Source organism: Nansenia antarctica, assembly GCF_963989245.1.
Source record: "Nansenia antarctica genome assembly, chromosome: 10".
Classification (NCBI taxonomy): Eukaryota; Metazoa; Chordata; class Actinopteri; order Argentiniformes; family Microstomatidae; genus Nansenia; species Nansenia antarctica.
Genome location: NC_137680.1, coordinates 19,453,233 through 19,523,576, shown reverse-complemented (window position 1 = coordinate 19,523,576; position 70,344 = coordinate 19,453,233). Strand labels below are relative to the sequence as shown.

The window sequence follows — 70,344 nt, the reverse complement described above, 5'->3', positions numbered from 1 at the left end:
GATCACATTATTATTGGATTGGTTGTTTGCCTGCCGGGTGAAGTTAGCTAAACATTTAACCTGCTAACTAGCAAGAGAAACATCATGTCACTCTCCAAAGGTGTAAAGAGGAAAGTTGACGGTGAAAACAGGGCATTTAAAGAGGAATGGACAGCGAACTATAATGTTCATCCTACCTGGTTTCATCAACGCAAAGCCGTTGTGAGACTCACATCTTCCGTGCTCACAATGTTCCCTTTCTATACATGCGAGTCGTCCTTTTCCTCAATGAATGTGATAAAGACGCACGAGAGGAATCGATTGATGCAAAAAAAAACTTGAGAACTGCCTGCGGATTAAAGTGACGACCATATAACCAGATATCAAGCAAATACTGACCGATGGGAGATGCCACTTTTCACATTAAGTAAGTACCAAGCCTGTCGTTATTGTATTTAATAACCTAATTGTATTTTGTATATTTTGAATGAATGGCTCATTGTAATTATTATCCCTAATAGCGTGTTTGCTCTGTCGTTTCAGGAGCATAGGCCTATGCACCACCACCCCTCGCATAAGCGGATTACTTTTCTTTCTTTTCTTTTTTTCACCGATTTTGTTGTCAATGTTTTTCAGAATATTAAACTGAATTTGCTTTGTTACTGTTCATATGTGTGTTGCAGTCACATATACGTAAACATGACGTTTGAATTATTTACTGAGCTGGTGTTATTTTTTTCAAACCACACACGGCTATTTCAGCACTACACGTTGTCCACCTACTTATGATTCACTATGAGGGGTTCAGCGTCAGTGCGCTTCGGTGCACCCCGCTGCCTGATTGTCTGTCCCTGTGTCATTCACTCTCAACATGGATAAAAGTACAATAAGCATTATTCAGGTGGAGGTAGATTCTCTATTCGGACATTATAGGCGCTATATGTGGGACTGTCGGTCGGATATTGTAAAAAAAAAAGAAAGAAAAAAAAAAAAAAAAAAAGTGGATTCTCCAAATATTCTGCTGGGCCAAATATTATTGGTGATGGGCCAGCAATGGCCCGCGGGCCGCCTATTGCCGACCCCTGGGCTAGGGTAACGGGTAACGTATAGAGTAGAGGGAACGAACACTGGAACCAACCATTAAGTGGCTACGATCTGGCGTTGACTGGAAGCAGGAGCAGGGCTTAAGTAGGAGCCAGTCGCGGTCTTAATCGGCCACACCTGGCACCACTGATAGACGGCTGATGAGCCGGGGGCGGAACTGTGACAGTATCCCCCCCTCCGATGGACGCCTCTGGGCGGACCACCAGGCTTGCCGGGGTGTCGGCGGTGGAAGTCCTGGACGAGCGTAGGGTCGAGGATCTGTCGCCGAGGGACCCAGCACCTCTCCTCAGGACCATAGCCCTCCCAGTCCACCAGGTACTGGAAACCTCGACCACGGTGACGAGAATCCAAGAGGCGGTGGACGGTGTAGGCAGGGAGGTCATCAATCATCCTGGGGGGGGGTGGGTCGGGAACTGGAGGAGACAGGGGACTGGAGGACACAGGTTTGAGGAGGGAAACATGGAAGGAGGGATGGACACGGAGGGTACGGGGAAGCTTGAGGCGCATGACCATGGGGTTGATCACCCGCTCAATGGTGAAGGGACCAATGAACCTCTGGGACAATTTCCTGGATTCAGTCCGAAGTGGTAGATCCTTAGTGGAGAGCCATACCTTGTCCCCGGGGGCATAATTGGGAGCAGGGATACGCCGACGGTTGGCCTGTCGTTGATAACGCTCCGACGCCCGAAGAAGGGTGGCACGGGCCCGATGCCAGGTCCTATGGCAGCGGCGGAGGTGAGCCTGGACGGACGGGACCAGGATCTCCTCCTCCTGGGAAGGGATCAGGGGAGGCTGATAGCCGTAAAGGCACTGAAATGGTGACATACCTGTGGCCGAGGTAGTCAGGGTGTTGTGGGCGTACTCCACCCACGGTAATTGGGACGCCCAGGTAGTAGGGTTGGCTGACACCAAGCAGCGCAGGGTGGACTCCAGCTTCTGGTTGGCCCTCTCCGCCTGGCCGTTGGTCTGGGGGTGGAACCCAGAAGTCAGGACGCCCCGAGGCCGGAGCAGAAAGCCTTCCAGACCGCTGAGGTGAACTGTGGTCCCCGATCAGACACCACGTCAGTGGGTAGGCCGTGGGGCCGGAACACCTCCCTCACCAACAGATCCGCCGTCTCCCTGGCGGAAGGAAGCTTGGGCAGGGGCAGAAAGTGGGCAAACTTGCTAAAACGGTCAACAACAGTCAAAATAACAGTCATACCGTCAGACATTGGCAGGCCAGAAACGAAATCCAGGGCCACATGGGACCAGGGGCGACGGGGAATGGGCAGAGGGCGCAGTAGGCCCGAACTGGGCCGGTTAGATGATTTGTTCCGGGCACACACGGAACAGGCCAGCACAAAGGACTTGGTGTCCTCAGGCATGGTTGGCCACCAAAAGCGCCGGCGGAGGAACGCCAGGGTCCTAGTCACCCCAGGGTGGCAGGTGAGGGTGGAGGCGTGAGCCCATAGTAGCACCCGGGATCTCACCGTGTCAGGGACGAATAGGCGACCAGGAGGACCGTTTCCAGGGTCGGGCTGAGCCCGCTGAGCGGTCCTGACCGCCTCCTCAATTTCCCAGGTGACGGCCGCGACCACGCAGGTGGCCGGCATGATGGTGTCCGGCACTGAGCTGGTCTCACTCTCCTTGTCAAAAAGGCGGGACAGGGCATCGGGCTTCACGTTCCTGGATCCCGGCCTAAAAGTGAGAGAAAAATTAAAACGGCCAAAAAACAGCGCCCATCTGGCCTGGCGGGAATTGAGCCGTACGGATGTACTCCAGGTTTCTGTGGTCTGTCCACACGAGGAAGGGTTGTTCCGAGCCCTCCAGCCAATGCCTCCATTCCTCTAACGCCAGCTTCACGGCCAACAGCTTACGGTTACCCACGTCATAGTTTCTCTCCGCCGGAGAGAGACGGTGGGACAGGAAGGCGCAGGGATGGACCTTACCGTCCGTAGAGCGTTGGGAGAGAACAGCCCCCACCCCGATGTCCGAGGCATCCACCTCCACCACGAACTGCCTGGAGGGGTCCGGCTGAATGAGGATGGGTGCTGAGGTAAAGCGGGTCTTGAGGTCGAGGAAGGCCTTCTCGGCCTCGGGGGTCCAACGGAACTGGCAGGAAGTGGAAGTGAGAGCAGTGAGTGGGACCGCGACACGGCTATAGTTGCGGATGAACCGCCTATAAAAATTGGCAAACCCTAAAAATCTCTGGAGCTGCTTACGGTTACTGGGGACGGGCCACTCCAGGACTGCTCTCACCTTAGCGGGGTCCATCCTCACCTGTCCATTTGAGACGATGTAACCCAGGAATGATACCGATGGGACATGGAATTCGCACTTCTCCCTCTTGACAAAAAGCCAACCATTAAGTGGCTACGATCTGGCGTTGACTGGAAGCAGGAGCAGGGCTTAAGTAGGAGCCAGTCGCGGTCTTAATCGGCCACACCTGGCACCACTGATAGACGGCTGATGAGCCGGGGGCGGAGCTGGGGGCGGAACTGTGACAGAAAAGGTCTATAATGCATTGAAATAACATTAAATTATATAACCCATCAACAATATTACATAATAACAACTACTCGGATAGGATTGCGGGTTGTTTTGGTTTAATACGTGCCATAGCTGTAAATAAAACATGGAAATGCGCGTCTATCATGCACAAATCAGCCTAACGTTAGATAGATAACTTCACATTAAATATGTCTATCATCATCCGCTGTCAAACGCCACAGGTAATCTTTTATTTCTAAACAGGAATGTACATCTCGAAGTGAATCGCGCTCCTTATGGGAAGGCTGTGCTTGACGCTTCCATGGGGCGCTCCTGCAGGCACAATATCGGCATAATAGCGACCTTTTTTTGTTATGCTTGTTGTAAAGAAAAGGTCTATAATGCATTGAAATGACATTAAACTAAGATAATACGATGGTTATCATTATTTTTCAAGTCTTTAATTACAAGTAATTCCAGAAAAAGTAAATGACATTTCAGGCTCGCTTCCGTATTAAGAGAGCGAAAAGAACATTTCTGTAGATGATTCGCAATGCATGCCGGAAGGGAGTCTCATGGCTCCGAATCGAACGAGGGCCAAGATTTTCTCCAAACGGAGCCATGGAAAACCCTAACCCTATCCCTAACCCTAAATGAGTAATGAATTGGGACGCCACTACGGCTACACGTGAACGCGCAAAATGGAGCCGTCGGGGTGAAAACGGAGCCGGAGTGGTGAATTGGGATTCACCCTAATAATAACTTGTATAAGTAATGATGGAAGACTCCACCCTACGCCAGTGGTTTGATTACCTGAAGAAAGCAGTGCCAAGTATGATACAGAATGTAGCCTGCAAATCTATTTACCTGCAGTATATGTCAAGTACATTCTTAAGTAATTGTTGCATGCAGACTGACACTTAGTTAAAGTATTTGAAAAACAGATAAGGTGAAAACAAGGGTCTCCTACTTTCTTACACGTTTATTTGGTGCATTCTTGAGCATTCCTACCAATCTCTATCTGCCAAATTAATTGACATGAGTTGAACTTATATGATCTCTTTTTTATCAGCATTGAAATCCCTGGACCTTCACACCTCAGCCAAATCTGGGCCCCTGGAGGCTGTCGACACCCAGTCCAACACTCGTCATCTGGAGAGCCCACGGCCCCCCCCTGCGGACCACCAAGACCCCCTGGGCTGACCTCCACTACATTGCCAGTGAGCTGGAGGGCCTGGCAGGGGGCCAACACTCTGTCTTCATCTTCACCATGTGGGCCCATTTAACAACTTACCCCCTGGCTTTTTATGCGCACCGTCTGGGGGGGATCCGTAGGGCTGTGGCCGCCCTACTGCGGCGCTCCCCCAGTACACTAGTAATGATCAAGTCAGCCAACACGGGGTCTAAGGATCTGTACTGCAGCGACTGGCTCTCCTGGCAGCTGGACAAGGCTCTCCGGGTGATATTTAGGGATTTGCCTGTGGTTCATATTGACGTTTGGCAGATGACCTCCTGTCATTACTCCCCAGACAACATCCATCCGCCTCCTGTGGTGGTCAAGAATGAGGTCGACCTCTTCCTGTCATTTGTCTGCCCACAGTGATGGAGTTCAGGTAGTAAGTAGTAGTAAGAGTAGTAGTAAGAGTGTCAGGTGTAGTTGTTTTTTCTATATTGGGAAAGGGATGTGAAAGCATAATGTCAATGTGAGGTCTGAGTTTTAAACATCTGCTCGGTAGCTGGTGGCATCGGGTGGGCTGGGGTCCCTGATTATCTTTCTACCTCTTGCACCAACTATCATTCTTCTGCCTATAGTGATAGTTAGTAAGTAAGTTGTGCGAGTTATAAAATCTGCTGTTTTTCTATATTGGGAAAGGGGAAGTGAAAGTATATGTTAATTCATGCAAAGTATGCTCAATGAATTTGAATGTCAGGTGTGAGTTTTAAACATTGTCTGGGTAGAGGTTGTCATCATTTACTGTAACAGCACATGATGAGGAAACTGAATGTGTACAATTAGAATGAGAGCCTGACCGATACTGGATACATCGCTGAAAACATACAGTAGGTCAAGGCAGATTTCACTGCATGCCGATATATATCTGCAAATCTGTTATGTTTCTCAATAGGTTCTGGGTGTATACAATAATGTCGGATCCAGGTGCGGTGTAAGTAAAGAATGAGACGGAGATGTAATAAAATAAAGATTCTCTTTACTGAGACGTATGATTCGCAGGTACAAACATAAACTCTTAGACGGAACAACAAAAGGGGAGCAGTAGGGCTCAGCACGTAGGTAATAATAACTAAGGCACTGCGGTCAATAATAAAGTGCACGAAAACTAAAGTTTGAACAAAGGGCTCCAAAGGAGGTACAAGGTTGCAAACCAGCAAACAAAGTCAAAGTTCAAATTACGTTCCGGGTAACGGATACGTGAAGTGGTAATACATACACAGGGTTCTGAAGCATTCCAAACGGGGTAACACAAGTGATCGACTGACAAGGGAACAAGGAAATGGGACACACCTATATAGACAGACAAACACTCACAGGTGACAACAATCATCGGATAATTAGTCCAGGGTTGGAGCACTGTCGCTCTTCGACCAGTAGAGGCGATGGGGAGTCCTCTTCGCTGACCCCCCTCGTAACACAAATCAAGTAAAAAATCAGACACTTTTCTTTTTTTAAACATAATTCCTTTTTAGCACAGGATTCAGACGCAAAACTCTATATTAGTTATATTCAGTTGTTATATTTAATTCACACAAAACATTTAAAAAATACTATTTGAAATGCAGTCTTAAAACATGACTTACTTGACTTATGCCGTTGAATCTCTTGCAGAGCAAAGGCCATCAACGACTCTTCTCCATCCATCACGGCTCTGGGCTTTCTTTTCCACCTCTCCCCAGCTGGTACCCTGCCTCTTCAACTCCGCCTCAGAGTCCCGCCTCCAGCTGTTTCTGGGCCTTCCTCTTTTCCGCTTTCCCTGTGGGTTCCATGTCAGGGCCTGTCGTGTGATGGTAGCTGCTGGTTTGCGCAGGGTGTGACCAATCCTTCCCCACTTCCGTCTCCTGATCTGGCTCTCTACTGGCTCCTGGCTCCCTCTCTGCCACAGTTCCTTATTACTGATTTTATCTGGCCACCTGATTTTGAAGATGCGCCTCAGACAGATGTTGATGAAAGTCTGGATTTTCTGCAATGTTTTCTTTGTCATTCTCCATGTTTCTGAGCCATAGAGAAGGACACTTTTGACATTAGAGTTAAAGATGCGCACCTTCGTTGGAGTAACTATTTCCCTTGAGGCCCAGATGTTCTTCAGGATGATAAAGGCTGCTCTGGCTTTGCCTACCCTAGCAGCAGTGGAGGCTCCTCCATAGAGGTGGAGGAGGCCTGGCCTCCCCAATAATTTGAGAGAAGAGAGAGAGATTTTAAAAAGCAATAATTATATGTTTTATCAGACACACAACATACAATTCAGAACAATACTTCATCCATTTCTAATATTTATCCTGCAGAACAGCACTCATACGCGCGTGTGGCGGAAAAAGGTACTACACGGAGGCCAGGCCTCCTGTCGGAAAGTGGTGTCTCATAGAAGTCAATGTAATGCAATTTTTTTCATGGCAATATGTGATTGGCCAAATCACTGAAAATGGGTGGGAACAGGAGGCCTGGCCTCCGTGTAGTACTTTTTTCCGCCACACGCGTATGAGTGCTGTTCTGCAGGATATATATTAGAAATAAATGAAGTATTGTTCTGAATTGTATGTTGTGTGTCTGATTGACATAGTGTTTGAGTGCTTTTGACATGTCATTGATTGTATGTAGTATGTTGTGGTGAATGTTGTGAGCCTGAGCAGAAGGGACAATAGCTGCTGCAGGCGGACCAGAGATTCATGCCAATTGTTTTGTTTATTTGATGACCCATTGTGCAGGCAATAAAAGCTGCTTCATCCACCATCCTGAGAGTGTCCCAATCCCTTCAGTACCGCCAAACACAAATTAATAATTTTTAACAAAGACAGATAAGAAGAACAGGGAACATTCCATCGCGAGTGAAGCGAGCAAGCGGAAAATTTTTTGGCCTCCTCAATTCTGGAAGTCACCAGCCTCCACTGCCTAGCAGTGACATCACTGTCTGTGCCACCCTGCTTGTCAATGACGCTGCCAAGGTCTTAAAACATACTGTTAGAATACTTTCTGTACTTCATTGTTACCAGCCACTCTTATTTCCAATAACAGTTTATTCGAGCCCTCCCCTAGACAAAGTTTAGCAGCGGTGCATTCCACCAAAAACTGTTTGCAGAGAGAGCTTCCAAAAATAGTAAAGCCTTTAGATAAAGAACAACACTGGTTTTACCTTCTCCGAGACAACAAAGTATTTTGGGCTGATAGGCAGGGCTTGGCAAGTCAAGACAGTTTTCCTACCTTCCTCCTTATAATCTTATCATTTGTATAATTATTTTATTCATTTCAAAGAGTGTTCATTTGATTAATTATTTTGATCAAGACAAGCTGAATTGCTATTTGCCCTTTCCTGCTGAAATTCTCAATAAATTCCTGAAATCTGAAATTAAAGAGACAACAATCTCGACAGTCCCTTCTTCCAGCCTCCACCTGCTCGGTTGCTCTGTATTTAACTACGGTGAGAAGTTATATGTTATATAGCTATATAAGATGTGTATATATAAGTTATATACTATATGAATGAATGAATGGTCTTTATTGTCATTGCTATAGTACAGGTACCAAACAACGAAATTTAGGAGGGGTGGCTCCTATAATCTCCTATAAATGATGAAGCTACACCTTAACTGTCCTTCTAAAGACTTCTTCACCCCCTCTACCATCAACTCTCTACAACATTGAACATTCTTTGATTATTGAACAACTTTACATTTTCTAAATATTGCGATACTAATAAATAATTTCATTACCAAAATGAACAAAATGTACTCTGCTATGTCTCAATGCCTTTTACTGTGTCAGTGATCAGAATATCAACAGTGTTGTACGGTACAAAGACATGATGATAGCTGTGCATTTTGTACATTTGGATTAAATACCACTGGCTGTGATCAATTCTCAAACTGTCTTCAGAGGCCAAAACATCTCTGTTCTTATAGATCTGTGTCAAACAATAACATTGTTATTGACATTGAGATGCTGTGGGGTGATTTGAAACGGGCTGTGCATGCAAGACACCCCTCAAACATCACACAGCTGAACAAATTCTGCATGGAGGAGTGGGAAAAACCTTCTTCCAGTTGATGTCAGACACTGGTAGACAGTTATAGGAAACGTCTAATTTAGGTTATTTCAGCCAGGGGGGCAATACCAGCTATTAGGGCATAGGGTGTCCTAACTTTTCCCTCTGTAGGAATTGGCTGAATCTTTGTTCATTTTTTGTTAAATAAATGATAACAAAGTGACATTTTCATTGTTTTTGGTTCAATTGCATCACCTTTATCTATAGATATTGTTTGAAAGAATATCAAATATTGATACGTTCATATTTCTTAAAAAAGAACTAAATATTTCATGGGGTGTCCTAATTTTTTCACATGACTGTATGTCAGTGTAATTTGTTCAATTTTCATACTATAATGATCCAATTCATCTCTGAAAGAGGAAAGAAGGGTAAATGGATACATGATGGATCACAAGTATAGGCTACTCAATAACCTCATTGCAAAAAAAATAAAAAAAATAAAAAATAAATAAATTAAATCCTCATTGCAACTTTTATTTATTTTATGTTTCTTTTTATTATTATTATTATTATTATTATTTTATTTTTTGTATTATTACTACTCAATCTTTTCAGTTTGTAAAGCGTCTTTGAGTGTCTAGAAAAGCGCTATATAACTATAATGTATTATTATTATTATTATTATTATTATTATTATTATTATTACCGGTATTAGTATTATTATTATTAAAAAGTGAGGAAATAGTCCGTTTGTGAGTCAGTCAAGTAAGGAAATTGCTCAGTTGTATTGAAACTGTATGCAGATACAGTATTGAATGGAAAAACACAAAGCAAAAAATATGTTTAATTTTCAGTATCATCATAAAGATATGTTTCTGTTTGGGTTCATCTTGAAATGTGTAGTTAAATGAACGCTTGATCAGCAGCCTGCACAAATGCATGCAGACCTCAAAGAAGAACAGCAGAGTGCACTGTTTTCATAGGGTCTGGAATTTATAACATAACATTTGTCAGTCGATTCAGTATTAAGCATATCATATTAAATAGTATTAGTTCAATCAGACATGACCTAATATCATTTGTTTTGTTGGGAGACAAAGATAGATTGCAACAGAGATGCTTCCATCATTGAACAAAGGAAGAAAATACTGCTGTGCATATTGTTGTGGTACTTTTTCTCAGGTCAGTCATATCATGTATGACTATAGTATATTTCAACCACTTAATAAGATAAGTGGGGGTGTTAATCATCAAGAGAATGATGTGTTTAGTTCTATCAATTCATTAACATCTAATGCGCTTATTGTAAAGCACCTGTCTGAAACTTGACATACACATAAAGATGATTGGATGAAAGGATGAACTATCACATAAACAGTGAAATACATCTGGTTCACTAGCACACCTCACATGTACATTTCATATACATGTAACATGTACAAATTACAAAAGGGGTAGCTTATAACAGTGCTTTACAATCTATGAAGAGTATGAGTAACTTAGAACATTTTCCTTTTTTGTTGATTATTTTTCTGTCTGGAATTTAGTTACACATGGAATGCAGTGCATTTGAATTCATTTGTATCAATATTCATTTGCCGACTGGGCTATCAACATTGACTGTTTGGTTGTGATGTCCAATGTCATCCCGCTAGATGTCAGCATTTAGCAAGGCAACAAGTTTTAGAGCAATTGTAATTCAAGAGAGTCATCAGTAGATGGCACTAGAAGTCCTCTTTCAATAAGGAATTTTGTATAGTATGCATATGAGCACTGTTTAGTTTTCTTAATCTATATTTATTCATATCTGTTGTTGGAAATGTTTGTTCAAATAATGTATCAAATCAATTCAGTTTATGTGGATGTGAATCAAGAAAAGATAAAACAACTCTTAAGGATTTTTAGGCTCTTTGCAATCTTTACCAATCTTTAATCATACTCCACAAAAAAATCTACAAGTATTTATATAATTCATTATATAATGTCATACTGTCTCCGAGCAAGTCGACTTTCAGTCTCTTGAAATAAGTTTAAACATTTACAATATGCTAATGATCGCGTTACACTAAATGATGGTGCTGTCCACTGAGCACCATGACTCATTCATAGCAATAAGGACTTCATCCTTTAAACTCAGCAGCTGCAGAACCAGTGGCACAACTCACAACACCGCCTCCACACAGGCATGGCTCTGAGGACCCGGCTCTGCAGACCTGAGGCCATGTTCCATCGATTCCCTCTATCCAAAAATAAAACTCACTAACTCCTCAACTCCCACTGATCTAAGCAAGGAGCTGGGCATAGAAACTGCACTAATAATAGACCCATTTGATTTCTTGCACACTATCTAACCAGTTGCAATCCTAGTACTCGGGTCATTTTGAGTTTCAAGTTGTTTTTAGAATTCAAGAGGGAACTTGTTTGTTTTTCTCTTGGTTCTCAGAGGTTATTGTATTCATCACAATCAGTCATACGTGATTCCAGAGTGGTCTGGAAACCTGCATAGGTAGAACCTTGAGAGTTCTACGTTTTCTATACAATAAACTAGGTTGCTCACTTTGAAGGAATCAGTGTGAATGAAAAGAACAGAAGCCTGTTTGCTTGAATGTGCCACATTTTAAGCATCATCCTGCAAGTAAGCAATATTTGTATACATGGTAAATGGTATATGCTTTACTGCAAATGCAATAGTGTTATGCTTGTTACAGTACTGTATCTCTCTCTCCATGCAACAAATGCAGCTTGCAGTGCAAGTGCTCCATTAACAAGCTGCTGTATATGCAAAACATACTACTGCAACTCAATTAGCAGTCTGGAGAATAAAGGTCAATGAGGAAATGCAATCATTGCTGAAATTCACCAGTTGCCATGGCAGCAAAAGCAATGGATGGGTTTATTATCTATCCCAACTTTCATATTTTTTCCTAGCAGAGAAATCATCACAATACATCAGGATTTGCATACATTGAGGATCAATCAAGTGAACATGATAAAGTGCATCACAACAGAAAAATATATACTATATGGATGATCCATACAAAGGAATAAGAGAAGGGGGGGAAGATAAAGAAACAGAATATTACAGAATAGACCGTGTACAGTAAGTCTCTCTATGTAATAATAATAATAATAATAATACATTAGACTTATATAGCGCGTTTCTAGACACTCAAAGACAATTTACAAACTGAAAAGATTGAGTAGTAATAATAAAAAGAAACAAAAGGTAAATAGAGGAAAGTATAGGGGCGTAATTAAGGTAGCGCTGGGGACACATGGGAACGGGAGGCGGAGAGTGTTAACTGGTGAAGGCGAGCTTGAAGAGGTGGGTTTTGAGGGCCTGTTTAAATGTTGGGAGGGTGTTCCAGAGGGACGGGGCTGCGGCTGAAAAGGCCCTATCACCCCAGGTCCGGAGCTTCGTCCTGGTGGTCTTGAGGGTGGTTTGGTCGTCAGACCTGAGGCAACGGGAGGGGGTTTGGAGGGGGACGAGGTCAGCAAGGTAGGAGGGGGCCAGATTGTTGATGGCTTTGTAAGTGGGGAGTAGGATTTTGAATTGGATCCTGTATTTGACCGGGAGCCGGTGTAGGTTTTGGAGGACAGAGGTGATGTGGTCACGGCGGCGAGTGGAGGTGGGCAGACGGGCAGCTGAGTTCTGGACGTATTGGAATTTGTTTAGGATGTTATTAGGCAAACCGTAGTAGAGGATCCTGTTGCAGTAGTTGAGTTGGGAAGTTATGAAGGCGTGGATGAGTGTTTCAGCAGCGGAAAAGGACAGGGAGGGTCGGATGCAGGCAATGTTCCTGAGGTGGAAAAAAGCTAGACATGTAATGTAGGCTACACATAATAATAATAATAATAATAATAATAATAATAATAATAATAATAATAACAATAATAATAATAATAGGCTAGACATCTTATTTTCATATCATTTTGAAGGGTCTGTCAAAGAGTTGACTTCTTCATGTACAATATTTGAATCATCTTAGCAACTGTGGATGCATTCATGTACAATAAAATCCCTATGAGTAACCTATGCAACAAGTTTCTAAACCTAGTGAGCAATATGGAATTGGTACAGTACATCCATTTGGGGATTTTGAAATTAATTATATACATAGCCATTGGTTCTTGAAGAATATAACTGAAATGCCTCATGAGATTAGTTCAATTATATAACCTGATCATATCCAAATAATATTTGGATATACATATTATGTAGGCTTCTTTTACTCCATTGTTTGTAAGCAATGCCATTGTAAACCATTATTGTATAGCTTTAAAACATGGTCCAAACTATCAGTTTGATCTCATGGATGATCAGTCCTTGCATTCATCTATCAATCTGAGAGTGGTTACATTTCTCCACCCCCACCCCTCAGCTGTTTACCGAAATAAGTGGCAGGTTGGCCGCTTTGTTGTTTGAATCTCAACAACTCCCTAAAAACTCCCTAAAAAACACAAAAAGGGGCAAATACTCAATACAATCAGATCAAACAATAGAACGCTTGAGATGATGTTTACCTGGGGGCTTGTGGAAACAACAAGCGTGCAAGCGTCACTGATGTCGGCTGCGTTCGTAGATTTGCTCGGAGAGCGACGGAGCGCACACTGGGTGCAACGTCATAAAGCGACCGAGTGATTTGATTGGACAAGAAGCATTCCATGAGTGCTGATCAGATTTCCAGAGCAAATTTACGAACGCAGCCGTCAAATCTGACAACTTTACGCATGCGTCCTCGTCCAGCAGGGAAGGGGGGTCCTGGCCACGGAGGCAGCATCTCTCCTAGCGGGACCAGCTACTGTACTGCGTGCGGCTATCTATCTCCGACTCCAAACACATGATCCTCGGCTAATCCCTGAGCCCTTTACAGCCTTCCTGGGGAAAGGAAGATAATACCCGCTTTACCGGAATAAGATACAGATAAGAAACTTGGCGTCGCGAAGATTTTTTCAGGAAAAACTCGCCGCCGTCACTTTTATTCTTCCCGATAGATAATTAGATAATTATTCCATCCTCAGGTTTGTGGAGGATGAGGTTCCCGAGTAGCAGACAGTGTCCGATGGAAGGAGATGGGAAGAAGGAGCAGGCTCCCCCGTTTAGGAACCCTTTTGTGCATGACTTGAAATTCACCTCCCTTGAAAAGGCGAAGGTAAGAGAACGTGATTTGTGCAACAACGCATTCGAGCTGTGATGAGGCAGGCTTAGATAAATGCATGGGGGTTTTATCGCTAGCTAGCCTTGCCTTGCCCTCTTCTTGTGTCGTGGGGGTGCGTTCGTAAACACGCAGTGGAAATCTTGATCAGCACTCATGGAATGCCTCTTGTCCAATCAAATGACTTGGTCTCTTTATGACGTTAAACCCAGGGTGCGCTCCGGTGCTCTCAGAGCGAATCGACGAACGCACCCGTTGGATTTTCATTAGCTAGCTAGCTAACTAACCAAGTTACTGACAATTACCCCAGCCTGGTTGAATGAAGGTTGAATAGTTTGTCTTGTAAGCTGAGCTAAACCCCCCTTCGTCAGTGAGTGTGGAGATGTTCGTCATCACGCCCATGGCCATGGGGCAGACCTCCACATCCCTGAGTCTGAGGAGTGTTGCAAGCCGAGACAGAGAGCAACATGTAGCAGACGTCTGTGTCCCTGGGAAGCCTGGCTAGCTCGATAGCGATACAGTCTGCAAGAGGCCCCACACAAGATACAGTCTGCAAGAGGCCCCACACATGATACAGTCTGCAAGAGGCCCCACACATGATCCAGTCTGCAAGAGGCCCCACACATCCAGTCATTGTAGTGGGGGCCAGCCGAGCTGCTTTGATTGACATCCATGCATTGATGTGTATGTGGACGTACATGCGAGGTTGCTCCACAGTATGTATGCTGGAGAATTCCTAGTGAGCCAGCAGGTACAGTTAGATGTCCATAGTCAACTTCCAAGTCACACAAGTGGTGAAGTGAACCAGATATGTGCATTATTAGATTTAGGCCTACATGACTTGTTGGCCCCCCCATCCTTCTCCCAACAGCTGATGATGTTGCATAGTTGAAATGAGATGTAGGCCTAGGCCTATGCATGTTACTGTAGACATATTATACACTCACCAACCACTTTATTAGGAACACCTGTACGCCTTCTCATTCATTCAGGTGGTGTTCATGGTTTGGGTGGGAATGTTTTCTTGGCACACTTTGGTCCTGTTAATACCAATCAATCGTCGCTTGAATGCCACAGTCTGTTTGAGTATTGTTGCTGACCTTGCGCATCCCTTCATGGCCACAATGTACCCATCTTCTAATGGCTACTGCCAGCGTGATAACGCACCATATCCCAAAGCAAAAGGTTGTCTCAAACTGGTTCCATGAACGTGACAATGAGTTCAGTGTTCTTCAGTGGCCTTCCCAATCCAATAGGACACCTTTGGGATGTGGTAGAACGGGGGATTCACAGTTTGTGCACCTGAAAAATCTGCAGGAATTGTGTGATGAGGCTTGCTGTCAGCATTCATGCATGCAAATTAGGCTATGCATGCTGTTCAGTGATTTCGCCTACATCAATTTGAGATCATGCTCAGCCCATGGAATCACCTGTTCATCTGGTCTATGACTAGAAGTGCAAGTAGGCCTACCTGATCTTGCTAGTTCAGAACATCCTGACATATAGGGTCAACCAAATGTTTCTGCCATGGGATTTTTCATTTGTTTGACTTCATTTGTTTGACTTTCATGTTGACTTGGCCTAATCACTCAGAAACCTGTTACATTTGCTCCCTTCTTTGCTTTGCAAAATAGAAGGGGGAAAACTCTACAGCTGCCTACTGAATAATGCTGAATGGACATCTACCGGTTGGCCGGTATAATGGTAATCTGCGGTATCCTGCGGGATTTGAAAATGCCTATGGTGTGCTTTTCAAAATGTTTCACTACATGTTTCTGCTCCATTATCTATCAAACTGCAAAATTAAGCACTGTTTGTCAGTTCACATTGTGTCACAGCGCTGCTGCTCAGAGAAATAATTATCATATTTTACTTTTGGGGTGTTGCACATTACCTCTTCCACCTCAGGTTAGAGAAAGAGAAAAAAAAGATGACAACAAAAATGTCACTGCAGCTATGTGGCAGCATTTCGGAACCCGAAATGCTGCCACATAGCTGCAGTGACATTTTTGTTGTCATCTTTTTTTCTCTTTCTCTAACTGCAGATTTGGACAAGGTTAGCCTATTTGCAAGATTTGCATGAAAAAGATGACGGACAGAGATGGGAACACTAATGGGAACTAATCTACACTCTACACTGCACCTCAAACTGAAACACCCATTAACAGCTGCACGGATGGGAGATATGTCTGTTTCAAGTGTTGCTGTCGGGATTCAGACAGCTATTCGCTGACAACGGAGATGTGGTTGTCAGTTAACATGACACCATACATGTCGTTAACTGTCCACTTTGTCACACCCGACTGGAAAGTACAGTCAAAAATGCCTACAGACTAGCTTTGTTTCCAGAAAACCACAGTGCAGACAACATTGTTGATGCACTACCCGTGGCATATATGGATTGGAAGTTAGATGAGGATATACTCTCGGCCATAATATTGCTAACGTTGCAGCCTCCATCAGGGCCCTGAAATGGCCATGGTTCAACTGTTTTGGCCACAATCTCAATCTGGCAGTGACAAACGCAGTGCAGGACCAGAGGCAACGGACAGAGCGTGCCCTCTGAGTCTGCCATGCCATTACCACCGCCTTCAACTCACAGCTGGCCCTGAAAGAGAGAGCGGAACATGCGGAATTAGGACTGCCAGAGAATAGTCTCATAACAGTAACTTAGATAAATCTATATTTTACAGACAAATGATAGCCTATAGACTACACATAAGACAACCTAGGACATGAGACAAGTTATAGGCTGTTATTACGAATGCAGCGTGTGATGCTTATCAGTCAGCTATCATCTTATGCTATCCAACTGTTTAATTTAGTTTGTCAAACTGTCATCGAGATGTCAAGTTTAAATTATTGTTTAGGCTAAATATCATATGGTAGGCTATAGCAGTCACCACATAAGTAATTACATTTTATCAATGTAGATAAATAGCCTATATGGAGCAAAGACAGCTCCCGACAGCCCCCTGCGACAAAAAATCTTCTTAAAATTTGAGGATGGTATACAGGTATGAAAAAATGTTTACCAGAACCCTATAACGAAGTATTCCTTGAATAACGCTTTTTCTACTTGGTCCATGATTGGAGATAGGCACGTTATCTGTACAGAACGTTCTTGGACATGGTTCCTGTCTTGTGGGAGAACTGAAGTGGACTCAATGTCTAGGCGGAGGTAAAAGAAAGTATCTTGTTACCAGGAGTCCTTGTGGCCCAGGGTTGTTCTCACCCTTGTGTTTCCTCTCCACTTTGACTGAGAGTAATAAAAGGCAGCTAGGATGTCAGGTATCATGTAGTGCGGTGGAGATCATGTTTTATTCACCGAGTATGCTCAATTATGCTTTCATAAAGGCCATATGCACAATAAGCATTCTGATTCTCCTTGTAAGATAGCCTACCTAGTGACAGACATGTTGAGGTTAATATGCAGTAGCCTACAGTTGCTCTTCTAACTGTTGAAGTGGTAATGCTATGCTATCAGTAACAATGTTGTATAGGCCTAGCCTACATGGTTTTTTTTCCATAGGGAATTTAGCAATCCTTGTAATTACAAAGTACCGTAATGCTGTTGAGTAGGTTTTGTTATTAACACTATTACAGTAAGGACCAGTCAAATCCTGTGAGTTTATGCAGTAAGATCTCGAACGCTGTTTTGCGTTAGCTGCCAATGTGTCTTTGTATACCCGTATTCTGTGTTTGCAAAACTGGCTAATGATTTTGTCCAATACGACTTACAGGGAAACAATTCTAATCTCTCTTTATCCAGCTAAACCAACAAGACAACGAGGATTTTATTGCTGTATTAGAGGTCTAATGACCCTTGAGCAATATTAGAACTACATGTATTCATTCATTCTCAACTCCACACCGCAACGCAAAATAGGTGTTTTATAAAAGACCCCTCCAGTCAACATTTTAAAGCTATTATTAAAAATACTACAAGAGCCAATACATTTTAGCAACGATGAAAATAATCTCTCCCATTTATGCCGCTCTAGGTGAAGAGCAGGGGAAAAAGAGGAACAAGCTGTGGCCAACCTTTACCTGCAGCTCTCGACGTGCTGCATCGAGCCAGGGTATTTTAATCTGCTTATTTAAACACAGCCATCCTAAGCATTCATTTTGCAGCCATTGTAAGTGTAGTTATAGTTATTGATCAGCGTAATTTAAAAAACAACGGAGTTGTGAGGAGGATATGCGTCCCCATGTCCTCCTGAATAGTAGTAGCCTGTTAGTGAGACACTTCCAGGTCGGGACCAAATCAAACCTTCCAGCATTGCTGTTCTGCCTTGTTTGGCCCAATGAGTTTCCATGGCATTATCAAGGACCCCAATTGAAATAAGCCAGTGGCTTTCTTGGGTTTTTATCCTGTTAGTTGACCTTGTATGTAATATGTACTTTCATGTACCTACTTCTGCAAATCTTCTAATAAAGTTTTCAATCAATCAATCAATCAATCAATCAATCATCAGTGAGGAGTGACAGATTTGCCCTTCGGGGAAAATCAACATTCTAGTTAGGCTACTTGGTGGGATGTTGGCAGTGTATTTGTAATTTAGAAATTTTAGCAACGCTTAAATGTAAAAAGAACTACCAGGCAGGATAACAGAGGAGGAAAGGTTAAGGTTTATTAATTCAGATCTACATTCTATTCAATAGAATTCAAGCTACTTTATTAGTCCCACTAGGGGCAATTAGTTTAGAGCAGCATGTTCACAGAAAAACAGAAAAACGTTTCATCACATACAACCAACAACAACAACAACAAGTGCACCAGGAGCTAAGAAGATCATTGGGAATCGTGGGTACCTTGAAGTAATACAATTCAACAGTCAATGAATACCATGGATACGCGCTATAGCCTACAGTGCATCGCTAGCCTATCCAAGCACCTACAGGGAGTTTAACAGTCTGACTGCACATCAACACAGTTGGAGCTGCTCTCCATTGGTCCATGCTAAATGAAATTGTTTGCTGGATTGTTGGAATTCCTCTGTGATAAAAGATGGGCCGCCACACATGTGAAACTAACAAGTCTGGACACCTGGGCAACTCTTCATGCCGATGGAAAATGTTTTGCAACATTTTTCTCCAAAGAAATGATAGGAATCTGAAGGATTTGGCTTTAGAACCGTGTGTTTCTGGTTTGGTGTCTACCATGAAGGTTTCTACTCATACAATCTAGGTCATGAGAACAGTTTCACTATCTCTCCATGAAACTAACTTCATAGTCTTTTTAGTTGTTTAATCTAGTTTAAATGATTGACTGCTGAAGTGGTTTGTATAATGTTGGATGATTGGTTTACTGTCATCCAGTCTTGTAACCCAACCTTATAGTAATGGTAGTGGTGGCCTAGTGGATTGTGAGGAGGACTGGTGATCAGAAGGTCATGAGTTCCCACCTGGGAACACCACCACTAGTGTGCCCTTGAGTAAGGCACTTAGCCCCAAGTTACTCTAGGGAGACTGTAATCTCTAATTATAAGTCGCTTTGGATAAAAGCATCTGCTAAATGGTAAAAAAATGTAAAAGACGGTAAAGTGCCTCAAATCACTCCACCTCTCTATTGTAGCAAAGTGCATGCTTTAATTCAGTGAGACAAGCATGCATGCTCATGCTTTGGGTCCACATGAATATTTCACTAAATGCATAATGCATTACACCAGGCCATAGATATGCCATTGAATTCCATTCATAATATATCACCTATTCAAGCTCTTTGTCAAGCAGGTTTTTTGATAAAGCCTGTTGCTAATTTAGGCTTAAATGAACTTCTGACCGTATAATTAAACTCTCCTTTCCCACCCTCTGTGTATAACTGTTTTCCAGAGCTGTATATCTTAGTTTGGGACTACCGGTAATAGGATTGGAGTTCCATGTGTTCCTGGCCATGTTTGAATTGTTTTTAGCATTCTCATTGTGGAAATTGGATTTTAGTGGACGGATAGGTGGGATTAGTTAGGATAGGTGGAGGAAACCTCCATGGAGCATAGGCACAACCTGAACAATGATGGACCTCACAACTGTCAACCTTACAGCTGTGAGTGTGAGGAAAGATGGGTTTGTTTTCGAAGAACCTTTGCCAGGATACGTAGAATGTAGGCTAGGCCTATTAAGACTACCATGACGCTTTGAAAAACAATGCAGCCTATTCAATGGATCATTTTAATGTTGATGTTGTTGACTGTTATTGATAGGGCTGGGTATCGCCACTGATTTCCCAAAACGATTCGATTCCGATTCACAGCTTTCGATTCGATTCGATTCGATTCCGATTCGATTTAGTTACAATATCAATTTTCCTTGGATATGAAGAGATTCTCAGAACTAATGCTATAAATGGTTCAAGGAACCCTATAACATGTAGCATTGTTAAACATATCAATGTTTACATTAAGAATTGACTCCAAAGCAGTTACATGAATGTACTTCTTATTGGAACATAAATGAACATCATTGACCAACATTTTGCTAAATCAGACACTACAAAAAGTGCTTTTTAACGTGCTTTACTGCAGCCAGTGTAAATAAAGGGGCTACAAACATAGCCTATCTGTAAACAAGACATCACATATCCCTCAGGACTGTCTCAAATAGCTTATTTGCATTATATATACATTATATATATATATATATACAAAATAAAAATGTGCAAAACTCAAACGAAAATAGTGCAATAGATGAGGGTATTTTATTTTGGGGAACAAAAAAACACATTGTAAACCATAATGTCCATGAAACTAAAGCCCTTCATTACTGCTTTCTCACTTTTTGGAGATTGGATGATTTTATTCAGGAATAAACATAATTGGAAAATCAATGATTATTAAAATACTGTAGTATACAGTAACAATAAGTTAGTGGAAACACCACAAATCTACGGAACCACTTATTGAGGCATCACCCTGACGTGAAACATGGAAAAGAGGATCCGAAACAAGCCTCGCTGATAAAGTGGCAAGGGATTGTCATGTACGAGTCCATTGCTCTGGATGTCCAGCTGTCACACGTTATGGCAACTCTCTCTGCTGGCTGGAGTGAGTTGCGATGTTACGTTTCACCTGCGCGGACATGTCTGGGACTATCACTTCACTCAACTGTTTGCGTGTCGGTAACACGTAGCGTGGTTCTAGTACACTGACGACACTGACGACGCTGTAGTAATTTGTTGGGCACGCGGAGAATTTGATTGTAATTTGCAACCAAACATCTTTATCAGCGAGGCTTCTTTCGGATCCGCTTTTCCATGTTTCACGTCAGGGTGATGCCTCAAGTGGTTCCGTAGATTTGTGGTGTTTCCACTAAATGTAACCTCCACTGCGCACAGCTTGCATATGGCTTTGCTTTTGTCCTGCTCATCTCTATCGTCATAATTTTTACATCCAAAATGCACCCAGACATCTGCCTTTAAGCCTGGTCGTTGTGTGAGATATGATAAATTCTTGTAGCGCGAGATCTGGCCACGAGATCTCGTTGCGGGTTGAAGCTGCAAGCAGAAAAAAAACAAACAAAAAAAAAACATGAAAGATCGATCTCGGGATTTATGAATCGATAATCGCTCATTCAATGAAGATCGATTCAGAATCGGGAAATCGATTTTTTGAACCCAGCCCTAGTTATTGGTCATATTTGGAGTGATGTTTTTATAAGCCTACATTATGCAGTGTTAGCTTTCTCCCATTCAAGTGCTGCGGTGTCCTCAATGTCCCCTCCATTCCTAGCTAGCTCTGCAGTAATACAGCAGCGCATCACCTACCTTACCCTGCAGGCCGAGATGGAGAGAGGTTTACTTGGACGGTCAACGGCTGCATGTCCACACCTTTTCTGCATTGCTGGCGAGTTGTGCCAACAGGTCACACCGCAGGTGTGAAGGTCTAGATTGTTATTGGAGCACAGTGAACAGGGGGGTATTCCATCAACGTCGCTAAAGGAAAATCCAGGGTTATTTTTTTTATAAAGTCTGGCAAAATGTATCAAAAATAAGCCTGGATTTTACCCGGGTGGTGCACTGATGGTACCGGCAGCCCACAGCGTCTAATGGAGGTGGGGGTCATATACTCTACTGCTAAGGGCTATAACTATAAGCCCTTTATACCTACTGACCTTCCATACCACAACCTGCGTTTTAGAAGGGGGGTAAAAACTGCCTTTATCCACAGTTCTTTTTCAGCTGTCAGACAAACTTTTTTTTATTATTCTTCTAGCCCATTTGCTCATGAGGTTTTTCCGCCTTGTTGGGGTTTCTGATTTATGGCTGTGGTGGTTTCTATGGCGATATTAATCACTTAGCTTGTCTTGGTTCAGTCAGCCGCTGTTGACTATTATGAGGTCAATAAATCTCTCGTCTTACTGCCTAGCATTGCATATTGCATCTGCAGGATATGGGGAAACATTGCTTTTGAGCACACACAGTAGAGGCTAGGTGTTTGTGTTTGGTGGGGTGCTACTACACATTAAGTAGTGGGTAAGGTGATTGATTTCACATAGCACTTTGAGGGCTCCAATTTTCTTCTGCGAAAGAGTGGTTAACCAAAACTAGGTGCAACATTTTCTTAGGTATTCAGTGTCACCGCAAAGTGCATCTGCCCCGACCAAAACAAATTTGGCACCAATTCAAAACTACAGTATGATGTTCCACTTTCAGTAAGTACCAATAGATGAAAATGGACACCTAAAAATTGCCTATTTGAACAGGTAGGCTAATAGTTGTCACCAAGTGGATATTCTCACATTGCAAAATTGCAAAAAAGCGAAGCTATATTCTGTAAAACATTGAATGGGTTAGGGGCCAATGTTGCATAGATCACCTTTGCTCTCTCTTCTCTTACTAATTAAATCATGGAACTGTGCATGTCTTTTATACGGTATAAAATCAAACAGGAGAATAGGAAAATACGCATAGGGCATAGGCTACCTACTTTTTTTGAGAATCATTCGGAAATGTGTCAAATTCCACTTTCATAAATCCAATGGTAATATTGGGAGGGGAAAATAAAACTTGCATACAACCTATGTAAGTCCAACCCCCACTGCATGATCGCCCTCACTGATAATTGGAAGCGTGTGCATCAATGTTTAACAGGTTCAAACAGGACCAGGGTCAAATTAATCTACACAACAATCACAACAATCGCTACACAACAATCCCCGCAATGTATTTATTAGCTCACATGGAATATGAGCAACTATTGCCAATTACCCTACATTGCCTACAATAGGCTACTGTGATGATAATAACCATACAGTCAGTATGCAAACACTGACAGTGTTTACAGAAACGTTATGAAACTAAATCATAATAGAATATATACAATTTAGCTGACGCTTTTATCCAAAGCGACTTATATTGCAGTGAGTGCATACATTTCTCACTATAAATGGTCCCAGCAGGAATCAAACCCTCAGCCTAAGCGTTCTGAGCGCCATGCTCTACCAACTAGGCTAAGCCACAGAGGACCAATAATTGTGTGGTTTGTTTGACATACGTTTGAAAGTGAAAAATCGAGTCCCAGCAACATTCTGATTCGTCTGGAAGAAAACTTCCGTTCTGACTCAGATTCAGATTCAGATTCAGATAACGTTTATTGTCATTATGCTTGACATATGTAGGAATTTGCTTTGGCATTTACAGAAGGTGCATTTATGCTTTTTTCACATGAACAAAACAAGTACAAATACAAATGCAAAGACAGGCAAAAACAGGACAACACAGGACAGACAATGCATGAATAGTGCTGTATATAAAGTGCAGTGCAGAGTTATGGTATGACGATGTTCCCCAACTCTTGAGGATTGTTTTTCCAGCAGGACAATGCTCCATGCCTCACAGCCAAGTGCGGAATGGAGGACCACCAAGACCCTGTCATGGCCAGTCCAATCTCCAGACCTGAACCCCATTGAAAACCTCTGGAATGTGATCAAGAGGAAGTTGGATGGTCTCAAGCCATCAAACAAAGCCGAGCTGCTTGAATCTTTGCGCCGGGACGGGAGTGTCATAAAGTCACCCAACAGCAATGTGAAAGACTGGTGGAGAGCATGCCAAGACGCATGAAAGCTGTGATGGAAAATCTGGGTTATTCCACCAAATAGGCTATTGATTTCTTTACTCTTCCTACGTTAAAACATAAGTATTGTGTTATTTAAAAATGAATAGGAACTTGGTTTCTTTCTCATTATTCGAGGTCTGTGAAAAACGGGATCTTTTTTGGGGAGAAATGTTGTCAGTAGTTTATAGAATAAAACAAAAAGACACATTTACTATAAATAGTAAAACCAGAGAAACTGATCATTTTGCAGTGGCCTCTTAATTTTCTTCCAGAGCTGTATATCTTAAATCCAATTAATTCAGTAATTATGCTGATGGCCTACTCACTCTCACTGACTGAAGAAACCTAATGAGGATGGGTCTCCTCTTCATGGGTCTACTCTTCACTGAGCTCTTGGAAGATAGAAATTGGTCACACTTTTCCCTTAATAATAACTCAGTAATAACATGTTTATTTACTTACTGGTAGTACGGCTAATTTAAGTTTATGCATAGGCTAGTATGGAAGTTGAACACTTATTACACAAAGAAATTAGGTACTGTACATACAGTATATATAGCCTTTTTTTATAGCCTACAATGTGCTCATACAGTATATGGTCTCTTCCTCTGGTGCTCTCTGTTGCTGTACTCTCTGTCTTCGTCTGTTCGAGGTAGTCGGTGTGTCTTTACCTCAGGGGACTCACTTAATCACTCCCTCTGGTCTTAGCCTTTGAGTTGAGTCACGTCACGTGGTCTAAGCTCTGTCGCTATGGCCACAGCTGTAGAGAGTCAGACCAAATAGATGAAGTAGGAGGAAACCCACGACAACAGGTTGAAATAGTCCCAGACCTAGACGTGGTGGCAGTGAGGTAACGTTTGGCCAGTGTACCCAGTTCAGGGTTTGTACACTCTGTAAAGCTCTGTGGTTAAATGAAGACGCACAAGCAGACTGTTTGCGATCCCACATGATAATCCTGCTTCAAGCCGTTGACACAGGGACAGCGGAACGATGATTTCCTGTTCTCAACGCCGGTGTGGACGGTGGCGAGAGAGCCTACGACGATAGTGCCTCAATTTCTCTGTGTGATGGCGGAAACGCATTAATAATGTATGCCCGCCTGCACAGTGGATAATGGGTTGAACGTCTGCTACTTACCGTTACCCCTTCCACACATTGATTGTGTTATGAATGTTTATGAAGGAAAGAGGTCTTGCCGTAGTTTGGCCTATTTCTCAGTGTTATTGGATGTGATGTGGCGTGGATGCTTGATGGTTGGGATTGGGCTAATGGCGGTTGTGTCCCCCAGCTTAGCATTTTGCTCTGTCATCCATCACATCAGGTGTGCCAAATGTAACTAGGCCTGGGCCTACACTGCATTATGGGTGAAATGCTTAACCACAATGAAAGGGGATGTGAACCTGGCATCGCTACAATTAGCCTAGGTCTACTTGTTAAGGAGAAGGAGGAGATGATTGCAGTTGTTTTAAAGAACAATTGTGGGTTGTGTAAAAGCCCCTGTGGGAACAATGGTGAGAGGATGAGGTTACAATTCAATAATAAAAAAAGCGCTATTGTGGTAGCTGTGAATAGCCTATATTTAGACTGACTGTTACTGTGAAAATGTCATATTACGCTCATTAGAACTTAAAATAAAGCCTTGTGCTGCTCCTTCATGGATGTAGGCCTATAAATAGCCCCAGAATAGCACTGTCCGTCTTATATAACCTAGCCTAGCCTTTGTTTCATTGATTTTTAGGTTATTTCAGACATTTTGTTTTGTTTATCATGAATATCCTCTAGGAGACTGATTTACAAATGTATCCCAATGAATGCAACCCCTGTCATAAAGCATTACGGTTGGGTGATTTAAGAGACAGTGAGAGTGTGCTGCGCAGTAGCGATTACGGAAAGAGACATGTTGACATAAGATAAGCCTTGAAAGCCAGGTATCATAAAAGGCAGACAATTGAGATAAACTACAGTTGACTCTTTGACACGACTTTGACACAACAAGTGCGACGCCATATTGTCTCAAGGTATAGGCCTACACTTTTGTTTGTGAGTTTTTTCACATTCCAGATTCAAATCTAAATCCTAGTGATGGTTCTAACTTCTAAAGCAGTGTGTGTGCGTGCGTTTGTCAGTACAAACGCACTGTACTGACAAACAGTCAGTACAGTGCGTTTGACTGTAGCTGTCTAACAGTCATGTTACAGTCTGTAACAGTCATGTAACAGTCATGAGTCTAATGACTCATGTCATTAGACATGAGTCTAATGTACATGAGTACATTAGACTCATGTAGCCTGCGCACACCAATACAAGTGAAATGGTGGAACTGGTTTTGAACGCGCCGTGTTCATTTGTTCATCAGCGTTTTGGTTGTTTATTGCCCGACACAAGGTCAGATTGTGGTCAGAGAAAACTGCTTGGCCAATCTGCGTCGTGCCTATCGGTCGTCCTGCTTTGAGTGTCGACGTCCGCTGCTGTGTGTCTATTTGTAAAGTACAGGAAGTTAAGGGATCTTTTCGGTCAGTACAGTCGTACCTGTTTTTAGTCTGAACTTGGCCAGACAGGTAGGCTTTGGGTACCTTAATTGGGTGTGGTGTCGAACGAGTTCTGTTAAAGCCTAACCTGTTACGTCGGTGTTAAATGTTGTCTCTCTAACAATATGACTACTTTCCTCTATTTCACACTCTTCTACCCTCTGTTCCCCCCCCAGATCGCCTTGATGACAGTCACGTTGTTTCCCATCCGCTTGTTCCTGGCTGCGTTCATGATGCTGCTGGCCTGGCCCTTCGCCTTTGTGGCCTCCATGGGTCGCTCAGAGGCGGTGGTAGAGCCCCAGTCCCTGTGGAGAAGGTAAGCTGCTAGTAGTAATAATAATAATAATAATTATACATTAGAATTATATAGCGCTTTTCTAGACACTCAAAGACGCTTTACAAACTGAAAAGATAGAGTAGTAATAATAAAAAGAAACAAAAGGGAAATAGAAGAAAGTATAGGGGCCGAATTGAGGTAGTGCTGGGGACACATGGGAAGGGGAGGGGGAGAGGGTTAACTGGTGAAGGCGAGCTTGAAGAGGTGGGTTTTGAGGGCCTGTTTAAATGTTGGGAGGGTGTTCCAGAGGGACGGGGCTGCGGCTGAAAAGGCCCTATCGCCCCAGGTGCGGAGCTTGGTCCTGGTGGTCTCGAGGGTGGTTTGGTCGTCAGACCTGAGGCAACGGGAGGGGGTGTGTAGTACAGCCAGCCACAAGCCGCCCCGTCTTGTAAAAAAAAAACACAGTTGTTCATGTAAAAAAGGAAAAAGAAAAAGCTCATGAGGAAATGAGTTTCTTTTATAGCCGTGGGCTTGTCTACGGGCAAGCCGAATGACGGAGTATAAGTATGAGTAACGATTACGAGTAGCCTATAGAAAGGCTTAGGGCTAGATGAAATAGGCTTCGGAGAAACGGCAACACCGTATATCGCGACTAATCCCGTCATACGTAGCAGGTCGTGGACATGGGGTCATGAGCGGAGAGTAAAGATGTGGAACAGAGACGGTATATGGTGTCAGTGTGTGACTCCAGGGCCGGTACACTGGGGGGATTATACACTGGTGATTCACCTTGCCGGAGTGTAGCCTCAGTCTTTCTCCCTCCCTCCCTCCCCACACACATGCATCACAGCGGGGAGTAAATGAGACATGACTCATGGTTAGGGGGGACGTGACAGCTTGCCTGGGCGGCCGAGGACACTGTGTGATCTACCGTCCCTGCATGGGTGATATTGTCCTCCGGTGGCTGAGTCCTCTGTCTCTGTTCATTCGCTGGGCCCTGCCTGCCGGGAACCCTATTTGAAAGCTGTGACTGGCCCATTAGCTAGGCTTTAGCCTGGGCTGAGACACAGCTGGCTGCGGGATCAATAACAGGTGTGTGTGTGGGTGTTGTGTGTGTGTGTGTGTGTGTGTGAGAGCGAGAGCGCGAGCGAGCGTGAGCACCCTCGGCGCATATGTGTGTGCTCTCGCATCTGGGGGCGCTCGACCTCGTTAACGTTGCGGGTCTGGTGGTGTGTCTCTCTCCGCAGGTTTGTGGACGTGGCTCTCAGGACCATCATGCGGGCCATGTGGTTTTCCGGAGGCTTCCATTGGATGTCAGTGAAGGGGCGACAGGCACTGCCGGCCGAGGCGCCCATCCTAACCCTAGGTCCCCACTCCTCCTACTTCGACGCCATTCCTGTCACCATGTCGATGGCTTCCATCGTGATGAAAGCAGAGAGCAAAGATATCCCAGTGTGGGGCAGTGAGTCTCATTCTCTCTCTCTCTCTCTCTCTCTCTCTCTCTATCTCTATCTCTCTCTCCTCCTTATCTTTCTGTCTTTCTTCCTCTTCCGCTTGCTTTCTTTTAGCCTATATTTTGCTCCTAATACCCTCTATTATGTCTCAGCAACACATTGGTGTCAATTACTGCTTCACTGTCTCAAGATAAGTCACCTGGGCCTTGGCTCGTAATAGCTGGCGGTGAATCAGCAGGTCATTACCTTCTTGCCAAGTATAGAAGACTGAGTCGGTCCACGTTCTAAACGGCTCCTGCGAGGGTCATTGTAGTTTAACGCTGCCCTGTCTGCCTCGGTGGCTCTCGGAGTGAGAACTGGATCATGGCCATCCTCTCTAGGATATAAAACACAAGTCAGTGTTGCCTGCTGTTAACAGAGAGAGCAGTGGTAAGCATTTTTATTCTATCAAGGTGTATTTTTTTTTTTATGGCTCCCAACAAAAGTGGATTGGGAAGAATTTTTAAGTAGTAGTTAGTATTAATGCATAACGCAAACGTTCATAAAAATCCTTTTAGGTACGCTTCCTATCATGTCAGCTCATAACCTATCCGGCGTGTTCCGTCTCTGATTTAGGAGAGGGGCTTAAGAAACCCCAATGATTCAAATTAGCCTAGCCTATTCCTCTAATCTAGCGAGCAAAACGACCTTTGCTTTCTGACAACGCAGTACATCCAGTCAAATAACGGAATTAAGATGCGCATCTTCAGCCAGAGACGGGGCGTGACCCCTAAACACCTTGTTATATGGTAAGCAGCCAAACGCTGAACCATTGTAAATCAATTCCTAGTCAGCGGGGCCTGTCTCTTAATTGCATCAGCGGCTTGCTGCTGAAGGGGAGCTCTCTCTGGGACTACCCGCGGAGGCCAGATAAACAGAGGAATAATTGAGGAGACGTTGATGGATCACATCAGCAGTCATGTATCACCACCGTGGCCATAACCGCTTTACCACCGGCGTCTCGGGTTCCGAAAGCAACATCAGTTACACCAGCACCCCTGACCCCCCCCCCGCACAGCCAGAGCCAACGGGTGACATTTAACACAACAACAACAACAACAACAACAACGGTTAAAGGCACAGAGACGGAGCTGTCGAAGCTTGTGAAGACCACACCTGGCACCACCACCACCAGCAGCAGCAGGGTGAGAAAGGCCAAGGAAGTTAGAGTTATTTTAAACTTCCCTCCTAGACTGTCAGTCAGCACAGCCCCGGGTCGGAATCTAGAGGAAGCATTAAGTCCCCTGATCGGGCTCTGTGACGTCGAGCCTCTACTCTCTCGCTACTAATCCCCCCTGTAGCACAGAGCAATGATTCTCTCCTCCCTCCCTCCCTCCCTCCCTCCCTCCTTCCCTCCCCCTCTCCTCCCTCTCCTTCTTTCCCCTATGATCTATACTGTGTCAGCCAGTCAGTGCTTAAATCATTAGTCCTCCATCCAGAGAGCGCGATGGGTCCTGGGGGCTGATGGGATGGATGGATAGGTGTCCTGGGAGCGTTGAGCTCCTCGAGTGCTGCGGGAGGATAGTATACAACCCCCCACTACTCCAGCATGTACAGAGAAGAGACCCCCCTCTGATAGAGAATAGACCCCCCTCTGATAGAGAAGAGACCCTTTTCAGCGACTGTTGGGGGTGGAGAGACACGGTTGTCAGGTTTATCATGGAAGGGTCCGACAGATGGAAGAGGATGCACAGAAAAGCGAGAGTGAAACCGTGGGAAGTTTCAAACCAAAAGAACGTACAGAATTTGAGGGAAATCGCTGTGAATAGCTCTGCTGTGAATAGTTTTTTTGTTCTGTTCTAAAATTGTTTTCGTAGGACTTTGTCCTAAAGTCATTGTGTTGTCCACAAAATGGCCTCTGTCTTCGACAGTAACCAACAGTTCTGTTTTGTTTGTTGGTTTTATTTGTGTCCTGTCCTCCAGCCTTGATCAAGTTCATCCGCCCAGTGTTTGTGTCGCGCTCTGACCAGCACTCTAGAAGGAAGACCGTAGAGGAGATCAAACGCAGGGCTCATTCTGGAGGAGAGTGGCCTCAGGTAGAACTCCACATTTCTCTTTTTCTCTTTCGTTCTTTCTCTCCCCCCCCCCCCCCTCCCTCTCTCTCTTGCTCTATCTCTATCTTGTCTCTCTCTCTCTCTTGCTCTACTGTATATTGCTCTCTTTCTCTCACACACACACACAACCCTCAGCAAACAATCCTTGATGTGCTAGCCGGCCTAACACTTTCAGAGTGTCTTGTAGAATAGCCGAGTGTGCTATGTATGTATGTATGTGCTAACACTAATATACATCATGTCTGTAACAGTTCACGTTTTGTCTCTTTGCAGATAATGATTTTCCCAGAGGGAACATGCACCAACAGGTCCTGCCTCATCACATTCAAGCCAGGTATGTGTTTCCGTCCCCTGATTCGTTCTGCCTAGCCCCACCTATGCCCCCATGTCTCAACTCAATCTTGACATGAAAAGGTTGTCTGTCCTTCATTTACCCAACATGGAAATAAGTATGAAATACAATATGTATTATGCTGACATATGCAAAGTATCCTGAGAGTATTCATGACTTAATTGTTTAATGTCCGCAGGGGGGCGGGGGGGGGGGGTTGTAAGACAGCACGGAACATCGACTGGAAACTTCTTTTTCTTTTTTACGGCAGCGTTTTCCATGCACTCTGTTACTGTCACCGTGGCCCGCTCCGCTCCCCGTGCCCCCGTGCCCCCCCCCCCCCCTCTGTAAAGTTATTAGTCATCATAAACCGGAGACCTTGGCATTTCTAACAGCCTCGGTTGACACAGCTGCAGTGCTCCTGCTTCAAACCCGGCTGCTTACGTTTACACAGAGAGAGCAGTTAAACACTGAATTTCACCGGTGCATTTTACAGTGTGTGTATTCTTAGTCTGACTACAACGATGTGTATATATAAATGTGTGTGTGTGTGTGTCATGGTTTCACACGCGTGTCTCCTTGTCCGCAGGGGCGTTCATCCCAGCTCTGCCCGTGCAACCCGTGGTGATCCGCTACCCGAATAAAATGGTAAGAAAAACCTTCGACGCGTCACACACGCGCCCGACCGTATCTCCCGCCACTACTACTTCTTCCCTGTCGTCATCTCCCCAGCAACACCACCGCCGCCGCCATCAATAGCATCACCGCAGCAACTGTCCTCAGCTCCAGGAAGCTGTCGGTAAACAACGCTCCCCGCTGCTGCACGGGGCCCCACAGCTCCCTTTTTCTGTTTTGTTTTGCAGCAAACTGCCTCTTGTCACATTTACATCCCTAACACGGATAGATTCACAGAAACGGCCCGGCGTTATTGTCCTTTTTTACTCGGCGGCAAGGACAGGATAACATCGTTTGTTGCAGTTCTAATGTGATTTATTTATCGCCCCGGCGAGGGACTGTGTGATATTTCACCCCGGCAACAACCACCTCCGCTCGCCCGGCAGGGGGGCCAATCCCCTCGCTGGTTCGGGATGACCGATGTGTCCTGGTGCGCTCTGCAGTTTCGCAGGGAATTTCCTGGAAAACCACGATTTGACGTGCCCTTCACTGGTGGGGGGGGGGGTCTGTCAGCCGGAGCACGTTGTTAGCACAAGCTAGCTGTGACAGATCTGGGGAGATACATCACCGGCGGGCGCATCGACTGTCTGTTTCCTACAGTAGCAGCAGATGTAGAAGTATCTTTAGAACTTTCGCTGTTCGCAGCAGTTCCCCTGCACCTCAACCACACCAAGCCCCAGTTACAGTTGAGGTTTCTCACAGGAAACGCTTAACATAGCGGTAATTCACATTCGTGTTAACTCACGTTCTCAGTGTGGCCTTCTGAAGAGGACAGAGGAAATGTGAGTCTCCGTGACGCGCAGAGCGACCGCACTCGCTAGACTTACGTGCTGAGTTGCACAACGTCAGATCTTTATGGAAACGGTAGCGGCATGGAATGAGTTTATTCAGGGGGGTTTAATTAAGTCGTATAGTCTGCTGTTTATCACTGGACCTGTTGTGTTCCTGCTGTGTTGTAGTGTTATGGTTTTAATTTGAGGCTCAAAGCACATTTCCCCTGCCCATTTATACTTCCATTGAGTGTTTCTTAGGTGATGATGGGCTACACAATGTTTTTTGAGGATACGATAAATGTTTCATGATCTTCTAACCTTTGATTATCGTCAACAATCCCCTCGGTTCATACCCCTTCATACCATCTCTGTAGGGGTGGGACCCCCCTGTCATAGCAGTCAAATCAGCGCTTCAGGTGTTCCTATGTGTTCCACAGGTCTCCTAAAAGCAGCAGGAGGCCTAACCTCTCTCCACTAACCTCTGTCCCCTGTGCCCCCCCCCCACACACCCTCAAGCAGGGGGGGTCAAGAGGGGGGGTCAAGCAGGGGGGGTCAAGACTACTAACTATCCTGTACCTGACAACAAATTAAACTGACAAGCTGGCTATTCTTGCTCTCCCCTCCACTTGTCACCTCCACCACCTTATAAAAAATAGTTTTTTTTGAAAAAGATCAAACAAATCTTTAAAAATAAATAAATATATATATATATTATAATAATTCTATACATGTACATACATACATGCAAATAGCTCACCAGAATTACCATACAAATGTATATATGGTACATACATTGATGGAGAGGTAATAATATAACTGAGCACATACAAAATAAAAAGAAGAGAAAACTAAATAACAGGGTACATTGCAACAGATACATTGATTATATAACATTTAGTTATTTACAGTTCTTCATTTAGTTCTCTTCTCTCTTCTCCCCTTACAGGATACCATTACATGGACTTGGCAGGGGCCTGGAGCGTGAGTACCGGACCTTTCTTTGTGTAAAACATAAATGAGCCCTAAACAGCACCAGCGGGTCACGGTCCGGTGCCGTGTTCCATAGGGGACAAGAGAGAGGCCCTCTCTCCATTATCTCTTATGGTCTGAGAATTGAGAGCCAAAGCAGTGAAAACTGGCACTGTGGGAAGAAGGCTGTCACTGTTATAAGGCTCTTTATAGTGTCCACAGGATGAATTGGGGAAATGTTTTGTTTTGTTGTGAGGAAAACATAATGGCTTTCTGTAGTTCTGGCAGCGTTCCCGGTCTGTCACCACAGACTGGCTCTGTTCAGAAGGTCATAGCATGACTGTAAACACTCATAGCATTTTCCTCTGAAACCACAGCACTGCTTCAGATGTTTTTCCGTTCCCCTTTCACCAGTGAGAGTTTAACTACTTTGCGGTAGAATCGTTTTCCGATTTCTGTGTGAGATTATAGAGCTGTTTGGACATGCCGTTCATTACTACGCTATGGTTAACAAAACCCTGAACAAAACATGTGAAAATGTCTTTTGTTTTTTTGTTTTTCAGGTTTAAAATATTGTGGCTCACTCTCTGCCAGCTTCATAATGAGTTTGAAATTGAGGTGAGTGCAGAGGTGATGCTTCCTGTGTTTTTAATGTGTCTTGTTCATCTTGTTTCAGGGGCACTTGTTAAGGTTATGCTACGTTGTGAGCTAAAAAAATATATATTTAAAAAGCTAAATAAATAAAAGATGTTATTTGTACAGGATGTGGTTTGCTCTGGGTGCTGCGACAGCAATGGTACAACATTACACAATAAAGCATCACTTTTGTTGAAAAACGGTGCAACGATTTCCAATTCCCAAAGAATTTGTCGGAATCTATTTTCGGTACCCTGCACTGCCCCTCGCTCTCAGCACAGTTGCCACCCCTCACGCTGGGGAATGTCACCTTGGCCCTTTCCACAGAGTTTTGATCAACACCTGCTCACCGCTGACTGCCAGAACCCAGCGTTCTGTAATATACACTTTAATTATAGATGTGAAGTAGAAGAAGAAGAAGAGATCCGCTAGAGCCCTGTGAGGATCTGTCATCAACAACAAAGACCTCCTCTCCGGCAGTGCGGTGGCGGCTCTGTCGTCTCTGCCTTACCGTTATCCACTTGAATTCTTGAAGGAGTGACGTCCCCCCTTTCTCTGTGTTTGTCTCCTCTCTGTCTCAGTTCCTCCCTGTTTACACCCCCTCGGAGGAGGAGAAGAAGAACCCAGCTCTGTTCGCGCACAACGTGAGGCGCCTCATGGCCAAGTGAGTCCCTCTGTGGAGCGTCGTTGGCATTCCTGTCAGGCCGGCTAGCGTGGCCTCGCACGGAGGCCCACAAGTCCACAGGCCCACAGGCCGCCCCCCAAAGCCACCCACGCATGTAAAAGCTGGCCCATAGTCCCATGGTTCCAGTTTATTTTAGCTGTGTGTGTGTGTGTGTGTGTGTGTGTGTGTGTTGTTTGTGTGTTTGTGTGAGTTCTAGGGCCCTATTATGCACTTCATAAGTCTTAAGCAATAAGACGAGGCGGTAGATCTAAACTTAAGACGTGGAGGCGTGGTCAAGGCCACTTTGCTATTATGCGTGCGGTAGTGGGTGCCTAAGACCCGGCGCTAAGCCCAGAAATTAGTCATGGGTGTGTTTTGGGCGTCTTCTCAATCAACCCAATCAGCGCCCCTAGTGTCTCTGAAATGATGTGTTCATTCACATTGTGTGTGGGTGTGGGTGTGTGTGCGTGTGTGCGTGTGCGTGTGCGTGTGCGTGTGCGTGTGCGTCTGCGTCTGCGTGTGCACGCGCGTGTGTGTGTGTGGATGAATTTATTTGAATTAAGGAGTTAAGGATTAAGCAGGGGAATTGAAATGTCACAGGCTTTACATGAAACACACACTACAGACAAGTAAACACACATGATGGCGAGCGATAGTGCTGTGCCGTTGCTATGACTTCGTCACGCGCACAACACATGTCAACACTTTTTTTAGAAACTCAATTACAATGAATTCATTAAGAGTGTGTGTGTGTGTGTGTGTGTGCGTGTGTGTGAGAACTATGTCAGCACGTCTCCTGGTTAAGTCTGTTTTCGGCCTCTCTAATTGTCTTTCCTATGCTGTTGTGCCGCAGAGCCCTGGAGGTCCCCATCACAGATTACTCCTTCGAGGACTGCCAGCTCACCATGGTTGAGAGCCAGCTGAGGCTGCCCGTGGACACATGTCTGCTGGAGTTCGCCAAGCTCGTTAGGAGACTGGGGTGAGTGGGACCTGCCCTAACCCCCACGGCCCTGTGGCCCGAGGTGCTATCCTTATTACTCACACCCATTAGTGTGGATCGTCCCCGACTCACCCCACTAGGACTTGTTTAGTGCCTTCTTGTTTTCATTCAACCTTTGTCATTGCAGAGCACAGTTTGCTCTAGTCACAGGGTCAGCCACAGTTAGTGCCGCTGGAACAATTAGGGGTTAAGTGCCTTGCTTAAGGGCACAACGGCAGCGGTGGGCGCCTTTGATATGATGCCAGCAACCCTCCAGTTCACCAGCTCACATCCGGCTCCTTCCTAAGGCGGGGATCGAACCAGCGACTTTCTGAATGCTAGCCGGGCCTCTAACCGCTAGGCTCCCTACCTGCCGCCCTTATAAGCATCATTCATGAGTGGGCTGATTGGTGTTTTATCCTACTATGAGTTTGATGTCTGGCCTTTATGTGAACGTGTGGCTCTCAATGTGCAGGTTGAAGCCAGCCAACACTGAGAAGGTCTTGCAGGACTATGGGAACAGGGCCAGGAAATTGGAAGGTGAAAAACTGAGTCTGGAGGACTTTGCCCAGTATCTAGACGTGCCAGTGTCAGACATGCTGAGAGACATGTTTGCCCTCTTTGACGAGGTAAGTGCAGATGAAAGACTGTTGTTACTGTAGCTTCCTCTCAGGGCACATCTCATTTACTCAAATCTTCGGTTTTGTCGTGTCTTTTTTTTAGCATGAAGATAACACCATGGACATCAGAGAATATGTGATCGCCTTGTCTGTCGTATGCAGACCCGCGAAAACTCTGGAGACGATGAAATTGGCCTTTAAGGTATGTTCTGTTCTTACTTCATGCTCATTTAAAGTCATTTCATCAGTTTCAACCCCTCCTAAATTTCGTTGTTTGGTACCTGTACTGTAGCAATGACAATAAAGTCCATAAAGTCCATTCATTCATTCATTCATTCATTCATTCATTCATAACAAGGACAATATGCGCAATGTGTTATTGTTTCATTTGACATTTGAAAAGACATACCGGCGATCTGGTTTAGATAGTTTCCATAGATTTGAGGGGTCAGGGTCAGCTGACCGTGGGGTCTGTCTGTCCATGTTGTATCAGATGTTTGAGGCAGAGGAGGATGGGGCGATCACAGAGGCTGAGTTGGCCTGCATTCTGAAGACAGCCTTAGGAGTGCAACACCTCAGTGCAACGCGCCTGTTCACTGCTATCGATGTGGACGATAAAGGAAAACTCACCTTCGGTAACAACCATTTTTCTGTTACAATTATTTTGTCCAGTAGAGTCGAATTATTAGCGGTGTTCCGATAGCATATTTATTTAAATGTACCTGTTGGCTGGCGTTATATAACCTTTGCTTTTGTCATATTTTGTTTGTGTCTGGTGCCCTCTTGTGGCAGACAAGTTAAGGAGCTTTGTGGAACAGCACCCTGACTTTGCCGAGGAGTATCTGTACATGGACAATGCAGGCTTCCAGAGCTGCCCTCACCACGACACCAAGCCCAAACCCGTGTCCAACGGCGTCCGCCCCAACTCCACCCCAGGAGACCATGACATCACAAGAGACGGTTTACTGAAGAAATACGACTGAGCCGCTGTCAATCCTGGTCAGTCCACCTCTCCTGGAGAGAGAGTGGTAGCGATGAGGGGTTTGAGTGAAAGCTATAATTATGGTCAGTCAGATACACAAAATGAGAAGTTTACCCCACGTTACTGTATCCATAACATTTATGCGGTTAATTTAGCTTGGTGAACTAACTTTTTTATTTTTTATTTGTTCTTATAAAGTAACATTTAAAAAGCCAAACAATGGCAAGTCAGATACATTGTGTGAATACTTGAAGGGTAAGCACTTATTTAATTTTCCTCCTTTGGGGATTTTGGTGTGGTACAACTGACTGCATGTTTTTAAAAAGAGGGAAGCAAAAAAAAAGCCCCAATCAGTGAAGTGAATTCAGTGTTTTCATTCTCTTTTTTTTGTTTTGTTACCTCTCTCTTTGTTTCTTCTTTATTCTGGTAGCTGCCTTTTTCAATGAAGATGTAAGTGTGCATGGGCTCGTTGCTTTGAGCAGTATATAGGGGAAGACTGACTGAGGGGCCTTTGAGCGCCAGTGACAATTGTCTGACCACTTTGGGGCTCTAAATTAGCTTCTTAGAGTAGATCCAATTAGAGGTGCGAATTGGTGGACGTAAGATGCTGGTTGAAATCAATATGAGCCGGTCATATTTTGTTTTAGCTCAGGGTTCAGTAACAAGACTAAATCAAACGTGTACAAATGTAATTATGTGACACTCATGCAGTGATTCCCATGTTCCAGGCATGTTGCCTTTCTGTAGAATGTCAGTGCTCTTATAAGAGCACAACCGTTTCCTTCACACAAACCTCACCAACTCTATTTTTTCAGTGAGATATGCAGAGCTATTTTTCAATGACTAAAATGAAAATATACTGGTATGGACCAAAAATGTTGTGAGTGAGAGTGCGGTTAACTTTTGTTGGTTAACGCCCCGTTGAACCAGCGGTGTAATGGCTTTAAGGAAAAACATCTTTCATTTGAACAGAATGTGTACCTTACGGTACAACCTCTCAAAATCAATTTCCTTTTTAGCATTCAGTGGCCAAATGTTTCTTCAGAGGTCTATGCTTGAAAGGATACCATATGGTTAAAATCTAATTCCTCATGCCTCGTACATTGCATTTTTATTTTTCAACATTACAGTAGATCAATCCAGCACATCCACGCTCTTCCTCCAAAACTGTACAAGTAATTAATAATAATGAGTAACTTGCTACTGTAAGTTTTGTGTAGAATCTGAATAGATCAAATTAGAATGTTCTAAAATGTCAACTTTTCTGAACCTCAACATTATTTGTCCCATAAACTTCTCTCTCTTTCTCATGTTTCATATGTGACCAAAATGTCTCCAACATTTGTGTTAGTTCACATGGAAAGACTGTATAATCATTCTTCTTATGTACAGTAGAAGGACATGTATTTACAGAGAGCTTTGCACCTTTTTAAGTCTGCACCTTTTAAATGTCACATGTAGTTCAACCCCAAGTAGAATTGTTTTGGGATTGTTTTATGTAGTGCTATGATGGAAGTACACTGTGCACATATTTTTATTCTGAAAATTCCTTTTCTATAACGCACAAAAGGAATTTATTGAGACATTACATTTCTACCATGAAGTTTTCTAATGATGGTATTGTTGACACCGTACCTGCACCCTGTACACATAGCATGACATTTATGTTTCCTCTTCCATGTTTGCACTCTCACACTCCACATAGCTAAATCAGTGATTAAGAAATTCCGAACTTCAATATCATTGCCTATTTTTGCCATTGTACAAACATGATCAGGTTTTGAAGGTGTTTTTACTTGTTATTCACAATGTTTTTATTGAACGGTAGTCCTGAATCTCATTTAATGATTTTCTATTGACACTTTTGCATTGAGATATATTACAAAGTTTTTAAATCAGGATTTTTTTGATACACACTATGTTGCTTATTTCAATTATTTAGCCTACAGAGAGAATATTTATTGGTTATATCCTAGGCCAACTTGCTGGTACTGTAGACATTTTTGACAAGAAGGAAATAAATAGTATACTGTAAACTAGCAAAGACTGTTAATCTTTAGATTGTCCTCGGTTGACACAGTTTTATTAGAGCTGTGTGTAGGTATCATGTAGATATTAATTCAAAGATTCACATTTTGTTTCCTCACACATTTGTATCTCTGCTACTGCACATGAATCAGTGTTTCCACAGTTAACCAGTATATCACAAGTGTGTTGTTTAACTTTCCTACAGTTTTTCCACCGTATTGAGCAATGAATCCTGAATATAACTTGTTTCCATTAGATAAATAATCATATCCCCAGCATGGCTTTCAGTGAAGCAATATTCTACATCTCCACCTCTAAACCTTTTGAACATATTTTTGGTCATATGTAAAAGTTCTCATATGTATTTTGAATATTCCAAATGCAGGGCATTTTGTGAATTTCTGATGTACATTTAATTACTTTTTTTTTTTCACTGCCATGACAAAGATCTGTGATCTTCTATCCTGTATGGATTGTATTGATGGTCTAAATAAGTCATTTTTTTCTAGTGATGGGCACTGATATGGAAAGTCCATATCGATTGATAACAATTGAATTATTTCGATGTAATACCATTATTGGAAAAGCTTTAATGGAGAGCTCTAAACAGTGCCGCCCGCAGGCATCAGAGAGATAAGAACATAGCCTGAATCCTGCAGCTGCGGAATCACTTCTCTGTTGAATTGCACTGAATAAAAACGTAATCTAATTAGTAAAGCGATCAACTTAATTGTTGAATGAAAATAGACAGACGACAAGTAATATGAAAGCGTGCTCACATACACACGCTAGTGCCCACTTTCTTACAGAGCGGTTGCTGGCCATCGCCTAAAACCAGCTTTAGAAGGTTTAGCTAAATTCTTCGCTAACAAGAACCCTCACCAGCACCAATGAAAGGAAACTTGTTTGGCTACCAAACACACTGTATATTCCATAAATAGTGTGATGCCTACGCGGCTACGCTGTGCTTACTTCCAACATCAACAACAAAAATAGTAGTTGCGTCTAACGCAAGTGTCCGTGTGCTGTCATGCCAAATATTGTCCGCCTGCCAAAATTTGTCCGGGTTTTGTAATCTGGTCTTTCGAACGTCATGGCGCATTCATTGCTGGGCCACCGCTAGCATTATGGACATTCATGAGTAAACTATCCCTTGTTGTTTCTCCAATCGCTCACTACCACAGATTAATTTATATCTTAAATTGGAAAGACAAATGTAATCGTCTCGCACATGAATAGCATTAAGGTTGATTTAGGCTCACTAGTCAGCGTTAGCTTTCATGTTGGCATGGCCATTTTATATTAAAACAGCTGCTAGCATGGTAATTTCACGAGTAATTCACTACGCTAATGTAACCGAGTTGGCTAGTTGACTGATGTAGCAAACAAACCCGCATCACATCAGCCAAAGTAGCAATGAATATAATTCCTTAACTGGATACTACTTTTTTTCCTATCATAGCTAGCTAGCTAAGCTAGCTTGCTTACTTACTTACCATCTAGCAGCATGCTAGTCATTTGACTGAACTATTACTGTAAATATACATTTGAAGTAATTAAGTAAGCTAGCTAGGTACCTATGATTGGAAACTAGCATGCTAGCACTATAATGCTAGTGTCGGCATAGCAAGGAATGCGTCATGGCGATCGAAATACCTGATTACATCACCCGGACACTATTTGGCATGACAGAGCCACTGTGGCGTCAAGTACCGCCCCCCCCATTCCTGTGCCTACAGGATATCCAGCACTTACCGATACCGACTGATCTATTACCGATATCGGTGCCCACCATCATGTTTTCCTTTGTATGATACTGAGTAGTTTTGTGCTGTATTCATCAAGCATAGCTGAACGTCTATCGTTATTATGGTTATTACTATTATGCTGAGTCGACTGCGTAGGTACAAAATGCAGATTTCATATAAAAACCGATAGCCTTGAATCTATATATGATTTTTATGATTAAAAGAGAATGTATAGACAATCTGTCACAATCAGAAGCTACTCAAAAGCTGATGTAACGATGTACTGAAATCATTTAAAAATGTTTTGTATCTTGCTCCTGTTTGAACCACCTTGACCCTAGTCGAAACGTACAGGTTGAACTACAGTCAGGTGTGATTGTTCTGTGCGTTTGGCCTCGACGTGCTGTTTGTTTTACATATGACAGGCCTTCGGACAGCGCTCTCTAGACTGTAAGCACATAGCCCACGTCGTGACTTTTATTAGAACAAACCACCACTTCTTTACTTTCCCCCATGAATATGTTTCTATGTTTTCTATTTTTACCTGAGAAATGTGACTGAGAATGCTGTTTCGCATGTCAAAGTGATAGGTTACTGCAGCTACAGTTGTATATGATAGTTCATATTTGTTATGAAATGGGAGTACAGTATGGAGATCTTGAATTCTGGTATTCCCCCTTCCACTTTTTTTAAGAATGAGGTCTGTCTCAGTCTGATTGTGTATACTTATCTCAGTTTTGTAAAACCGTGTTGTCTCAGGATCTTTGAACTGTTGTAGTTTGGTAATGGCTCAGATGATTGAGAAAGTAGGGTCAGTACTGCACAACTTTCAGTGATATATTATAAGTTGGTGCTGTGGGATGCAAACAATCCATACAAGTTATTTATTCCATAAATGTACTGTGAATGGCTCATTCAAGGGAGATACTGCACACACACACACACACACACACACACACACACACACACACACACACACACACACACACACACACAATACATACACTATATGTACACTATATGGACAAAAGTATGTGGACACAATTATCATCTGGGGCTGTTTTCATGGTTTGGTCTAGGCCCCTTAGTTCCAGTGAAGGGAAATCTTAATGCTACAGCATACAATGTGATTCTAGAGAATTGTATGCTTCCAACTTTGTGGCAACAGTTTGGGGAAGGCCCTTTCCAGGTTCAGCATGAACAACCGTATTCTAAAATCTAGTAGAACGTCTTCCCAGAAGAGTGGAAGCTGTTATAGCAGCAAAGGTGTTCGGGTGTCCCAATACTTTTGTCCATTTAGTGTATATATGTTAGTCAATATCAGACTGGACAAGTAGTCCTGTAATGCCTGTCTTATATTGCATCTGGTATAATGTGAAATGATACACATTTCCTGACTGGAAATGTAAGCAGTTTTATAAAGTGGGTCCAGAAAGGAGGTCCTAGTACATACTTTTACTGTTCAATCATGTTGTCTGACTTTATTTTTGAATACCTCACAAAGAATCATTTAGTTTTGTATCTGTTTTTAAATGGTTCTAACGACAACTGTAAGAGCTGATTCTATTTATGCTACTGCTGCCTGCTTACACTGTGTCCTGCACTGAACTGAAGACGAAAGACTATCTGTGTACTCGTATTATTTTGGAGTGATACCTTTTGTCTTTCTGATGGTTTGCTGTGTGGACCATGTCGCTGAGTTTGCTGTTTTTCTGTAGCCTTTTCTATTTTCCCCTGAGTTTTATTTTAATGTATTTGAAGAGTCATCTCTGCAAGATACTTTGAATCGTCTGTTTGGGACTGCTATGATATATAACTTGTCAATGTGACTCTTTAATAAAAAAGAGAATTTGACACATGATTTGTGTGTTGATGTGTGTTGTGTGTCTCTCCATCATGTCACTCCATGTCATTCTGCATTATCCTCCATGTAGGTTCAATGTTGCAGGCCCAGCCCGGTTTAGGTCGGAAAATGTTTTGGGCAAGTTGCACACATGGCTATTGTCTCCCTCTTGAGGTTATACAGTGAACTGCAGACCACAGAATTGTGTGTGCATTGCCGTCTTGTTTTGTCACTATCCAGTGTATTCACTGATAAGTGGAGACATTTCCAGAAACAATAACAGCAATACTCGTTGATGCCCTACAAATAAATGCATTCCAAGTATGTCAATTGTGTCTGATCGTTAGTGGAGGAGAAATATCAGTACCTCTGGCAACAGCAATACAATCATTCTAATGTTCAAACCTTTGAGACATTGTCAATTCAGTCAATATTTTCAAAACAGTCCCATGGTCCACAGTATGAAGTATAATTCGATAGCTAACTTGAGGTTGCCAATAACTCACTTGCTGGCCGATGTTTTACTTCTTTGACAACATAGACATGTTGGCCCTACTCATCTCACAGGAAGCCACAGGCAACGTCCACATGGTTCGTTTTAAAGACATTGATTAATGATTGCTACCAGCAATATTTTGTAGAGCGCTCTCTGTGTTTTCCATCATCATATTAAAGCACTCATGATACAGAGCAGCACTTTTACAGGGCTTGGATGTGATTGTGTTAGAAGAAATTTAGTCTCATTAGAGCTCTAGAAAAAACATGAGTTTGCCACTATATGCGTGAAAACGAGCTTAGAGAAACCACTTGCATTCATAATATGTAACCTGACACAAACCCTCTGCACTCTCATTATGTGAGGGGTGGGGGGGCACTCACTTACTGAGGCTTTTTACAGTCGTCGGTATTTAACATTATGCACTTTTGTGTGTCACAGGATTTAATTCAACTCGGCCCAGGGAATAGAAATATCTATCACATGAACATTACCGTACATCTGTTCTCTGAAGATTCTCATTCTACACTTGATATGATATGATATGAAAGCTTTATTTCGAACATGTGAAAAAATTAAAATAGCAAAGACAAAATCAAAAAGAAAACCAACAACAAAAAACAAGAAAAAAAAACACTATTAACTTAACATGTCCGAAAAGGAGTAGGAAGAAGCATAAGCTTATTTAATCCTACCCCTTCTCCAATACTCAGAGATTAATAATTAATAATCTACAGTTAACTTCAATATTAATATAATGTTTTTTTAATTAAATCACATTTTTGTTGATGATAGGTGCATGTAAACAGAACTTTAGCTCAGCAGTAGTATTTTACTCTATGTCTACAATGAGGATTTTTCATTTAAAAAGTGACTACAATGAAATTCAGAATTTCGGGTTCATTGATAATGTGTTTGTGTCTGTGTTTGGAGACCCCCAGGGTGGCAGCTCAGCAGGTTGACCCCTTGTATTGTTTGAAATCGCTGGATTTTGCAATGCCTCAATGGAGAAATAATGTTGCCCTTGTTTGTCTCTGAAGCTGTTGATGCTCTCACAAAGCAATGACACCATGATCCAGTATCAAGCATCATGTTAATAGAACAGCCGTTTATTGAGTTAGGAACCCTCCTCTGGGTCCCAGGTGTTGTTATGAAAACAGACACTTGTATACAACAGCCTCCGCTATTCAAATCAATAGTTGTGCTCGGTCACGTACAGTATATTGATTTGACTGATTGACGTTTTTTTGATGACATTTTTTGTCTTTTTCATTCGGAGTGGAATGATAATTACAACCCTGGTCACAAGAACCATCGCTCTCGACGACGAGTCATACATTTCAGTCAGGCTTATTGTGTTATTCGATGCCATCTGTTGAAAAGGAAGAGCTCAGTGTTGGGATTGATTCTATTAGGCCGCTTGGCCATTACAGGTAATGAGATTTCTCCTAATGGCAGGTGGGAACAAACAGGGATGCAGAGCAGGGGGTCATGTGGGAAAGGCACTAACGCACAGGCACAGGAAGACTTTGGGAGGGTTGCAGGAATCCACTTGCTGTAGTATATGTCAGTCATATAGTACACATGTCACTCAGAAACTCATTTGAAAGGGTTTTACCCTGTTTGCTGAAGTTATATGTACCTAGTGATCAAGTGCAGGACAGATATGACACAGACACATAAGACATAAACAAACTCCCATGTACAGCACGCCCCTATTCTGTCATCCCAATGTCTTCATCTACACCTGCTGTTATACCAGGAGAAACCTCTTTCCTTTTTCAATTTTCCATGTAATTCCTATATTTTGAACTGGGCAGTACAGCAACCTGAAGGAGAGCATGTCCTTTAGAACTATACCCTGTGGTTGATCTCTAATGGTACTCTCCAACTATTGTCTGTTTCCTACAGACTATCATGAAATCAAGCCGGCTGGAAATGATGTACACTTTTTTTTTTTAATCTCTATGCTCATTCATGACTGATACTACCTTGTTTACTGTTTGTTGTATTTACCTGTTTGATTGTGTGTGTGTGTGTGTGTGTGTGTGTGTGTGTGTGTGTGTGTGTGTGTGTGTGTGTGTGTGTGTGTACGTGCGTATGTGCGTATGTGTGCATGCGTGGGTGTGTGTGTGTGTGTGTGTGTGTGTGTGCGTGTGTGTGTGTCTGTGTGTGTGTACGTGTAGGTGTGTGCATGCGTGTGTGTGTGTGTGTGTGTCAAGAAGTGAGGTCCGGTCTGTGGTCCAGGTGAAGGAAAGTAATTTACTTCAGTACTGTACTACAAAGCATACACAAGGTACAATACGATTAGCTCAGCTTAACAATAATAGCACAAACTTCTTATCCTCCATTCACACAAAGGTCCTCCTTAAGGGAGGAATCGTTATCAGTTTATAATGATTACACACACGTCTACACATTGAATTGGAAAGATTATGGCACGCAGGCTTTGGACCGGTTCTCTGAATATGTCTATATGCTGTATATAATAGTCAGATCGCTGCATCTAGCTGAATGGGTGCAACCATGGTCATATCACACCAGACACCAGCGCCCAGATGTTATGCTTCCACTTCTGCTTGTGTCCGCCCCTGGAGGCCGAGGACAGAGAGGGGGAAAGGGAAGCAGCAATTCAGCCTAACAGGAAAACCCCTGTCAACCTGTACTGCAAAGATGCTACTATGGCTTATAGTATTCTGTTCTTAAAAGCACATATTATCACCCCACACACACTATAGGCTTGGTAACATAGTAATTAATGATGTAAAAAAAAAAACTACGACATACTTAAAATTGATCAAATGTCCAAATATCAAGTTATGATTAGGCATGTCCATGTGTGTGTGTGTGTGTGTGTGTGTGTGTGTGTGTGTGTGTGTGTGAATTCTGTGTGTAAACGACGTGTACGGTAAATGTTTAATATGTACAGTAGGTTTGCTCATACAGGAGGATGTGTTTAAGATATCCATAAGATCAGAAAAAATGAAAGGTTGGGAGGGAAAAAAAAGAGGCAGGGAGGTAGAGTGGAAAGAGAGAGAGAAAGAGAGAGACGATTGAAGGGAGGGGTAACAAGACTGAGAGACAGAGAAAGGGGAGGGGGTTGGTCGGTCGGTTGGTGTCTGTCTTATTTCTAGATTGGTCCCACAGACTCCCCTTCCAGACCGCCAGGTGCTGTGGATCCTACAGAACCGAGGTCCGGTACCCTCCACCCCACCAGAGAATACCTCCCCTCTCTCTGGTCATCTGCTTTCAGTCCAGGTCCCAACAACTCACAACCAACATTTTCAATTATGGTCAACAAGACAGTCCAGATTGACAGAGAGCCTCAACGCAGTCGGAATTAAAACTCTTTGTGCTACTGGAAAACCTGCAACGCTTCTGTCCGTCATCAAGAAAGGTGAGACTTTCCCCAAATTATGATTTTAGATTTTGGGGGTTTTATGGATCAGTGTTGTACTGTTAGGGTTTGTTAATGTTCTCATTCAACATCAGCAGGTAGATTTGAATTCCTCTTTCATGTTTTTCCTTTAATCAATTGTCTTGGCAAATGCTTCGTGTGAATGATCAATTATGTACGTAGAAATATACATTTCTGCTGAGATTAATTGTACGTTTAATAAAAGTATTGATAATTAAAGTGAGAATGACACTACTCAAAATGTTTGAAAAAAGGCAACATATTAGAATGTTAACATATTTAAAGTAAATACAAGGTGATGTTTACATTGTTTAGGGATCAAATGCAACTATTAGAATTTCAATATATACGTTAATATTATTTATTGTAATTTGTATTTTTGAGTATGTTATATGTTATTTGAGTAGAAAAATGGAAAGTGAATAGATTCTATCATACCTAGCCTGGACTATTAAGCGTGTATTCTTAATAACGTTGTGCATCTATGGGCAATTTGGTGAGTAACACCTTTTGAAAGAAACTAATAAACCAGCCCATGAGACTGAACCCTCCTCTCCCCCTTCAGGTCTGGGGGTTGAGGCTGTCGCGGTAGCTCCAGTGCCCCTCTGAAGTGCTTTACCATCCCATGATCAGAGCCAGAGTGCCAGTTGGTCAGATGTCTTCGGTAGTAGCCCCGGCAAAGCCCTCCAACACCATGGGCCCCAAGGAGGTGGAGTTGATCCTGGTGAAGGAGCAGAACGGGGTGCAGTTCACCACCACCACCCTGGTGAACCCCACCCAGACCGTCCCCTCAGGAGAGGAGCGCGAGACCTGGGCCAAGAAGATTGATTTCCTACTGTCAGTCATTGGCTTTGCTGTGGACCTGGCCAATGTCTGGAGATTCCCCTATCTGTGCTACAAGAACGGTGGAGGTGAGTCTGTGAATGGAGCTTTATCTGTTTGAGCAGCCGGCTGTTGGGGGGGGGGGGGGGGGGGGCGCCTTACAATCAAAAACCCCAAAATAAAGACATGTCCACAGCTGTGTAAGCTTAGATTATCTCTAACAATCAAGATGACCAATTATAGTTGTGTAGCATACACGTCTAACTGAGTATTCAGAATGATCGTCGAGATCTAGGTCTCTGTCTTTTGAGGTCGCCAGGGTTGTTGTCATGACCAACTGTGCTTGTGTCTGTCCCCCAGGAGCCTTCCTTGTCCCATACATGTTCTTCATGGTGATCGCAGGCATGCCTCTCTTCTACATGGAGCTCGCCCTTGGACAGTACAACCGAGAGGGAGCAGCAGGTGTCTGGAAAATCTGTCCCATATTCAAAGGTCATTCAGATTCAAATTTACCTCTCACACGCATGCATAAATGCATACAAGTGCACACACATGCATGCACAAACACATGTGCACGCACGCACACACACACACGCGCCGGCAAGCATGCATGCACGCACACACGTGCACACACGCACACACACACACCTCTGTGTTATTCTTACCTGTTCTACAACATTAAGCACAAACTGAGGTGTCAATAAAATGTACATAGACATCTCATAAGGGGTACCATTATTATTATTATTATTATTATTATTATTATTATTATTATTATTATTATGATTTGCGCATGACACTTATAGGTGATGCTTATTGGGGAGTTTGGAGAAGTCATGGTCTGGCTACACAAAACGTGTTGATAGTAGAGAGGTTTTCCTGTCTGTTGAACGACAGGCGTGGTTTATCTCCAAATGCTGCCACTCAGATGGAAGACTGAGATGATGGAATTGGCGTTTTAGAATCCCAGATTTTGATTCCTCCGTCCGTGGAAGGCACCTTTCCTGACACTCTTCCTGTACTTTCCAATAGACAACCCAGTGGGAGAACCATAGAATTATATAACATGCTGGAGGAATTGTCAAAAGAGTGTGACCTTCCCTGTCTTCGCATCTAACCATCCCTCATCATCGTGGTGCAGAGCGGACATGTTCCTGTCCAGCTTGATCTGTCATTAAATGTGTTTACTGGATGTCTCTGCCTGCTCAGGCTAGCAAAAGATAGCAGGTTGAGAGGTCCTATTTTCCAAAAGGACAATGACCATTACTCTGTCAGCCATGGGGATCCTTACTCCAGGGTGTCCTACTCTGAATATAGAGATCCCAGGATAGGATGAGGTCACCTGGTGTGTAGTCACTTTCTGTTATCAGTACTGTTATGAATTGGCAAGTCGGTTGAAGGTTTACAACGCTATTGATTTGCAAATATATGTCTCAGTGCATCATAACACAACATTGCCTGTGTGTGCTTACACTCATTTGTCCCTGTAGGGCCACCCTTTGATGTTCCATTCCCTTCTGGGTTCCATTTAGAACCATCTCTAGAAAGGTTTCAACATGGAAGCAAAAAAGGGTTCTTGAAAAGGCGCCCCCTACAGGGACAAATGATGGACCCTTTTTTGGAACTAGAACTTTTTTTAAAATAGTGTATAGTAGGTGTGTTGTGAATGTTCATGTATTGTTGCATGTGGTTGATCACATTTTCTGTGTACAGTATGTTCTGTAGAAGAGTATATCAATACTGATAGTCCTACTAATATCCGTAGATGGTTAAAATGAGTCAAAATGTCAATTATAATAGCCTGACACAAAAACAATGTGAATTTATCTGCCGTTCAAGTTCTTAATGTTGTTACATCTTTTAGACGTGTGTATGTGTATCTGTATGTGAACAGCATAAATACCCCTTTCAGTGTAGCAACTGTGCATCTCAGGATATGAGCAGACCACTGCAGCCCCGGTGTGTGTGGGGGGCCACCGCCTGTCCTCTGTGTGTGTTGTCAGCCGTAGAGGGAGCTGACTGAGAGACACAGCGGCCGTTGACGTCTTAATCACACGCCTGGCTCCGGCAATGGCTGTCACTCTCCAGGGGATTACAGTAATTACGGCTGATCAGCGTGTTTGTTTCCTTGGGATCAATGCTTTGAAAGGACTGAGGATCACACATGTGGTGCTAATAGGCAAATTCGCCCGAACAAATATCACTTCAGGGTTAAAGAGCATTCACGTCGAGAAAGAAATTAAAGAGGTACCCCCACTTGTTAGCAAAGGTTAGGATAAAAGTTAACATTTGAGCGTGGAAACGGTTTGAAATGCAGCGGAAAGGGCAGATATTTTTTTTAAAGTTAAACCACGGAGAGCCAAGCAAAGAGGCAACCTTTCTAAAGTTTTGCTATGTTTTCTTTATCCTCAAGTGCTTCGTCTAGCCTAGCGACTTACTTCATAAAAGTGTAGCATCAACTTAACAGTCCATAAATGTGTGTTTCCACAGGAGTGGGTTTCACAGTGATCCTCATCTCCCTGTATGTGGGCTTCTACTACAACGTCATCATCGTCTGGGCTCTGTTCTACCTGTTCTCCTCCTTCACCGGGGACCTTCCATGGGTGCACTGCAACAACACCTGGAACAGCCCCAACTGCTCCGAACTGGGGGACTTCAACAACTCACTCAACTCATCTCTGCACAAGTCCACTCCGGCTGCAGAGTACTTTGAGTAAGTTTGACCCTAGTCTCACATGACCCTAGTCTCACATGACCCTAGTCTCATTTGACCCTAGTCTTATATGACCCTAGTCTTATATGACCCTAGTCTCACATGGCCCTAGTCTCATATGACCCTAGTCTTATATGACCCTAGTCTTATATGACCCTAGTCTCACATGACCCTAGTCTCATATGACCCTAGTCTTATATGACCCTAGTCTCATATGACCCTAGTCTCACATGACCCTAGTCTCATATGACCCTAGTCTCACATGATCCTAGTCTCACATGACCCTGGTCTTATATAACCCTAGTCTCACATGACCCTAGTCTCATATGACCCTAGTCTCACATGACCCTAGTCTCACATGACCCTAGTCTCATATGACCCTAGTCTCACATGACCCTAGTCTTATATGACCCTAGTCTTATATGACCCTAGTCTTATATGACCCTAGTCTCACATGACCCTAGTCTCACATGATCCTAGTCTTATATGACCCTAGTCTCACATGACCCTAGTCTTATATGACCCTAGTCTCACATGACCCTAGTCTTATATGACCCTAGTCTCACATGACCCTAGTCTCACATGACCCTAGTCTTATATGACCCTAGTCTTATATGACCCTAGTCTCACATGACCCTAGTCTTATATGACCCTAGTCTCACATGACCCTAGTCTTATATGACCCTAGTCTCACATGATCCTAGTCTCACATGACCCTGGTCTTATATAACCCTAGTCTCACATGACCCTAGTCTCATATGACCCTAGTCTCACATGACCCTAGTCTCACATGACCCTAGTCTCATATGACCCTAGTCTCACATGACCCTAGTCTTATATGACCCTAGTCTTATATGACCCTAGTCTTATATGACCCTAGTCTCACATGACCCTAGTCTCATATGACCCTAGTCTCACATGACCCTAGTCTCATATGACCCTAGTCTCACATGACCCTAGTCTCATATGACCCTAGTCTCACATGACCCTAGTCTCACATGACCCTAGTCTCATATGACCCTAGTCTCACATGACCCTAGTCTTATATGACCCTAGTCTTATATGACCCTAGTCTTATATGACCCTAGTCTTATATGACCCTAGTCTCACATGACCCTAGTCTCATATGACCCTAGTCTCACATGAACCTAGTCTCACATGACCCTAGTCTCACATGACCCTAGTCTAATATGGGTGGCTAGAGAGGACGGCTAGCAATCGGAAGGTTGCTGGTTCGATCCACGCCACGGAGGGAGCTGCATGTGAGCTGGTGACTGGAGGGTTGCCGGGCATCATATCTAAGGTGCCTACCACTGCCCTTCTGCCCTTGAGCAAGGCACTTAACCCCTAATTGCTCCAGGGGTACTGACTTTGCCTAGAGCAAAAAAATACATGTCGTTGTACTGACAAAAAGGTTGAATCTAATTGAAAACATGATCCAAACCCATAGTTTGGCCTTCTGAGGCTAGTTTGACTTTATGTACTATACATTCAAACTGGAATCCTGCCCCTTGCATGGAGCTCGCCAGTTCTCTTTGCCGGTTTACAGGTGTCTCATATTTCGCAGAGGGGGTTGGTTTGTTTTGACACTCCAGGCTTCTCATGGACAGGCGTTGCTATTTCCATCTCCACCTGTGAACAATTTCAATTTCCGAGCCTGAGTCACAGCCATTGGAGCGTGAGCGGTAGGACTTTGCAGGAGCAGGAGTCATCCGAATCAACATTAACTTTCATTTGACATGTGCGGCCATTCATTTGACACATTTCAAGTTTCATGATTAGCCAGTAATTGGGGCACAAATGTTTTACACAAGCATATTCAATTATTTGTAACTCCATACGGTAAATATAAGAAATTGCTTTATTAGGAATAACCCCTTGAGATATGCTATCTCGTTTTCGAGGGGGTCCTGTAAATACAGAGCTCCTGTCTTCGATCAAATAACTGTGATAGAAGTTGAGTGTTGGTCAGGCGCCTCAGGTGATGAGTCACTCCAGGGTTGCTGCTGTGTCATTGCAGACGAGGGGTGCTCCACCTCCAGGACAGCGAAGGCATTGGAGACTTGGGTCTTCCCCGCTGGCAGCTCACTTCCTGCCTGGCCGTGGTCATGCTGGTCCTCTACTTCAGCCTGTGGAAAGGGGTCAAGACCTCAGGGAAGGTAGTGAACAAAATCAACCATGGGAGTCTTCAAGGTCTCGATGCACACACTTCTCTGATGCACATTGTTGTAGCCTGAGTAGTAATGAATGCACACCGACTTTAGGAACTTTACTGAAAGTCTACAGTTCTACACTGTCAAGCAGCACACTGAACACAGTGGGCGGGGTAACCCCTTTCACCTGTCCTGGAGGTACAAGGACTTCACTGAACAAAGGTTCCTAGGTGCAGCATCTTAAACACAGTGGCACAATTTCAATCTATAACACACATCATATGCACTGTTGAACTGATTAATTCAAAGCACTCTTTTAGAGCTTTTTTGAAGCTAAACAGTACAATCTTACAGTGCATTCTGCTCAGTGAATGTATATCCTGATACAAAATGGTGGCCGTAACATCTTGTTGTCTCTGTGATGTTGAAATGTACGTATATATATATATATACTGCACGGTTGTGGTAGAGCATGTGCAGCTGTAGTCAGCTCAGATACGACCTGGCCCTGTGAGTGGGGCGCTGAGTGCCTGTGTGCTGGTGCAGGTCGTGTGGATCACAGCCACCATGCCGTACGTGGTCCTGACGGTCCTGCTTCTCCGCGGAGTCACCCTGCCCGGGGCCATTGATGGCATTAAGGCCTACCTCAGCGTGGACTTCCTCCGACTCTGTGAGGCTGGGGTTAGTATGTCTGCTGTCCACCGTTGTGTGTGTGCGCGTGTGTGTGTGTGTGTGTGTGCGTGTGTGTGTGTGTGTGCATACTCACATGCATGCGTGTATCTTTGTGTGTGTGTGTGTGTGAGAGAGAGAGAGAGAGAGAGAGAGAGAGAGAGAGAGAGAGAGAGAGAGAGAGAGAGAGAGAGAGAGAGAGAGAAAGAGAGAATTCATCATTGACTAATTCATTTAATAATGAGCTTCAAAGCTACTCTTTAGGGATGGCGGTTGTGTCCTTGGCTGCCTCTCGGCACCCTGGCATCATAAAGGACTGGGATGGGGGACCCCTTGAACAACTGACACACTGTTTTGTTTTGCAGGGTTGTATGAGCAAACCGTTATGGGAGACATTAAAGCAGTCTATATCATGATTTATCCATTGTTTTACTAATGCACCCCATATTGGTGTTTTTAGAATGTGTGTGTGTGTGTGTGTGTGTGTGTGTGTGTGTGTGTGTGTGTGTGTGTGTGAGACAGAGAAAGGGAGAGAGAGAGAGAAAGAGAGAGCTTCAATGTATGCTTATTATAGTGTATGAAAATATGTGTTTAGACAATTTGTTTAATATTTAGCTATCCATTAAACCCTTCTCCCATCCGATGAAGTAGTAAATATTCCCTTTGCCTTAAGTAAGCTATAAGAATCTCCAGTTCCCCTAAGCACACGACTAAAGACTCAAAGCAGCAATTTGAGAATTAGATTAGACACATGCATGCAGCAGCAATTTGCAAAATTACCCTGTATTCAGAAGTGTCTTTCATCTTTCTGTTGAATGAGTTTCCTGCAATTATCTCTAATAACAGCTTTTTTCCCTGTGTCTTTTGTGCTGTTCCCCGGGCGTTTGTTTTGTAGGTCTGGATAGAGGCTGCCACTCAGATCTGCTTCTCTTTGGGAGTCGGGTTTGGTGTGCTAATAGCGTTTTCAAGCTATAACAAATTCAGCAACAACTGCTATAGGTAAGGTAGAACCCAGTGTTGATAGCCTAATAGAGCTCCCCTTCGTGTGTGCTTTTCAATTACAATACCTTTGAAGCTCCTTCCCGCCCATGGCTTTGACACCAATCTCTGCAACAACAGATAATAACGATACGCACCAAACTGCAGCGGCGTATGGCTCTCCCCTGAAATGTTGACCCAACATACAGAGTCACTGTCAATAATGTCACCGCATATTATGAGTCACCACAATGCCTCAGCTTCTGTCTGCACTGTTTCTTATTGTAGTCATGGCTAGCTTTGCTTCCAGTACAGTTCATACAGAGTCTCTTTTTTGATCGGAACAATGGAACCTCTCGTGTTCATAGAATTTGAAGTGTTTTAAATGCTGCCTGTTTTTTTTCTTCTTCTTCTATTTCACAGAGATGCCATCATCACCAGCTCCATCAACTCATTGACCAGCTTCTTCTCTGGTTTCGTCATCTTCTCCTTCCTGGGTTACATGTCTCAGAAGCACAATGTGCCGCTGGACAAAGTGGCCACAGATGGTGAGTCTGTGTCACACTCACCGATGATTGATTGATTGATTGATTGGTTGATTTTTGTCTTAAAGAGAGACCTGGATACTTGATGTGGTGCATTCGATTTTTCTGAAAACTTTCTTTGGGAATATGGCCAATTTATTCATTGCCAGTCTGCCAATGTAATCGACCTTCTGCCATGCAGTATATGGCATATTCAAATTCAGCTGCAGAAGGCTTGTTTATGTCAGGACTGATTGAAAATCTATAAGTGTTCAAGGCATATCACGTCTCTGAAATATGAAAGAGGCAAAGTGCTATTAGCAATTTGCAAATGTTGTCAACATCTATAGGTGTTGACATGTTTCGATCAATGCTGTCGCCTGTTACTACAGTAGGAACAAATAATTGACAAACAAACAATTGAACATATACTATAACAGTGTGTTATGTTGTTGTGTTGACAGGGCCTGGACTTGTGTTCATCATATATCCAGAGGCCATTGCAACATTACCTGGATCTTCAGTATGGGCTGTCATCTTCTTCATTATGTTACTGACTCTTGGTATTGACAGTGCTGTAAGTACACATCATTTCCATGTAACCTATAGGCTATTGATAATTAATGTTGAACAAACTATGAATACATTCATGTTTGAGAAGTATGCTATGGGGAAGAGTGCATAGATATTCCTTATTTCTGTTTGATGTTGTTTTTGTCTTTGAATGGTTCCAGAGGCCCAGCTATGCTAAATGAAGTGTTTTGTCTCTGCTTCTAGATGGGGGGGATGGAGTCGGTGATCACAGGACTGATGGACGAATTCAAGTATCTCCACAAACACAGAGAACTCTTCACTCTCTTTATTGTTGTGTCCACCTTTCTCATCTCACTCTTCTGTGTCACTAACGTAAGTATTCAATGTTATTTTTCCGCCACCACATAAAAAGTGCTGTAGTCAGACAGCAACCAACATTTGAGAGTCTAATATACTTGTGCAAATGACACATCAAAAGCAAGGCAAACTTTCATGTGTCACCTTTAAGTTGCATCACAGAATATGTAGTAGTACACATTTCACCTGATCATCTCCCAGTTGGATCATGTTTTGGATCAAGCGAAGGGTTGAGAATGACACAAAGCAACGTTGTGAAGACACTGCGCCACCATCTCTTGGTCAATTGCTCCTTCCTCTTTCCTCCAGGGTGGAATCTATGTGTTTACTCTGCTGGACCACTTTGCTGCGGGGACATCGATTCTCTTTGGAGTGCTTATTGAGGCAATCGGCATTGCCTGGTTCTATGGTAAGGTGGGGGAGGGGGTGGGGGGGACTCCTAACTTGTCATGGCCAGCAAAGCTGATGCCACATTAGGCCTTTGATGGGATATCAGCCTGGATGTGGAACCGCTGTGCTCCCATGCAGTACAACCTCATTAAGATCTCAGGATGGGGGAAATAAAAGGCTCAATTGCTTTTTGGCCCTCTCGGTCTGTTTCACACTGCTCTTGTGTTGGGGTGTCTGGGACTGACATGGTTGAGGCCCATACAAGAGTTTACTGTTAATGAATACTGTATATGAGATACCAGACGCTGTCGGTTGTGTGTAGATTGAAATTACAGAAAGTCAGAAGTTTACATACACTTCAGCCAAACACATTTAAACTCAGTTACACAGAACTGGTGTAACTGAGTCAGGTTTGGAGGCCTCCTTGCTCTCACACACTTTTTCAGTTCTGCCCACACATGTTCTATAGGATTGAGGTCAGGGTGACCATTTTGCCACAACATTGGAAGTATGTTTGGGGTCATGTCCATTTGGAAGACCCATTTGCGACCAAGCTTTAACTTTCTGTCTTGAGATGTTGCTTCAATATATCTATACAATGTTCTTCCTCATGATGCCATCTAATTTGTGAAGTGCACCAGTCCCTCCTGCAGCAAAGCACCCCCACAACATGATGCTGCCACCTCCGTGCTTCACAGTTGGGATGGTGTTCTTTGGCTTGCAAGCCGCCTCCCCCTTTTTCCTCCAAACATAATCATGGTCATTATGGCCGAACAGTAACATTCTTGTTTCAGACCAGAGGACATTTCTCCAAAAAGTAAGATCTTTGTCCCCATGTGCAGTTGCAAACCATAGTCATAGATTTATGATGGTTTTGGAGCAGTGGGTTCTTCCTTGCTGAGTGGCTTTTCAGGTTATGTCGATATCACTATTTGCACTTGTGGTTAGATGCTAAACTGCATTTCGTTGTCTAGTACTTGTACTTTGCAATGGCAATAAAGTTTAATCTAATCTAGGACTTGTTTCACTGTGGATATAGATACATTTGTTTCTTCCGGAATCTTCACAAAGTCCTTTGCTGTTGTTCTGGGGTTGACATGCACTTTTTGCACCAAAGTTCGTTCATCTCTTGGAGACAGAACACGTGTCCTTCCTGAGCAGTATGATGTGGTCCCATGGTGTTTATACTTGCGTACTATTGTTTGTACAGATGAACGTGGTACCTTTTGGCTGATTTCTTTTGTTTTTCCCATGATGTCAAGAAAAGAGGCACTGAGTTTGAAGGTAGGCCTTAAAATACATCCACAGGTACACCGTCAGGGGTAGGGTGGTCTAGTGGATAGTGAGTTGGACTTGTGATCGGAAGGTTGTGAGTTCAAATCCCGCCTGAAGCCACACCACTACTAGTGTGCCCTTGGGTAAGGCACTTAGCCCTCAGTTACTCCAGGGGGAATGTCCCTGTAATTCGTAATTGTAAGTCGCTTTGGATAAAAGCGTCTGCTAAATGACAACATTATTAAAAATTAAATTACCGTCAAATGACTCAAATTATGTCAACTTGTCAAGCCTATCAGAAGCTTCTAATCTAAAGCCATGACATTCAACTTCTGATCCACAGGAATTGTGATATAGTGAATTATAAGTAATCTGTCTGTAAATCATTGTTGGAAAAATTACTTTTGTCATGCACAAAGTCAAACTATAGTTTGTTAACATGAAATCTGTGGAGTGGTTTAAAAAAATCAGTTTGAATGACTTCAACCTAAGTGTATGTAAACTTAAACTGTATATGGTTTGTTATGGCGTTCCTGATGTTTCTCTCGATTACAGTAATCACCATAACAGGAATATAACCTAGGCTGAATGTAGGTTTCCCTGTGGAGTGTATTTCATTTCTCCCTTACCTCCATTAAGGAGCTTGACATGCTTTGAGAAAATACAGCCTGAAAACACCCACAGGCATGTGCAGTAAAATAATAACTCCAAAGTTCAGGTAAAAAAGTGAAGTCTCAGAGATCAGGACTACCGATGGGAAGATCAATATTGGAATAAATGCTAACAAGCCGTCTGGCCCAGGGGTCAGTATGCTGCCCTGCATTGGTGGGTGTTAACCTCCCCAGACAACTCTAGCCTGGGGCTCCAATGGCCTTTTCCCAAGCTCAATCACTGCTGACAGATACCAGTGGCCCATGCCCTCCATCAGCACACCTACCTGCACTTAATAGCTGGTAGTCATTCTCGATTTCTGCCCCCACGTTGAGAAGTGCCTCCAAGGCACTGGAACGAAAGGGAGAAGGTAGACCAAGGCGAAACTAAAATAAGAAACTTGACCTGATTCTGGTATCAAGCATGCTACCAAAAATATTGTTCCCATTGGAATTAGATTTAAAGAGATGTATGGTCGAACATGAAGTATTCCAGGTACAAAATTGGATTTTCTTTATAACTTTGTGTTTCAGCCTCAAGGGTCCATAACTGCGGCAGTTTAAATCTTATTTTTCTCTACTGAATTTGCTGTGTGAAAGATGATTCTGTTCTTAAAAAGTAAAAAGACTAGTGTCCTGCGTAAGTGATGGGACAGTGAGGCATTTGTTCTTCTTTCGGCTCTACTCTCTAAAAGTTTGGATTTTAAACAAAATATGATGAGGTAAAAGTAGAGATTCTCAGCTTTTATTTGATGGCATTGTGTACATATTGGTTTCACCACTTTTATGAATAGTCCACCTATTTCAAGGGACCCTAAAGTAATGGAACAGATAATGTCCAAAATGAGCTAAACTAGTGTTTAGTATTTGGTCTGTAATAACTGTATGAAGTCTGTGACTCATTGACCCCACCAGACACTGGGTATTTTCTCTGGCGATGCTCTGCCAGGCCTGTACTGTAGCCATCTTGTTGGTTGTTTTTAGGTATTTTTGCCTAAAATCTTACCATCATCAGGAAATGAAATGCATGTTCAATTGGATTGAAATCTGCAGATTAACGTTCCACTTTTTGGATATGAAAAACTCCCTAGTTGCTATGGCAGTATGTTTTGGCTCATTGTCTGACTGTACAGAATGATGAAGCACCATCTAATGAATTTGAAGGCATTTGCTTGCACTCGCGTGGACACGTTGTTTCTGTACACTTCAGAATACATTCTGCTGTGCCCCGCGGTGGTGTAGCGGTCTAAGCACTGGCCACTAGTGCAAGCTGCCCACCGGGGACTGGGATCGAATCCCAGCTCGCCAGATCCGGATATGGCTGGGGCACACACGGGGAGCGGCATATTGGGCGGCCGCTCCCGAGGGCGGTATAGGAGTATTTCCGGACAAGGATCCGTCGCGCAGCACTGCCCCCTGGGTGCCGGAATAACGGTGCTGGGCTCGAGGAGCCAGTCAGCTAGTCTGCCTGGCGGCCTCCTCTGGGACTGCCGGCCACGGGGTCGTGCGGCGGATCCTTCGCAATAGGCAGGGGATAATTGGATGCTAGGTTGGGTTCAATTGGCTACCAAATTGGGTGAAAAAGGGATAAAATCTGAAAAACAAATTTATTAAAAAAAAAGAATACATTCTGCTGCTGCCGTAGTTGCAGTTACAATCCTCAATTAAGACAAGTTAGTAAGTTCTACTGGCAGGCAGCTATACATCTCCTCCCACCATGTTTCACAGATACGGTAGTATGCTGTAAATCTTGGGCAGATCCTTTTTTCTCCAAACGTTCCTCTTGCAATCACTCTGGTCCAAGACAATATAAATCTTATCTGTCCACAAGACCATGTTCCAGACCTCTGCAGGTTTTTCTTTTTTTTTTGCAAACTGTACCCTGACCATCCTTTTTGAGGATAACTCCTTTGGCTGGTGAGGAATTCTGTGGATTGTAGTCTCTGATACATTAATACATACCTCCTGGAGAGTGTTCTTGATCTGTGGGACAGTTCTTTTTTCCCCCTTAATTATGGTGAGCATTCTCCAGTCATCTACTTTAAGCGTATGTGTGTACGACACATAAGGATTTTCAAAATCTTAACAGTTTTTTTTATCTGAAACAGACCACACACATGAAGATAAAAAATCTTGGATTGAACAGCCTTGATCGTATTGTGTGTGGTGTGCGCCGATATTCCCATTTCAGCACCCCACATACATAAAGATTATCGTTACGACAGTCTAGAGTCTCGTTCCCCAAGCCAGAAATCTCGCGTGATCAGACGTGATCTAACGTAGTACCCTGACTGACCTGTACGAGGCAGCCATGTGCGACAGGGCAAATAAAGTGCAGAAGAACTTAAAGAAGTCAGCTCGCTTCTTGATTGGCTACATTCCATCCACATCACAATCGGACTCGCAAGTAGGGTTGCCAGGTGGGATTGACATTTTCCACCCTAACCACAGTCTAAAACCGCTAATTCCACCCAAAAAACCCGAGCCCATCTGGCAACCCTAGTCGGGAGTTGTCGGGAGTCGGGAGTTGCCCCCACACATAAGGATTTTTGGTCGTAAATATTGAACACGTTTAACATTTACGATTGTCGGCCCCGACCATTTTCCGAGCAGATTGTCGGGAGAAATGGACTCTTAACACACCTCCCACCACAGGATAATCTTGTAGGATAATCTTTAGAGCCATCCGATAATCGGGCATTTGCTGTCTTTGGTCGGAAGGGGGAAAATCGGCCCGAAATCGGACAGATTATCTTTGTGTGTTTACCTGGCTTTAGATGTCTTCCTTGACCTACCAGCCTGTTTGCGTTTGCTGAACTCATCAGTGTTTTTTTTTCTTCTTTTTAATGATGTTCCAAAAACAAAGATTTTGTCAAGCCTAAAGTTTTGGCTATGTTTCTGACAGTTTTTTTTTCCTTCTGATTTTCCAGCCTAATAATGACTTACTTGACTTTCATTGACACCTCTTTGGTCCTCATGTTGACAGACAGGAATCGCAAACTGAAAAGGCAAAGAGATTGTTATTCTCTTATGCCAGCACAAATGATGTGACCAGAAACACCTGTCAAGCCAATTGTCCCATTACTTTTGCATACCCTAAACCTAAAACTATGGGACTATGCATAAAAAGTGTACTTTCTGAATGGTGAAAGCAATATGTACACAAATATCATCAAATAAAAACTGACAATTTGTATGTTAACCTCATAGTACTGTTTTAACATTTAAAATCCAAACTTCTTGAGTGTTGGTCCAAAAGAAGAAAACATGCTTCAACTGTCCCATTACTTACTCAGGGCACTGTACATTGTTATACAGGAAGGGACCAAAGAAAATGTCACTGGGATCCTTATATCTGGAAAGAATATAATTGTGGAATTGACTTGACTTCGGTCATACAGAATACGTAAATGTTAGAGGTTCTCTGTTTCAGGAGTGGACCGCTTTAGTGATGACATTGAGGAGATGATTGGTCAGAGACCAGGACTGTACTGGAGGCTGTGCTGGAAGTTTGTGAGTCCATGCTTCCTCCTGGTAAGTGAACATGCTGGTCCCACATCCCTATCTAAACCGCAACTATGGAAAGAGGCAATGAACATGCATATTAACACTTAATCAGCCATGAGTAAAGTAAAAAAAAGTGTTATATCTTTGCACTCGATCAAATTTCAGGACCCTCCTTTCATGACTTATCCTAGATATGTGCGTTCTACCACCCAGTATCCTTCCATTTAAAAAATTGCATCAGGATAAGCTAATATAAAGCTATTTTTACGTTTTTATGTGTAGGAAGCAGGCTAATTTACAAGCGGCCAACTAGTGGTCGTTGTGTGTAAATAGCAGCTTGAGCATTGTAAAGAAGAGGCGGCTCTTTTTGTAGGTAAAAAGGCACGGTTGTTCTAGTGTTAAGATATGATCACATCATCAATAAGACACATGAATGGCAGAACAACAGGACATGGAATCGTGCCAAGGATGGTATTATTGGTATTGTCTTCCGCAGTAATGACTGAGACCACAGTAGTTTACCAGTTTCAATAGAAGATGGTCCAGGACTATTTAGAATCTTGCTTTCTAACCCCTAACATCTGTCCTCCTAGGGCATGGTTGTGGTCAGTTTTGCCACCTTTGATCCTCCAAGCTATGGAACATACACATTTCCAGTGTGGGCCAACATGATCGGATGGTGCTTGGCCATATCCTCCATGACCATGGTGCCCCTCTATGCCATCTACAAATTATGCACCTTACCAGGAAAGTTCTGTGATGTAAGTGAGGTTTATGAACAAAATATAAAATATCAAGTATGAGAGTATTAAAAAAAAAAGCATGTATAATGGATATGATATTTCTCCATTATTTCACTTCCATCCTCTCTTTCTACAGAGACTGGCGTATGCCATAACCCCTGAGACAGAGCATCACTTGGTGGACGATGGAGAAGTTCGGCAGTTTACGGTAGGCTCACCTTAGTAAAGGGCCTTTTATGGGATGCAGATGTACTGAAGATATTGTACTAGATATTGTACTGCCATTCAGACTGTTTTCCTTATTGTGATTTTCTAATGGTTTCAACAGCTGCGTCATTGGCTGGTGATTTGAGCGATGAAGTAGAGTAGAGTTGGACCTTTCACAAGGAGGGTGGAGGCACAGCAAGTGTAAGAAGAGCTACCGGCGTGGGGGCGGGGGAGTTAAGTGCCAACAAAACCGTGAAATTGTAGTGGTCTTTAATTTCGTCAATGAAGATGTGGCTGTGCAGTGACCTTGATCACAGTGTTGGTGACACTTTGTCAATATCAATCTTAGCTCTATTTACAATGACTGTTATGATGGCTAATGTTGTCCACCGATATTTATGTATATTTGTTCGTTTCTTTTTGTGATCTGAGAAAAGCTGAGGCTATTCGGTCGGTGTAAACAGTGTTGACGGAACATCATTTTAAACTTCGGAATCAATCAATTATAGCCAAGAACATAGAATAGTTTTCCTGCATTGTATCTGAAACGTGTATGTTTTAGATTAAGTTTGTTACAAGAAGTAACAGCTGCAAAATGTGATGTAAAAAGTATGCTTTTTACAATTTGCAAACAGTTTACTTTGATGTTACTTGAAAAATGATTAGCCTATTCTTCATCTCTGAAAATGTATATGGTATTATTAATGCAATGTAGGCTGTACAGTATATGACAATGAACATCTGGGATAAAAATCCTGTTGCAATCTTGTTGCATTAAGCAGTCTCAATATTGAGTATGTTCCAATGTTCCAAATCGATTGCTGACCATTATGATTGGTTAATGTGTTAGCCCCTAGGTTAATATTAAGCTGTATTAAACTGACTGACCCACTGAGGTACAGTATGATCATATAGTGCAATATTGTAGTGCAATAGAATCCAGTTAACCAAAGATCAAAGTGGACACATTTTGGAGATGTTATAATTTTGTCATGCAGGATTTTGTTTGTCAGGGGACCTGAATCATATTTCAACCATGTATTCTGTTTTTCAAGAAGTATTGAGAAATATATCAGGCTTTGGTCAGATAGCCTCTTCTCTGTCTGTGTTGGTCAACAGAGAGACTTCATCTGATTAGGGAATTATGGGTCAGATATTGCATTATGATAAGGAATGATTGATAATCATGTAAGGACTATGTCTGATTACTAAATACTACTACTACTACTATAATCCTTAATTCAATGTTGCTTATTTACACCTTGATAAAATCTACACAGACATATTTATTAACTCATGAACCAGTACACTATGTTGTGAAAATGCAATGAGACAAATGAATATGATGATGACAGTATTTGACACCCAGTTAAAAGGATCTTGCCCATTTTAGTCAAGAAGGTACTGTATGGTTTAAATTAACAGATCTGTTTTACTCCCTTTGTAATCATTCTGCAACATGGTTCCCCGATCCTAAGTTTCCAAACTGGCTATTTTGAAACTGAAATTGCTCACCTGTCTGAATTTCTCATGAAAGCACATGGCTTTAATGGTTTACAGAGAAGTGATCCAGTAATTCAGGACTGTTTTAAAGCTGCTTTTACATTTAATTGAATAACTTGTCTGTACTGTAATCTTGGAAGTATATATACTGTATATGTGTGTAATGTAACATTTAGAGGGGCTTGTATTGTATGGTATGATATTTTACAGGCTAACATGAACTATTTTTCCTGTTTTCCGTGTTGATGCTGAGGGGTATGTTTGAAAATTAGGCCACAACCTGTATTATTATTATCTGTTTAGTGAACTACACCCCACTCTATTCTTGCTTTAACACCTTATTACTGTAGAAAACATCTGAAAAAAAAAATAGCAGACATGCAGATAAAAACGGGTCTACAATGTTTTTACTTTCACCTCAACACACATACAGCACATGTAAAACTTTAGAATGAATAAGTCACAGTTGTATGCCTGCGCTACTTTGCCTTGTGCTGTTTCAGCCTATTTAGATTATTTTGTACCGTAAGTCACAGAAATAAAATTTGGTTTTAAAAACTGCTTCTGTGTCTGAATATACTCAAACGTGAAATATTCTGAACATGCATAAGATGATCATGACGAAGACACATCAGCCAAGATTGACAAGAACAACTGATACAGTAAAGTGTGCCATACACAAAACAAACAAAAACATTAGGGATATACTGATATTAGAGTATCCTATACAGACATAAAGACACTTCTTACTCTATTCTTACATGTTTTCTTCAGTAGAAGGATCATTAACATATGAGATGGAAGTTGTAACGTAGTCATAATGTCTAAGAGTTTCATATTTCCATGTTTTATAGAATACAAGTGAAAGTTTGGTTTGGTCTCACCATGAAATAAAAACTCTACTTGATCCATCTCTCTCTCCTCTCTCTCTCTCTCTCTCTCTCTCTCTCTCTCTCTCTCTCTCTCTCTCTCTCTCTCTCTCTCTCTCTCTCTCTCTGTCTCTCTCTATCTCTCTCTCTCTCTCTCCCTCCCTCTCTCTCCCTCTCTCTCTCTGTCTCTCCCTTATTCTCTCTCTCTCTCTGTCTCTCTTTCTCTCTCTCTCTCGCTCTCTCCCTCTCTCTCTCTCTCTCTCTCATCAAGCAAGGAGCGATCTGCTGAAAAGTCGATTGTCCTTACTTTTAGTTGTAATGGGCTTGTGATTTGGAAACCAATAAAAACACTTGGCAAGGCATCTCTGTGGCAGCATTTGTCACTATTTCTGGTCACATTGCTGTCTGAAATGACAGCTCATCAATAAGTTGCACAAAATGCAGGATTTGTTTATTCACACTTACAGTATATAAAGTCTAAGAGGTTCACATCTGAGAATAATGTACAATGTCATCCTACAGTTTTTAAAAGGTCTGAGTCATGAGAATGTAGCCAGGTAGTCAACATAGATGTAAATGACATAGTTAGCAGAATATGTTCAATAAGACATGTTACACTTCAAGTGCATATTTCAACAAGCCAATAAATGGAAATGCACAGGCTTTACCAAGACAATACACACAATGTTAACCCTTTGGTGAAATTACACCTAAACGAGAGCATTGCCAAAGAATTAACTGCCAAAGAATTGCCAAACCACCAAACCAGGCAATTCAATCAACAATACTTTGATACATGCTACAAAATGAAGCATCATCATTTATGCATTTTTGGTGAGTTAAGTCACGTTCCGCCACACACGTTGATCTGAAGACAAAAAGAGTTGCATGTCTCCTCTCAGCTGCTGCTGTGGCAGATATGTTTGTCCATAAAAGGGCATACGGTGGAGGCACACACCCAACACAGCTATAGGGAATGGCCATCCTTCATCTTATGACCACACCCTTTACACCCGCCCACACCTGAGGCCCCACCCTTCCCTGCTGGCCCTCCCCGCCCTCCCTCCCACCTCCCCTCCCCCTTGACTCTGCTATCTAATGAGCTGCTCCAGGGTGCCCCTGGTGGCCACGTTGCCGCGGTGTGTGATGACCCTCCGGGGGGTCCACCACACAGTCCTCCTCGTGTCCGCCAGTTGGGCAGCCGGGCCATGTTGTAGCTGCCTGGTATTTCTTTGCCTGGTTTTGTGTATGTGTGTGTGTGTGTGTGTGTGTGTGTGTGTGTGTGTTCGGAGTGTGGTCTGACTGGCCAGACCTCAACGATCTCTGCGGCTGGAACAACGTGGCCCTGGAGTGGGTGGGGTTGAACTCAGAGGCGGTGGCTGTCTCTGAGGAGATCATCACTGACCCCAGCATCTCAGTGAGGGCAACCGTTAACATCTGTGGGAAAGATCATCTTCTCTCACCAGTCAATACCCGGGGACACCTCATGATGGCGCTACGACAAAGACAACGACAGCACTGGACTGAACTGAAATTGCAAGGGAAACTGGCATGTCTCCCTGCTGCTGATCACTCTGTCTCTCACGCAGTGTTCAAAAGTGTAACTCTTGATGAGTGTATTGTCACTTTCACTTTAAAAGCTAGGCTGCAGGTTTTACCAACAAAGCTTAACCTCTCCATCTGGCTTCCTGACAGTCATAGCCCACACTGCATACATCACAGTCACGAGCAGATAACTGAAACCATGCCCCACATCTTGAATGGTTGTCATGCTCTACATATGTAGGCATGATCGAATTGTGGATCTGATTTCAGAGGGTGTCATTTCCATATTCAGGCCTGCCGCAACGCTGTACAAGCACTCTACTGTAATGCCTAACATGTTCAGTCTGTGTAGTGACGATTCAGAAGTGTTCTCTAATATTTCATCAAACACCCCTGATGCTGTAATTGTCAATGAAAATCACAGAGAAGTGCTCATTCTAGAAGTTGGCTGCACCTGCGACCATAGCCTAGAAGAAGTCTTTTCAACCAAGATCTTGAAATACCAACAGCTGGAGCAGGCCATATCACAACTGGGTTACAGATGTAAACTTTTAGTTTTCATATTTGGCAGCCTGGGCCATCTGCTTTTATTGGTAGCCACTCAATATGGAGAAGGCTGGATACTGTCTGTTTTACAGTATTGAGACTGTAATACTGTAATCATCATTTGGTGTGAATAACATCCTATGTGTAGGCATAACTGGTTGTTGGCTTAGCACTACTGTAACTGATTGTTTTCATAATGTCAAAATGCACAGATAGTATTTATGTCCTTTAGATATTGTACATTTATGTGGACATAAATAAAGCATTTAAAATGTGTGTGTGAGAGAGAGAGTGTGTGTGTGTGTGTGTGTGTGTGTGTGTGTGTGTGTGTGTGTGTGTGTGTGTGTGTTGGGGGGCAGTCTCAGTGGTCTTCTTCTTCTATGCCAGAGGAGCACCTCATCATCTTCATCATCTTCATCATCTTCCAAACACACACACACCACCGAACACCTCCCTTATTCTTCTCTTTGAGCTGGTCGGCTCCATCCTCTGTGGAGAACTGTTCTTCACCATAAGGAGATATGGAGCCATCCTCCTCCTTCGGCACCTCTGCCACGACAGCAATGGTGGTGCTTTCGGCGTCAGTGGCAACTTGGGTTTTGACCAGCTGGTTAAGAACAGCTGTGTTGATGGAACGCTCAGCTGTGGCCAACAGTGCAGCAGCATAGGCATTCTGAACTCTGTCCTCTTTTTTGGCCACAGCTAACTGTTGTTCCTCACGGCCGATGATCTCAAAGGATATTCTGACCTCCTCCATTGCCAAACAACTGACCCCGGCGCTCGTCTGCGCTGGATGAGTATCTGTCTGGGACACGCTTCCCTGCGGCGACGCCCACTAGGAAGGCAATGTGCCTTCCATCACCCATGCACTGCTCTCTTCAGTGCATCCTGAGAAGGCCAGCTTCTCCAGCTCAGAAATGACATTTCTGATGACTGCCAACTTGTCACAGTCTCGGAGGAGGACATTCGCGGGGGGTGATGTCCAATTTGAATAGACTGTGCATAGGGAGCTTCAATTAAGTAGGGGCAAGTTAGGAGGTTGTCTCTGCCTCCATAGAAATAGAATAAGATCATCAAATATTGTATTCCACATTACCTGCCAAAACGGTGTTTCCTCTCTAAGATAATAGATATTAAAGTATTGCCTCCCATTTAATCAGAGAGGAAAGAAAACAGCAACAACAGAATAAAGAGGTAATTGCTTTGGCCTTTTCAAGATTGCTGGCATGATCCTGAATCCCCTCAGTTCATTACGGCAAGAGTACAATCCCAAACGTGGGCTTCAGAAAGAAGAGGATTCAATAACACCACTTGTGATCATTTAACAAATATTGATCATTCAAAAAGCATTGAATTTGTATCTGTTAGATACAGAGATGGGGTAGAATAATTCACAGCTGAATAATTCTTTTTCAAGGTAATACGTCCGTCCAACCTGTTATACTGTAAAAACACAGTGTTTGTGGTGGATCAAACGTTCAGACGCGAGGGGAATCCTTGAGAAATCATTTTGGGATTGTTTATGTCATCCCCATTAGCCCTGTCTGGTCAAATTTGTTGTTAGATGCTGCATACAATTGTTGCCAAAATAGGCCAATTATGAAGCACTTTAGGCTACACAAGGATAGAGTTTAAAAGCTGCCATTACTACATCTTACAGTATAAACAACAGTAATTATGTATAAATGTCATGTCTCCAAACAACTAGAAACTAAGGGGATATACTGAGTCAGGAAAGAAAATGTCAACTGTTCTGCGGTACCTTATAAATAAATAAATATCTATTTTGTGTCATAATTTAGGCCTAATAATTTCAGTTCCTCTGTTTCGCTTCAACATGAACTTGCAGCGTGAGATTGGTCAGTCTGTAGTTTTCTGTAGCAAGTAATTTATCAGCAGATAATAGTTGTTTTCACCTATGGCTTTCCCTTCAGCAGACAAAAACTACAGGAGAATTGTTTCGTAATAGCGACCATTCTAAAGTTAACATGTCATGGGAAATGTGCAACATTGTATTGGCTGAGGTCTAGTAAACAATTGAACCCATAGGCTATAAGGTTGCTATTAGAAAGAAATGACAAGGGCTGAATGAACAATAAGAATAAATTGGTCAATCAAATTGGTCAACCTTCATTGTCTAGTCATTGTGTGGACAATCAAAGAAACTTTGAAATGTCATCTGAATCTCTGGTGTCTTCGGGGGCTAAGTCTTTCTGGAGGCTGAAGGCCTCTCCACATGTAAGAGGACAGGGTTTTGAGGGTCAGAGGCCATCATGTCGCTCACCATCTCCACATGGGATATGGGGTATGGGATGGGACACAGAGAGGTGTCGATCATCTCCACATCATTGGGGTATGGGATGGGACAGACAGGTGTCGATCATCTCCACATCATTGGGGTATGGGACGGGACAGAGAGGTGTCGATCATCTCCACATCATTGGGGTATGGGACGGGACAGAGAGGTGTCGATCATCTCCTGATTGGGGGACAGGCTTGAGGAGGAGCATGGAAGGTAGCTGTAGGCACTCTGACCGCTCCATGATTGGAGTTCTACACAGGGGTGAAGGAATAACAGTGTTTCCCCTAGGTTTGCTGCCTTGGGGGGGTGGCATGGACCGTGGCATGGACCCCCCCCCCCAGGGTAAGACCCTGCGACATACCAGCGTCATTTCCAGGGAGTGTACTAACTTGTACATTAAGCCGCCTCACGCTACGGAAACAGGAGATAGGCTCCCCCCCATCGGTTCTCAAGGCTACTTACTTATAGGTCTTGACTACCTGTCCACTTTCTCACCTGGTTCTTGCGCTCTCTCTCTCTGGTGCACCATCCTGCTCTCTATCCTCCTCTCTCCCTCTTTTGCTGTCAACCAAAAGGCAAACATAACAACCAGAGTATTTAGAATCTAATAAGAGGTATAAATTGATCCATATCAATTTATAACATAATTATAATTGAATATTGGATTGCTATAAAAAACAGACATTTCCAATGCTTCAATCCACTGTCCATGTACTGTAAATATGCCAATTCTAGAAGAATAAGAAAGATAGTATATCTACTTTAAGTAAAATAATAAAGTGCATCCAGTTAGCTCTTTAGCTGGCATGTGTAGCAGACTAGCTCATCTAATCACCTCTGAGCTAGCTAGTTAGCTTGCTAGTTCTTTGACACTATTTTACATACCATGGAACTATAATCAGACACTTTCTAGTCACAATAATAACGACCAATTTGAACCAACTTGTTAGAACACTCAGCAATTATATTTGCGAAAGTTTCAACTTGCTTACTTTCCATCTGCAGACATCTCACCCTGCAAAAACTCTCTCGCGTCGCGCGCACACTCGCGCAAAATCTTGTACGCGAGTGTGCGAGTGTGTCCAGCGCGAAGCGAAGTGTGGAGATAGGTTTGGCTATGCGAGACTACTGGCGGACTAACGTTACCAACGAGCCCATGGGCTTGCCACTCACCAGATTCGGGTTGGGCGGCCCGCCCCCCCAAGGCAATGGTAGGGGAAACACTGAATAATGAAAGGTCAAATGTCCAGCTGAGAAGACAAAATATCACACAGGTGGAAGTGGAGTTAACACGAACTGCTTCTAAACCGATAGTGGCAGGCCACTTCATTGAATCATAACCTTCCTCATGACTTTACACACTCTATATGTGCATGGATCAAGGACTTCCTGACCGACCGCCCCCAGAGGGTGCGGGTGGGCCCCCACACCTCCACAGCCCTCAGACTCAGCACTGGGTCCCCCCAGGGCTGCGTGCTAAGCCCCATCCTCTACAACCTCTACACCTACGACTTCACCCCCGTCCACCCCAGCAACTCCATCGTAAAGTTTGCAGACGACACCACCG

The 70,344-nt window shown here is 43.3% G+C and overlaps 2 protein-coding genes across 2 annotated transcripts; both read left to right on the top strand.

Moving 5' to 3' along the window:
* Positions 1 to 13,801: 13,801 nt before the first annotated feature.
* LOC308166725 (lysophosphatidylcholine acyltransferase 1) lies at positions 13,802 to 36,958 on the top strand (the record flags this gene model as incomplete). Its single annotated transcript, XM_080541052.1, has 14 exons — positions 13,802 to 13,921; positions 26,681 to 26,820; positions 28,029 to 28,243; positions 30,198 to 30,310; positions 30,602 to 30,662; positions 31,249 to 31,307; positions 33,054 to 33,088; positions 33,640 to 33,694; positions 34,294 to 34,376; positions 35,230 to 35,355; positions 35,831 to 35,984; positions 36,079 to 36,177; positions 36,469 to 36,610; positions 36,768 to 36,958. The coding sequence occupies 14 exons, from the start codon at positions 13,802 to 13,804 to the stop codon at positions 36,956 to 36,958; spliced, it is 1,593 nt and encodes a 530-aa protein (XP_080397178.1).
* Positions 36,959 to 47,115: 10,157 nt separating this feature from the next.
* On the top strand, positions 47,116 to 62,157 carry slc6a3 (solute carrier family 6 member 3; the record flags this gene model as incomplete). The annotated part of the gene is made up of 14 exons (XM_080541049.1): positions 47,116 to 47,401; positions 47,673 to 47,804; positions 49,803 to 50,025; positions 52,046 to 52,184; positions 52,725 to 52,859; positions 53,743 to 53,846; positions 54,249 to 54,373; positions 54,814 to 54,926; positions 55,127 to 55,255; positions 55,550 to 55,649; positions 60,989 to 61,089; positions 61,656 to 61,823; positions 61,942 to 62,013; positions 62,134 to 62,157. 14 exons carry the CDS (start codon positions 47,116 to 47,118, stop codon positions 62,155 to 62,157), a joined length of 1,851 nt encoding a protein of 616 aa, XP_080397175.1.
* Positions 62,158 to 70,344: the final 8,187 nt, after the last annotated feature.